The 72,089-nt window shown below is 38.6% G+C and overlaps 1 protein-coding gene across 1 annotated transcript; it reads left to right on the forward strand.

The window, feature by feature from the left end:
* Nucleotides 1-238: 238 nt before the first annotated feature.
* Nucleotides 239-17,304, forward strand: LOC308312281 (transmembrane protein 132C-like; the record flags this gene model as incomplete). The annotated part of the gene is made up of 7 exons (XM_080794651.1): nucleotides 239-342; nucleotides 1,372-1,434; nucleotides 6,399-6,527; nucleotides 12,390-12,518; nucleotides 13,379-13,747; nucleotides 15,082-15,380; nucleotides 16,671-17,304. Coding segments are annotated over 7 exons (1,727 nt in total), but the record flags the coding sequence as incomplete, so codon positions are not given.
* Nucleotides 17,305-72,089: the final 54,785 nt, after the last annotated feature.

The raw sequence follows: 72,089 nt of genomic DNA on the forward strand, positions 1-72,089 counted from the left end.
CCGTAGAGCCTTATCGGACATTGTTCTGGGAAAGGGTCCACTTCATGGCTAATAAAGATCTTTTAAGAGGTATAAGGTTCAAATTTTGTAAACCATTTAGGTCGGACAGGATTACGGGTTGGGGCATTGGTGTTTGGTTTACGGGTTGGGGTCAGCTGTTAACGTCACGTTTAAGGATTGGACTTAGATCTGTTAATGTCGAGTCTAAGGGTTTGTGTTTGTGATTCCCTACGAGCAGGCTGCAGCTTCCCCCACCGTAGCGCTGCAGCTTCCCCCAACGTAGCGCTGCGGCTTCCACGTTCACTGTCTGTCGCCTCGGATCAGCGCTCTGACAGAAAGGCTGTATAGCCATCTCAACAACACCTGCACCTTTCCTCAGCTCGGAGACAGAACCGCGGACCGTTACGGTCTGTCATGGTGGAGCCAAGTGCAGAACCCCGGAACCAATCAGACAGACAGACAGACAGACATGCAGACAGACAGACAGGCGGGTTGACAGATGGACAGGCAGACAGACAGACAGGCGGGTTGACAGATGGGCAGGCAGGCAGACAGACAGACAGGCCAGTAGGTCGATGCTGGTGAAAACTATATTGCTATGCAGCTGATCAAGTGAGAAGTATTGATCCATCCACGGTAATAATGCCAGTTAGCTTGATAACATGCAAAAAAATCTAAAATGGACAAAGGCCAAATGGACCATTGACATCCAGACTTTGGATGGATGACGATCACCAAGGACTAGACGGCGCTCGTATATTCAGATAAAATGATGTACTTAATATGTACTTGGACCACTGCTGTGCATAACATGGAGGCTTTTCTTCGTATATTGGCCTCTTTGGGTATAAGGCACGCTTGCATGGTTTCATCTGCGGATTCGGGTTCTTGGAAACGCTCCCCAGCCACCGCGTTAGTTTTACTGAGGTTATAGGTTTAGGTATAGTTTTCAGAGGTTATAGGTTTAGGTATAGTTTTACTGAGGTTAAGGTTAGGGTTAGGGTTAGGTTTAGTTTTACTGAGGTTAAGGTTAGGGTTAGGGTTAGGTTTAGGTATAGTTTTACTGAGGTTAAGGTTAGGGTTAGGTTTAGGTATAGTTTTACTGAGGTTAAGGTTAGGGTTAGGTTTAGGTGTAGGCTGTCAATCACAGCGACTGGCCAGTCACAGCGCACGTACCATTTACTCAAACCCGCAGATGAAACCATGGTAGCATAAGGCACTGTGGGCCTTCAGTTCACTCCAGACAGGGATCCCACATGGTGGTGTCAGTCCTGAAGCATACTGCGTCTTCATCTCTGTATTGACCGCCATCTGTCTTCTGTTTCAGGTTCTGTCTCCTCTGTATTGACCGCCATCTGTCTTCTGTTTCAGGTTCTGTCTCCTCTGTCCGACTCCATCTTGGCAGAGAAGACCGTCACGGTACTTGACGACAAGGTAGGAACAACCTGATAATGCAATGAAGTAGAAAATGATAGGACATATAAAAGTCAATTGGACGACGATGTAGGAACAGACAGTGAACTCTTAATGCTGGAGTGCTGGAGTCAAATCCTGTCAATGCTGTGTTCATTTGTCCTCCAAATGGAGCTGTTGTGGGAGAGGGAAGTCCATTTGGTTACAGTTGTTAGGGTTATTATTAACACAGCATTGACAGGAACCATTTCAGTGGGAGAAGACAAACACATAAGAAACTTCGGTGACATGTTGTAATGACAGCAGGATAGACAACAGTGAATGAGGTGAGCTTTGGACTGAGGCCCGATTCTACAAATGCTTCTAAATCATTGTCATAGAAGCACTCCTACAAAAATGCAGTAAGTAAGTAAGTAAGTAAATATAAATAAATAAATTAATGAGTTTATTTCGAACATTATTTGAAATCAAATACATTACTTTATTTTTTATTTTTATATATAAATAAATAACCATCACCTGCATCAACGGCGAGGCTGTGCCTGCCGCAGTAGCTTCAGCAGCAGGGTATGGTTTAACCCATTTTGTGCGAGAACCCCTTTTGGTATTAGCATTATGCTATGCTTTAGCTATTGAAAAATAGCAGATCTACAAGCTCTGCTATTTTTGAAAAATCGAAGAACGACTGACATAGAAACATGGCTTTTTCAGAAAACTGTCAGGATACATAGAAGACATTTATAGAATCGTTCCCGCAGGTCAAAATGGGTTAATGCCAAATGGCAGTGGAGATCTCAAAAGCCACCTGCTCCCTCCCGTAGCATTCCTTATCCACCGGGGACAGGCGCTGTGGCGTGTCAAGGCAGCCCCTGATGTGTGCCTGTCAGGCACGCGGGGCGGCGGCGGCGGGGGTGGGTGGGGGTCCCGAGCAGCATCTCACATGAGAGGTGGAACCCATTAAGACCTCATAGACCAGATTCTACAAAATGTCTTCTAAAACGGACAGTTTTCTGACGAAAGAAAATCTGTGGTTCTCAATCTATTTTTCATGTATTTGGCTCATGGACATTTCATGTGATTGGCCATGGACCCCAATCTGGAAATGTGTCGTCCCAGATCGGTGCCGCTCTATGCAAGCTTGTAGATCTGCTATTTTTCAACATAAAGTTCATAATAATGGTTAAAGGAAAGGTACTATGTTTACCCAGGGTAACTGGACTAAGGAAAGGAAAGGTACTATGTTTACCCAGGGTAACTGGACTAAGGAAAGGAAAGGTACTATGTTTACCCAGGGTAACTGGACTAAGGAAAGGAAAGGTACTATGTTTACCCAGGGTAACTGGACTAAGGAAAGGTACTATGTTTACCCAGGGTAACTGGACTAAGGAAAGGAAAGGTACTATGTTTACCCAGGGTAACTGGACTAAGCTCAAGAACTTGTTTACAGCCAGGCCCTGCTCATAGAACATTTCATGGTAGAGGAGGTTCAATGCCATGTCCATAAAGGGCACTTCTTCAGCGGTGGTAATTTTAACGTGCCGGTCCGGGGGATACGAACTATAGCGACCTTCACGATATCAAGACCGCTCCGCAAACCGTTCGGCCAACCACCACTGCACCCTAAATAAATAATGATGGTTGAAGTGGTTAAAGGCTATAAGGTGACATAGATGTGTCCTCGGGTCTATAAATGGGCTTAACCCATTCTGAACGGGAACCCATTTTGGTGTCGGCATCATGTTATGCTTTAGCTATTGAAAAATAGAAGATCTACAAGCTCATAGCGCGCCACCGAGTGGCGCGCTACGAGCTTGTAGGTCTGCTATTTTTGAAAAATCGAAGAAAAACTGACATTTTTAGAATCTGATCTCAGGTCAGAATGGGTTCATCGGACCAGTGTGTGTCCAGTGGAAACCTCGTATGAAGCTGATCTCAGGTCAGAATGGGTTAATGTGAGCCCCCCCCTCTCCAACGTCTGTCTCGTCGGTCGCGAGACGTTATACAGCGCCATCGGTCGCTGATGGCTGCGGAAATAGTAACTGCGTGAGTCAATGGAGTTGCAACGTCAACAGGAGGAGCGTGTCGGATTGCGAGAGGCGACAGGCGCCAGAACGGGAGGAGCACCTCAAAAAAACAATCTTCTAAATTCAGTTACAGTTTTCTGAAATACCTCATGTTTCTAATATCAGTGGTGCTCAATATTTCATGTCAAGGACCCAAAAATGATATGTAATTGGCCGCCGACCCCCCATCTGAAAATATGTTGTTCCAGGAGGAACCCCTCAGAAGCAAATATTTGAGTTAAAAACGTTCGCTCTGAAAGAATATATATTCAAAGATTTGTGCCACATTTTCCACAATTGTTTCAAAAATAGCAGACCTACCTGTACAAGCTCGTAGCGCGCCACTCGGTGGCGCGCTACGAGCTTGTAGATCTGCTATTTTTCAATAGCTTAAATAAAACACCAAAAGGGGTTCCTGCCCAAAATGGGTTAAAAAAAAAAGAAAAGAAGAAGCTGAATAAAAGGCTGTTTTATGTGCTTGTCCAAAAGGCGCGTGGCGTTATTACACCTTTGAAATGCAGCTGTGGCCCTGATGGCCCCGAGACCACCGACAACCAGGACGAAGCTCCATTAGCTGGATTTATTGACGTTGGACGACGTGTGGCAGCGGTGGAACGTACACTGCATTTGCACACGTATATATATACCGGGTCACGTGTTGTTGCAGCTTGTCGGGCAGAAACCTCCCATCTCCGTGTTTCAACGCAGCGGTTTTCAACCCTTTTCCATAGATAGATAGATAGATTTCTTTATTTTTGTGTCATGCACCAAAGGCGCCCAGCCCACATGGGCTTACAGGACACACCATAACATTGCATTCAATATTGCATTGTGTACAATAAACAGATATGTTTTGTTGATATTCCCTTTTTATTTATTTTTATTTTTTTTACACAAACAAAACATTGTGCCTTATTTCCCACGCCCTGCATAAAAAGTCTGCCAAAGCAAAAGTACCTTTCCTAAAACAAAATTCCAGTTTTTCATAGTCCTCCAACCAGAAAAAGTCATATAATGGGCAGTAAAACAAAATTTCATTTTCAATTTATTTTAAATCACACACTAGACAGACTCTGTCCTCCTCAGGAGTACCAATGAATCTACCCGTTTCTAAAGCTAATGGTAAGGTCCCAGAATGCAGCTGTGCACAAAAAGATCTCTGACTTTTGGATATATTTTGTGTAACATAAGAAGGCCCACTATATTCGGCATTTGAGTGATCAGTTCCCTTGAAAACTTTAAATCCACATTAAAAATATGGTTTGGCCGATAACATGTCCTACTTTTTATTTTTGAAGTATACTGACTTTTATAGTGTAGAATAGAAAAAAATAAGGGGGGAAAAAGAAAATAAATTTCAGTTTTATTGGTCAGTTTTTACGAATTTGTCCTGTTTTTGTGTTTTTGTCTCCTGGCAAAATACAAAGGTATTTTTGTTTTTGTCTGTATTGTACCGTTGCTCCCCTTCCCCTTTCCCCAAGAGGACCACAACGGAAACAAGCCTATAACGGCTTTCTTGTGACTCTATCCTTTTGAAATGTACTTTTCAATAAAGTAATCAATCAATCAAAAAAGCCACTGACTCCCCCTGTCCAGCCGGGCGCCTGATGGAGGGGAAAGGAACTGTTTGGAATAACGTGTTCCTTCCACGCGCTATACGTCCAACCAGGGAAACTCCCCCCTGTCAGGTGTAAAGGAGCAACTTGGACACTCAAGCATGAAGGAAGCATGAGTTAAGTCCGTTGCTCTCCCCAGGTTGGCGGAGGGTGTGTAGAGCCCAGGATCACAGTAGATGATTGACACAGGGGTGAAAAATGGGTTACAAAATCGTGGGATAAAAAATATATATATAAAAAAAAAGAAAAAAAAGCCACAGACCAACATTCAATGAGATTTAACCTCGCAGACCCCCAAAATGAAGGAGTATTTTGTCGTGGGATAAGAGTTTGTCCCACAGTTCCATGCTGTATTGATGTTTGTATACCCGGTTGGTACCATTAGGAGAGATAACAGGCAAACCTTGATCGAGATACAACATATTTTACATTCTCTAATTGTGTCGACACAAAGCAGACTGAAGAAGAGTTTTCTCCCCCAGGCTGTAGGACTGCTTAACAAGCCTAAATGAATATTGAACATTCCATGGTGTTATTACGGCCTTGTATACTGATCTGAGTTCTTTAAACGTTTTAAAACTTTTATACTTAGTATGGTTATTTATTTATTCACCGTTATGTGTATTGTGGAGCATCACCCAACCTAAGTTTTTCACAATGCTGTACCTCTACATCTGTGTGACATTAAACAGCTTGAACCTAGACTTTCTTGTAAATTAAGTAATGTGTAACAATAATTTAACTCTCAAGAGTTAAAGATGTGTCCCTTTGGTTACCATATCATTTAGCTGGGGACCACCTGGAACCCCCTCAAGGACCACCACTGGTTGAGAATCTCTGTTTTAACCTTTTTAATGTTGTGCTTTGTCGAGAACTTAATAATGCCCTATACTACAGCGCCACACCCACCAAAGTGCCGAAAGTAGCAGGTTTGCAAGCTCGATTTGGCACCACGTTTTGAGCTTGTAAATCTGCTACTTTTGCAATTTGTTTGAATTTGAAGTACCCGTTTTTTTATATATCGTCACTGTCAGGTGAAAACCGCCCAGAACTGATGCTTTTTCAGGAAATGGAACGAAATCGTCAAAATAAAACCACGTGGTGTTTTCAATCCTTTAGCTTAACACTCTTGTAAAATGAAGGGCATTAAATGGACATCCAATGTTCCTGCAGCCCAACAGCGACGATATATATATATATATATATGTTTCAATCCAAGTATACTTCTTTGCCAGACATTTTGTACATTGGATGCACAATGTACAAACGTATTCTAACGCTCTCTGTTAATGTGTGTCCTGTCCAGGTGACCATTACAGACCTGGGGGTCCAATTGGTGGCCTCGCTGTCTCTCAGCATGACGGCCAGCCCCGGGAGCTATCAGGCTATCCAGCTGACAACCACTGCCTCCGACCTGCTGCACACAGCCAAACAGGTACGCACGCACGCACGCACGCACGCACGCACGCACGCACGCACGCACACACACGCACACACGCACACACGCACACACGCACGCACACACGCACACGCAAGCATATAAACAGCTTCCATCTGAGGCCGCACATTATATCCCCGGGTCGCAAATTACAGTAGTTAAAATGCCATCTTTTGCGACGGCCGATTCACGCGCCAGGAAACACAGACACAGGGACACGTTTATGGATGTGTCACTCAACGTGCGATGCAATACACACACGCATGCACGCACGCACGCACGCACACACACACACACACACACACACACACACACACACACACACACACACACACACACACACGCACGCACCCACCCACTTAGCTATACTGTATACCGCATCCGCCACATGGTATTTCTCCCGCGGCAGACAGCCATGTCCCCAGGTTGTAATCACAGGAGTTGAAAAATGTAATTCCGCACAACTAACATGGCTAGAAAGATAACCACTTGTTATCTTATTTACGTTTTTCCGTTTCCAATTATGAGCGTGCGTGCGTGCGTGCGTGCGTGCGTGCGTGTGTGCGTGCGTGCGTGCGTGCGTGTGTGTGTGCGTGCGTGCGTGCGTGCGTGCGTGCGTGCGTGCCAGGGCTACAATTTTTTATCGCTTACCTGTCTGCTGATACAGGTTTTTTTTAACCTACTTCCAAACAGAAACCGTCTGCATAATAATTATAAGAAGTTGATCTTTTGATTGCGTGGCGTTCTGCAGCAGGTCTAACGACACGAGGCTGTGCATGGTATATCTATTTATGTACACTCTAAAGTCCTGAGGGTTCCTTTATTTTAACCCATTCTGACCTGAGATCAGATTCTACATTCTACAGTCTTCTACATCCTGACAGTTTTCTGAAAAAGCTTTTGTTTCTATGTCTGTCGTTCTTCGATTTTTCAAAAATAGCAGACCTACAAGCTCTTAGCGCGCCACTCGGTGGCTTATACATTCAAGATTTTACAGCATGTGTTGAAAGACATTTAGAATGCTCAAGTTCCATCCCCATATACTCACACCCATTATTTATAGGCTTAATTTGGCTTTACTGTATCAATATATACCGGTATACCCTTTGCTTGCGTGCAGGTGAGGCCTGCTGTACATGTTTATTTACGTGCATTTTAGGGAGTGCCTGCAGCCTGCCTGCCTGACTGGTGGCTCATCCGGTTAGTGCACCATATGACCATATGTTCTGTCTGATCCGAGACGACCCGACTTTGAATTGGACCCGCTGTCTCATTTCGCATGTCTCTCCTCTCGCTGCCCTTGCACATCACAGCACAGCACAGCACACCACACCACACCACACCACACCACACCACACCACACCACAGCACAGCACAGCACAGCGCATCGCAGCGCAGAACAGAACAGCACTTTGAGTATTGGCAATGGTATCACAATCTAGCTACTTTAAGTGTAGCCTATACCTAAAGTAAAATTATACTCGTTATATGTCCCGCCAATTAAGGCCATTTCAGCTCAGTTTCGCTTGGAGATGCCACGTGTTGTGAGCTTGTATAGGTCGGCTGTTGGCACATATAGACAAAGCATGAATTGGTTAATGCATTTAAGCCTGACATCGGAAAAAACGTTCGCTCTGAAAGAATATATATTCAAAGATTTGTGCCGCATTTTTACGATTTCTCAAAAATAGCAGATCTACAAGCTCGTAGTGCGCCACTCGGTGGCGCGCTATGAGCTTGTAGATCTGCTATTTTGCAATAACTGAAGTATAACATAATGCTTAGTTAAAACACCAAAAAGGGGTTCCCGTCCAGAATTTGGTTAATGGATGTTTTGTAATAATAATAATAATCAAAATCGACAAAGTAACGTGTAACTAAAGTGGACAAATAATTTAAAACATTTAATTTAATTGAGTAAATAAAAATTTATATTGGCTATATAATAGTATATAATAATATATACAGACAGAATGGTATAGTCTTCAGCAGCAATGGGGAGAAGGCATACTGTACACATCAATTTCACTCGTCTATGTACATTGTGCAAGCAGCCCTTTGAGCAGCTTCTCAGGAATCTTAAATGTTTCATAAGGTTTGTGTGGTTGGTATAAACGGTCCACACGGAACGCACAGGGTTTTGATGGACGTTCTCATCCGCCTCGGCCGATAATGCTCGTAGGCGGGGGAGGATTTGGGGAGCGGAACTCTGCTAATCTGACGCCTTTGGACCGCTAACTGGATACATGGGAGCCCTGTAACAACCCAAAGTGATTTAACCGTGAAGGCTCTCTGTGTGCAAATCACACCCACGCAACGGCAACCGAACCCCCCCCACCACACACACGCACGCACGCACACACACACACACACACACACACACACACACATGCACCTGCGTGCACGGCACGCACGCACAATTGTGGGTTTGCTGCAATGCAGAGATGGGGAAAAATTACACACGTCAGGAGCTAATCGTGGAAGCTTTTGACCAGGGGTTACTGTCGGCTCGCTAAGACGAATAAGGGGTGTGGTTTTGTTGTCGTGCAGACTTTGGCACTTTCTGGGTTGCAACGGTGTTGCATCCTCTCTACCTCTCCTCCTGTCTCACACCCCCCCTCCCTCCCTCCCTCCATCCTCTCTACCTCTCCTCCTGTCTCACCCCCCCCCCCTCCCTCCCTCCATCCTCTCTACCTCTCCTCCTGTCTCACCCCCCCCCCTCCCTCCCTCCATCCTCTCTACCTCTCCTCCTGTCTCACACCCCCCCCCTCCCTCCCTCCATCCTCTCTACCTCTCCTCCTGTCTCACCCCCCTCCCTCCCTCCCTCCACCCCTCTCCTGCCTCTCCCTCTCTTTTTTTTCTTAACCCATTCTGACCTGAGATCAGATTCATACGAGGTTTCCACTGGACACACACTGGTCTGATTAACCCATTCTGACCTCAGATCAGATTCTAAAAATGTCAGTCGTTCTTCGCCTTTAAAAAAAATAGCAGACCTACAAGCTCGTAGCGCGCCACTCGGTGGCGCGCTATGAGCTTGTAGATCTGGTATTTTTCAATAGCTAAAGCATAACATGATGCTGACACCAAAATGGGTTCCCGTTCAGAATGGGTTAATCCATCATACAATCCCACACATATACCCATAATCCCCCACACCTCTCTCAGTCGAACCATCTCTCTCTCTCTCTCTCTCTCCTTATTTTATCACTCTCTCCATCAAAGGGATAATTGGACTGAGAGCAGCTCATTACAATTAAAAGAGATATGTCTCTGTAGCTCATGAATTTCCCCAACGTTCCTCAACTACCCTTTTCCACCGAGGAGAACATAATAAAAACCAAGCTATGATGACAAAAACTATGACAAATTGTAGTATTGACAAATCTCCTCCACAAACAAAAAACGAGACTAAAATGTGAGGGAGGTACTTGGAGAAGAGAATGGATCCGGTCGAACTAAAGACGACGAGTCATATAATGCAGCTGCTCCAAATTTAGCCAATCCATATGAGCTCACAACGCGTCGCAGCTTGTAGATCTGCTATTTTTTCCCCCCATAAAGCTAAATGCAAATCATCCATTATACGACGCCATCAAGGCCCGCCGAAATATGCTTTTGTCGACTAAATATACTAGTTTTAGTTGACTTGAAATCTCATATTATGTCAACTATAAAATAGACATTTCAGATGAGTAAAATATGACTAAATGAGATTTTACTCAAAAGACTAAAACTACATCAGAGAGAGAGAGAGAGAGAGAGAGACTTACTGTAGGGCGGAGAGAGAGAGAGGGAGATAAATTGTTGTTCTTAACCCATTCCGACCTGAGATCAGATTCATACGAGGTTTCCACTGGACACACACTGGTCTGATTAACCCATTCTGACCTGAGATCACATTTAAAAAAATGTCAGTCGTTCTTCGATTTTTCAAAAATAGCAGACCTAAAAGCTCGTAGCGCGCCACTCGGTGGCGCGCTATGAGCTTGTAGATCTGCTATTTTTCAATAGCTAAATGGGTTCCAAAATGGGTTCCCGGTCAGAATGGGTTAATGTTGTCCAGTAATTACTTTTGTTGAGGAGACCGCCCGCCGTGTTACTTACCTCCACAATCCTCCCTGCGTTCTGATTAAAGGCAAAGCCCGCGGGCTTCTATCAGGGGAAATCAGCGAGGTATATAAGTCCACTTAAAAAGACAAGTTCTGAGAAAAACAGCTAGAGTTCTAGTACTGACTCCAGGGTTCTGTTGCCATGGGGCTATGGGGCTCTCTCAAGCTGCTGCTGTGCACGGTGCTTGGAAGTGGTACCGTACGGACGGTTGTTAACAAAAGCATTTTGCGTCGTCTGGAAGAATTTGTCTTCATTGGAATGAAGGGCAGAGAGAGAATAAAGTCATAATCATAGTATATACAGTATATAGTGTGTGTGTGTGTGTGTCTGTGTGTCACGCTGTAACACCACCCGCCCGCCACCAGAGGGAGCAGTTCGCAAAGAAATAGTAGTAGTAGTAGTTGAACAGTGATTGCGACCTCCTGCTGCTTAACGACCACACAAACAAACAAACAACACACACACACACACACACGCACAACACGCACGCAACTTAAGAAAAAGAAAACTTAAAAAATATTTTAAAAAATAAAGCTCTGTGTGTGTGTGTCAGACTGCCACAACAGCTGCGTTCGCTTCCCGCGTTCACGCGTCTTACTTGTAATTTAGCATTGTATGTATAGACGTAGCACGTATAGCACTCTATAATGTGTATACTCATAGCTTCACTGTACATCCTCACTGTACATTCTACTGTTAGACAGATGCTATGGTTCTCAACTTGCTTATGATTCTTGAGGACTATTTCTATGTATTTGATGTGTTAACTTGTGTTGTTCTCGCTTATTGTAAATCTCTCCGGATTAAGAGCGAATGTTAAATGCCTAAATTGTAAATTGAATGTTGTTCCAGGTTTGTGGTGCATATGGTAGTGCTGCTGTTTCCTACGATGCTATTTTTTTAATTAGTTTGTTCTTTTCTGCAGCGCGTACGTGTGCCAGAAAGTCTGGTCCTTTTTGTGTGCACACACGTCTGGTCAACAAACATAATCTAATTATTGGTCATTTCAATGAGAGCATGCTTCAATCAGACCCACGTCTCATTAACAAAGGCCTCCTTTGTGCTTGAGAGTGTCAATTATACCACCCAGCACTAAAGAGCTGCCAGGTCTCCCAATTCCAAGCGGTTCTCTCTGTAATACTCTGGTCTGATCACACGCTAAAAGGTCACGCTCCCCCCAGGCGTCGACCACTTGGGATGGCCTGTGGCGATATGATTTAATCCCTGCCTCTGGTCAGACTCAATTACCTAAATGCATGCATTTTCCTTATTATGTTATATAATGGGTTAATGGCCATAAAAAAGGCAGATCTATAAGCTGATTAGCGGTATAGTCATCATACAGTAGATGAGTTGTAGATCAGATACAGTATTTTATTCGCCATTTCTCACACCCCCCAAAAAAGTATATAGGGCTTAACCCATTCTGGTGGGGTTTTGGTGTTAGCATCATGTCATGCTTTAGCTATTGAAAAATAGCAGATCTACAAGCTCATAGCGCGCCACCGAGTGGCGCGCTACGAGCTTGTAGGTCTGTTATTTTTGAAAAATCGAATAACCACTGACACAGAAACATAGCTTTTTGCAGAAAACTGTCAGGATTTAGAAGACATTTTTAGAATCTGATCTCAGGTCAGAATGGGTTAAAGGACAACTCCAGATAAAATAACATATACCGGTAGGCTCATTGTCCTCCTCTCTCTCTCTCTCTCTCTCTCTCTCTCTCTCTCTCTCTCTCTCTCCCAGGACGCAGCGATCAGCGCGTGGATCCAGTACAGTGACGGTTCGGTGACGCCTCTGGACATCTACGACCCCAAGGACTTCCTCCTCTCGGCCATCTCGCTGGACGAGAGCGTCATCTCCACCAACAATCAGGTACACGGCCCAGCCAGGCTCCTCCCACATATATACCCCCGGGAAGTCTAGGGAACGCCTCTAAAGGCCTATTCACACTTCAGTTTTAGAAGTCTAGGGAACGCCTCTAAAGGCCTATTCACACTTCAGTTTTAGAAGTATAGGGAACGCCTCTAAAGGCCTATTCACACTTCAGTTTTAGAAGTATAGGGAACGCCTCTAAAGGCCTATTCACAGTTTTAGGTGATAATTAAGGTGACCACCGAAAACTACAACAGGACGTAACGCCACGGTGGTCACCGCTCACACAACACATCTCTCTGTTGTTTTACTAACCACCGAAACAGTGGTCACCTCTTCACCGAAAACTGGCCTTTAGTCATTTACCCTAGAACACTAAAACGTACCCTTTGTCAAACCATCACTAAACTCGGGTATATTTTACCCAATGTAATATTCCCCATAACAAATATTTCTCATCGGAAAATATATTGAAGTGGCCATGTCAGCAATACATGGCAAAGAAGAGTACCTCAAATACTCCACCCATTCCTGGGACATATAAAATAATAATAAATAAAATAAAATAACTATCACTAAACTGGCTGAATTCACCTGCCTGTAGAAGAAAACGTGTGGGCAGGGAAACAAACCTACCCTCTACGATGTCACTGAGCATCATGAGGGTACTGAAAGACCCACCCACCACATACTGTACATCAGCAACATTATGAAAATTTGAAAAAATAACCGACCGGGTGAACATCACCTCGGCTTTAGTGTTCTACTGTAGGGTGATTTTGCTGCGATGTCATAGCCTACAGTGCATAATATGTTATACGTGTAGTTCCAACTCCAAATCTCTTTGCGTCTCCCGTCAGGAGCAGCGCTGGCCGTCCGTGGTGGCGGAGGGCGAGGGACAGGGGGCGCTGGTCCGCGTGGAGATGGTCATCTCGGAGACCTGCCAGAAGTCCAAGAGGAAGAGCGTGCTGGCGTCCGGAGTGGGGAACGTCCGGGTGAAGTTCGGAGCGTGGAGCGAGGAGAAAGGAGGAGGAGGAGGAGGAGGCGTGCTGGGAGGAGGAGGAGGAGGAGGACGGGAGGAGGAGGGGGAAGGAGGAGGAGGAGGAGCCACAGTAGGAGGCCGGGACAACAGCACCAACGTGCAGAGGAACAAGGCTGCAGGGAAGGAGGCTGGAGACGGGAAACAGAACAACTCTGCTTCAGACAGAGAGGAGGGGGCCATGAGGAAGGTAATGAGGAAGGTAGAAGATACTTCCTTCATGAATGAACGGATGGATGGATGGATGGAAAAATGTGCGTGAAATAAGGATTCCCAGAGAATGAATAGAATACAGAAAACGGTTAATTCAAATAGTGTTTTTAAAATGGGGTTGAGTGTATTATATAGTCTCATCTTGCAACCACAGACAAAATAGTTTGAGTGGTTATATTAGATATATAGGCCTGCTGCCTGGCTTGTATCCTTACACTATGTGTAAAGGTTGAAGAAGGACAACAGTAATAAGGAATATTCATTAAAACCATGAATGTAATGAATCTTGTGCGGCACAGTTCAGCATATAGAGTGGAACGCCTGCACTGACTGCAGTGTGTATGCTGAGCAGAACGTCATGCAATTGAGTATAAAGAAAACAGTAAGAGATCTAAGTTTGGACTCTAACACAGGGGGGTTCCCAAACCTTTTCACTCAAGGCCCAAAATATACACATGGTGTCTCCCCCTGGGTCAATTTTTTTTTTAAATTCTTTTGAAACAATAATTTCAAACTAATTGTAGGGAACGTAAAATAAATAAATAAAGATATTTCCCATGAACTCCAAAAATGGCCGAGCCATTCAGTATTTAAGTATAGTATAGTGGAGAGAGAAGAGAGAGAGTACGACGTCATTTTGTAGTGCTACGTTACGTCCGGGTCCAAGTGGCACCAGCTCCCGTCCGCATCTCATTGTAAATAGAATAACTAAACGCGTGAATCTTTTTACAATGACGTTATTTTTCAGAAAGGAAGCCATTGAGGGTTAAAATGGGTCTTAATGGTTCTAAACTCGAGTAGAATTATTAATGTTTTGTACAAGTGTCCATGACAACAAAAATATATATGATGTGGAGACAATAAAGACTATTATTATCATTATTATTGAAGGTGGCAACAGTCCATTTGCTCTGTAAAATATTTCGGGTGCATATTTAGAATGTGTGCAGGCTTGAGTATGTTGAATCTAGTTTGCATTAATGAAGATTTAGTTGACACAATAAAATAAAATGGCGATAGTATTCCGTGTGGGGCAGACGGCCTGTCACAGCCAGATTTGGGAGAGCAGCAGCTTTGTTGTTGCGAGGAAAGCGGTAAAATGAGACTTTCGTGGTTGTTTTCGTCTCAAATTTAGTCCGACGGAGCGTCACGGTATAACTCAATGGGGACACAAAAGCGACACAAAAGCAGGACCCGGAAGTATCTCAGGAGGGGGCGCTCACGTCACAGATAAAATACTGAATTGCTTGGGAAACACTGCTTTGACGTCATGGCCGCCGTGTCCCTCCTCTCTCTGTCACCACCATGCAGGTCAGCACGACGACCAAGACCACAGTGACGCACCGCGCGTCGGGCAGTAAAGCCGCTAGCGGGGGCAGCAGCAGTAGCAGCAGCAGCAGCCGCGGGGGCAGCGGCAGCGCAGGCCCCAGCCAGGCCGGGGACTACAGCAGCTACCCTGCCCAGGTGGAGGTGCCCGGAGCCGGGGAGAGCGACCTGTCGCAGACCCCCCGAGGCCTGTCGGACCTGGAGATCGGCATGTACGCCCTGCTGGGCGTGTTCTGCCTTGCCATACTGGTGTTTCTCATCAACTGCATCAGCTTCACCTTCAGGTAGCTGTTTCAGTAGATCGCTGGGGCCTTTTGTCTGTTTTTCCCCCCCCTGTTGTAAACAAGTTTAATGCTTAATTGGGTCGTCCACTCACAGTTAACAGTCTTTGTATTGAGTTTGTGCTTGAAATGTACTGTAATTCTGCAAACTGTTAATACATATTTCAATCAATCAATCAATGGCGTAGTGCAAAATCGTATAACATCCTAGACCCTAGAACACTAAACCCAACTTATATGTCACGCCATCATCACTAAACCCAGGTATATTATTTGACCCGATGCAATATATATATTCCGTAAAATATATTTGTCATCAAAAGATATTAAAAGTACAGCATTACATGGTCATTTTAGATGCTATTCTTTAACATTTCAACATAACATATTGTAATGTTGAAGTATTAGAGTATTAGATAGATTTATTAGATAGTATTAGATAGATTTTTTTTTTATGCTACAAAATGTTTCAGACTTTTAAAAAAAAATAGTGAAAATACTGCATGAGCTTGTAGATCGGCAATGTTATAAAACCATCATAGGAGAATGTGGCTTAAGTTAAAAATATACGTATAAGTATAAGTATAAGTATAGTATATATTTCATATATATATATATAAGTATATATTTCAAGGAAGAAAACAAGGTTGGAAAACCACTCCAGTAAATAAAGTTCATGTCTTCTCTGCTGCAACAGTGTGGAAACAGGTCACAATAGCGAGGCTTGCAATTTGCTTATTTTCACAGTCGATGATTGTGCAAATAACTTTGCAATTTGTCGTCTAGCCCATTTTAGGCGGGAACCCCTTTTGGTGGTTAGCATTCCGTTATGCTTTAGCTATTTAAAAATAGCAGATCTACAAGCTCATAGCGCGCCACCGAGTGGCGCTCTACGAGCTTGTAGGTCTGCTATTTTTAGAAAAATCGAAGAACATAGACTGACATAGAAACAATGCTTTTTCAGAAAACTGTTAGGATGTAGAAGACATTTATAGAATCTGATCTCAGGTCAGAATGGAAAACTGTCAGGATGTAGAAGAACATTTATAGAATCTGATCTCAGGTCAGAATGGAAAACTGTCAGGATGTAGAAGAACATTTATAGAATCTGATCTCAGGTCAGAATGGAAAACTGTCAGGATGTAGAAGAACATTTGTAGAATCTGATCTCAGGTCAGAATGGGCTAGAAAAAAAAAAGTAGCACTCTTTCCGCCGGGAGCTTGACGGCTGTGTGCATTTCATCATATTATTATTATTATTATTATTATTATATTATTATTATCATCATGCAGATATCGTCACAAGCAGCTGCCGGTGCTGGAGGCGGGGGGCAACATGAACCACGCCCACGACTGGGTGTGGCTGGGCAACGAGGCCGACCTCCTGGCCGACCACGGCCAGCAGGGGGCACTGCACCACCACCCGGAGGAGTGCACCACCGCCATCGACCGCCTGGGAGGCGGTGGCGAGGGCGGCGCCTACGAGGAGAGCAAGTGCCTGCTGAACGGCGCCGGGATGGGCCTGAGCATGGTGGGCCCCGGGGGGGGCCCCGGGGGCCACCGGGGCGGGGCCCACCACGGGCAGACCCTGCCCCGCTCGGTGCCCAACGAGCCGCGGTCCCACTGCCTCTCGGGGATGGCCGGCGGCGGTATGAAGGACGCGGGGGGGTGCAGCGGCGGCGGGGGGGCGGAGCCGCTCAACGGCACCGCCAAACGCAAGCGGGTCAAGTTCACGTCCTTCGCCACCGTGCTGCCCAATGACGACGGAGGAGGAGGAGGGGGAGGCGGGCCCTACGGCGGCAAGTCGTCGGTGCTGGTGGCCAATGGGAGCGATCAGGAAGACATCAAGTGGGTGTGTCAGGACATGGACCCCATGGGCCAATCGGAAATCAGAACGTACATGGAGAGGCTACAAGACAATCTGTGATCGGGAAGGGGAGAGAGACGGGAGGGAGGGAGGGGGAAGAGAGACGGACTAAATGGATACAGCTCACCTGTAATGCCTTTGGAGTGGATGGCGGGAGAGGGAACCACAGGGCAGGGAACAGAACCTTTGGAGTGGATGGCGGGAGAGGGAACCACAGGGCAGAGAACAGAACCACAGGGCAGAGAACAGAACCACAGGGCAGAGAACAGAACCACAGGGCAGAGAACAGAACCACAGGGCAGAGAACAGAACCACAGGGCAGAGAACAGAACCACAGGGCAGAGAACAGAACCGTTGGGGAGATGAAGGTTTCATTTGTTTACGCGCGTGCAGCTTTCATCTATACCCCCTTTAGCCGCGTTTATACGTGGCTGCGCTCCAGTGTATATCGTGCATACCGGAAAAAGCCGATCTACAAACCCGCTGTCTATACAAGCTCACATTGCGCGTCACATTGGGACGTCACATGCTGTGTTTATTGTTGCCGCTTGTTGTTGTAGGTCTGCTGTTTCCGGTGTGTGAAAACTACTAAATGAGGCGCTCTAGACTTCCTATACCGAAAGCCAAATCCTCCTGAATCACTCGCTCAGAAACAAGTCAATGGTAACAACGTGAAATACATTAAATAGTATTAATTTATACTAAATATTTATATTTATTTGTTATACGGCAATAACATTCTAAAAGTAATAAAGAATGTATTTGTTATGAGTGATAATTAGGGGCGTCTCGAACCACCACATGCTAAATTCAGTTTGCTAAAACGTATGAATACCTTTTTTGTCTTTCATGGCAATGTGATAGTGAATTGGTGGGGAAGGATTTATTGGGGATTTATTTTATACCTTGAGCTACAATACTAAAAGTTTTTTTTCTTTTATCTTATTCTTGTAACAATGCAATCATTATTTTTCTTCTGCCAGTCAGCCATTGGCTGTGGCTGCCTTTTGATTATTGCTAACCATTGTGTCATAATAATGAAACTCTATACGATTTCTTTGAGGCATATTTTTTTTTAATAATAGTCAAAGGAGACTTGTCCCTATAGTGTACCCATGAAAGAACATAGAATAATGTTGCACAAGGTATATTTCAACTACCCAACTAACTGCTGGAGAGAATCATTTCACAAGAGTTGTCAGAGGGAGCTGAAAATAAGCGCTGCAGGACAATGGACAATCTATAATACTCCCCGCTTTAGTAGAATGTTGTTAAAGTGTGCAGTGAAGAATGGCGTGTTAAAAACAGAAAAAGGAACTATTTCTCTCCCTTGGATTCGAGGCATTTATATACTTGCACAATTATGAACAGGATAAGGACATGGAGGAGCCGATATGGGAGGCTATTATTCCTGTTTCTTAAAACCCCCTCCGGCACTGTATTCAGAACCAATGTCATAACTCCCCCATCGCCGCTGCCGCCTCTCCTCGCTGTGCGATTCAGTCAACGGAAGAGACATTTTTTATGCGAACTAGACCCCCCCCCACACACACACACACACACACACAAGCACGCACGCGCACACACACACACACACAAAGCCCAGAGCGAACAACAAGCCCCTACCACAGAGGAATATGTAAACCGTGTAGGCAACAAGTTAAAGCAGAGAAAACCCCCAGGAGTTGTAAATGGGCATGAACGCGACGGCACCCCCCGAACGAACGAACGACTACGGCGACGTAGCGGGAACCAGCGGAACGACAACGGGAATGTCGACGGGCGTCGCCACATGTTTGACGAACGTGTTTTGCGGTGACACTCCTGAAGAAATGCTGACGTGGGTTCATACGAACTGAGTTTGTTCTTAGTGATTTATAGGTGTAGGTTTCCCTTTTTATTTTTCCTTTTTGATAGATTGGTATTATGACCCCCATCCCCCTCTTGAGTTTTCTTTTCTTTTTTTCTTTTTGCATAGAGCTTTTAATTCCTTTCTTAAGTTCAATAGAAAGTCAAGGACAAATTTGTGAGACTTTGGGTTGTTTGTAATTTCTTTCCCTAGAAATCCATTTATTTATTTCATTTTTGGAGAGAGGGCGTTGAAGAACAAGTGAAAGAGAAAGGATTAAAAATCAGACAGTCTGAACAAGCGAGTGGTGCAACAGCACCCCCTAGTGGTACTCTAAACATCGGGACACAGGGAGGGACATTGCTTTTCCTTGGAGTGGTCGCACCGCTCAGAAAAAAGGACTACGGAGAAAAGACAGCACAGGAACGTAGGAACAGAAAGAGGGCTAGAGGACCTCGTTAAGCTCAGGTGACGATTATGGACGGTGGAACGCCACAAATCCAAGATGTAGGGACGGACCATTGTAAAAAAAAACTGCAATATTTATTTAGAAATGTGTTAATGTCACACAGTACTACACTGTACATTGTAAATACATAAACAAAAAAAAAAACATGCTTCAGAGTGCTTGTGGAGAAAATGACAGGGCAGTACGGGCCAATTAATCCACACAGTGATATTTTGTATATTTTCAAAGTGCAAATCACGTGATGTCAACCATCACATGAAAGTTATCCATTGTGTTGTTTTTTTTTTTTGTTTTTTTTCTTATAGTTGAGTTCTTATAGTTGAGTCGTTGTATTTTGTACAGGGTTAAAAAAAAAAAAGTTAATTGGTTTAGCTCCTTAATAACAAGATGTACAAATGGAAGCAATCCAGCACACTGTACATTACATTAGGGCTGGGCAATATTTCCATAATTATATCGATACCATGATTATGGTCTGGGATTCGGCTTCAGTGTTGTCTTTTCCTGGTTTTTAATCACTTGACCTCTACAGCAGGGTTTGACCCCTACGGCAGGGTTTGACCCCTACAGCAGGGTTATACTTTAACTATACACAGACCCTCTACTTAGTACAATGAACCTGAATTAAACTGTACTTTGTGTGTTCTTTTTCAGGTAAATACACCAAGTATGACCGCAAATAGCCGATGTATAGATCAGATCGCCTCTTTTCTGTGATGTTCTCCCCGGAATAGGACATTTAAGGGGTTAAACGTCAAGTATATTACGGTATGTAACACATATTTTCAGTCTGTCCTAAATGGAAACAAATATTCTCTCCAGTTTTCCTCGTGACATATACTGTATCTTTGGGGCAAATATTGACATGTTTACAATGCATCTATATCTATATAAATGCATCATGTCTCTGTACCTATACGCGTCTGTAGTCTCGCGTAACTCGAGAACCGTTCGCCCCAACGACTTCATATTATTCGACACACGCGTTCCACACCAGCCACGCCGCCACAGTGCCCGGTGTCGAGTCGGTTGGACCCACGCCACGGTTGTCCAGAACCGCCCCGAAAAGTCCTCTTCCCGTGTAGTGCTCTGGACTGCTCCAGCTGCATGGCCTGTTCTGACATCACAATACTCCATATTTGGGCATGCCTGACACAGAACTCCATGGTATAAAGGGACACCAGAGAGACATATCCGGAAATCTCCATATATGGCCATAAAATGGTCACAGACGGATGGGTGGAACGGGGTACTCTGACACGGGTTCAACGGGGTATTGCATAGCCGGGTGGGGGCATGTGGATCTCCAACTTCCATCGTTCCCCTGACTCTGTGCTCTACAGCCGGGCACCGGTCTAGTAACATTAATAAGCCAAAATGTTCTATGAAATATGTAATTCAGGTGTGTGCCGTGGATGAGGGGGTGAACTGAGCCAAACCACTGCCCTACAGAGTGTATCGAGGAGACTCTGTAAAGCCCTAACCACCAGTGACCACACCAAAGGGTCACCATGCAACTCCTTGGGTCCAAACCGTTGCAAGGAGTTAACGCTACAGACCGTCTCAACCCTTTGGTGTGGTTTGGGGCCGTTGGATTCCATGCGTTGAATCACTAGGGTCAACGCTAAAACCGTCTCGACCCTTTGGTGTGGTTTGGGGCCGTTGGATTCCATGCGTTGAATCACTAGGGTCAACGCTAAAACCGTCTCGACCCTTTGGTGTGGTTTGGGGGCCATTGGATTCCATGCGTTGAATCACTAGGGTCAACGCTAAAACCGTCTCGACCCTTTGGTGTGGTTTGGGGCCATTGGATTCCATGCGTTGAATCACTAGGGTCAACGCTAAAACCGTCTCGACCCTTTGGTGTGGTTTGGGGGCCGTTGGATTCCATGCGTTGAATCACTAGGGTCAACGCTAAAACCGTCTCGACCCTTTGGTGTGGTTTGGGCTTAAGGCCGTTACCCCAACACTGCTCATACGTCTACAGAGAGTCGGGGACGGACGGCATTATTTGTTGCCTTTAAATGCAACTTTTCATCCGTATGGGACATATATAGACTTTACATAGTGGAACTTTAAGCCCTGCTATATACTTTCAAAAGTTTTTCTTTCTTTTTCTTTTCAAACTATAGAAGCTCACAAGCGTCACGATGTGACACATTGTAAGCTGGATCTGCTGTGTTTTCTTCATTGTTTGAATTAAAAGTATATTTTGCTGATATTATTGTCACAGTATCGATATCAAGAAGAAAAAAACAACACTTTTTTCCCTTTTTTGTAATTATTCGTCACTTGTACAGTATATGTTGATATCCAGGATCAAACACCTCTTCGTGTCATTTTAAACTTTAAAATTACCTAAAATGTCACTATTTTTGTGTGTGTGTGTGTGTGTGTGTGTTGTGCCTGTGTGCGTGTGGGCTTCAACACAAGCCGAGATACAGGTCGCCCTCCCAGGCACACTCGCTCACTTCAGTTTGTTTAGCTCATGGTTGATATAGTATTGTTTTACAGGTGCTGGGAGTCTGGTGCAACGCACAGGTTCTGGTGCTGGGAGTCTGGTGCAACGCACGGGTCCTGGTGCTGGGAGTCTGGTGCAATGCACGGGTCCTGGCGGTACTCCTGGTGAGAGCAGGAGGGGACCTGGTGAGACGTAGGAGGGGCCCGGACTGGAGGCTTTAACCCACAGAGCCTATAGTTCCTCCACATACCAGAATTGTACCTCTCAGTCCCGGCACAGTAGTTCCAACGGATTGCGTGGCCCTGGTCTTTCCCTAGTGGGTCTGATCGAGGGTATAGCTACTGGGACGTAAGTCGGGACTTGATCACCCCGGCTGTGTCACCCGAGTGAGGCGTATGATGTTCGAGAGACCCGAAAACCCCGATGACCTTGGGATACATCACTGAGGATACGTCCCAGGTGATGACCTTGGGATACATCACTGAGGATACGTCCCTGGTGATGACCCTGGGATACATCACTGAGGATACGTCCCAGTTGCATCCAGGCCATGTATGTATTTTCGTTCTTGCTGTTAATGCAGAGCCCCTATTTTCTTCAATTCATTGAGTATTGTCTTCTTTTGTTTCTATTCTTTCTAATTCACCGTGAAGGAATGTGACCAAGAACTATAATTCTCCCTGAATTCAAGGCCGCGACGGGTGAGAAATTAATACAAGAAAAGTCATTTGGACTGTGAATTGTGAAGTACTACTTCACAAATGTTCACTTTATAGCAACTAGTAGTAAAAAGTAGTAGTAAGGTTGAAATCTCTTTTTTTGCAAGTAGAAATGAACAGTCGTCCCGTCTCTCTCTCTCTCTCTCTCTCTCTCTCTCTCTCTCTCTCTCTCTCTCTCAAGGCCACATATTTTTCTCTCCTCGCTTACGACAGTCATTCAATCAGGACTAACAGCCGAGGCACAGTAACAAACACACCAAGCAGTGGAATTTAGGAAGATTTTCATTTTTTTTGTAGCGACGGAGAAGGAGTGATACTCAATGAAATGGATGGATGGGGAGCGTGATGGCGCCAGCGGGAGCCATGAGCAGTGTTTCCTGTAGCAGTTACAGAGCTCCGCAAGGTCATAAAAGAGGTGCTTATTATTGGACACAAACCCCAGAGATGCTGTCTCTATTTTTTTTTATATCTTCTGTTGTCATCGTTTCAACTTGGTTTAAAGCGAAGGCCATTAAAGACCCATTCTGAACGGGAACCCATTTCGGTGTTAGCATCATGTTATGCTTTAGCTATTGAAAAATAGCAGATCTACAAGCTCATAGCGCGCCACCGAGTGGCGCGCTACGAGCTTGTAGGTCTGCTATTTTTGAAAAATCGAAGAACGACGGACATTTTTTAGAATCTGTTCTCAGGTCAGAATGGGTTCATCAGACCAGTGTGTGTCCAGTGGAAACCTCGTATGAATCTGATCTCAGGTCAGAATGGGTTAAAGACCCATATAAATAGGACATCAACACATCGTGATACATCGTGAGCTTGTAGAGCTGCTGTTTTCCTGCAAATGTTTACCTTTAGTTTTTTTGCCTATGCCAAGTTTGCCTATAATTATATTATGAGATGCCCAGGATAGGGACGCTGAGGTCCATTGTGGTTAACACATTTTGTACATAATACGTCCTGAAACGTCATAAGGATTGGAACCGAGAGGTGCCTTAGACGTCTGTGGACGTCCTAGCGACGTCCAAACGACGCGGGGCGAGATAATAATATTCAGAATAATTACTTCTTTTTTTTTTTGGCATTTCGCTTTTCGCTTGCCGTATGCTAACGCTCTGTGAAACTATTAGCTTGTCATTGACTCCCATGTTAGCGCGGCGGAAAGAATGACTCGTATCTCCTCATCCAGGGCGCTCTCCGTGGTGATGAATGGATCGATATGCTGGCGCTGCGTTTCTGCTCCTCATCCGTCTCTCCCGCAAAATATGAACTCTTTTTGTAGCGTATATAAGTATATTAAGATGATCGGAGATTGTGATGGCACTTTGTCAGTCAACTTTTTTAAGAAAGTATTTCCGGTTCATGGCTTTCAAAATGGAAGCGATCACTACTCTGGCGATTACTCCGGCGCAAGCAGCGCCTTTATTTTGATGCAGTTCCGGTACTAAATGTGTTAAGCGATGCATCGTTTATGGTAATCAATAACCAGTGCCGTGTTGAACAGACTTGGCACATTTAGATCTATTTCTGACATGTAGCCTACAGTATGAAGCAGATATTCTTGGTTCTGTGGTAGCCTAGTGTAAGTGTGCGGTCAGTCGGTCATTCAGTAGCTAGACATGCATTAACCCATTCTGACCGGGAACCCGTTTTGGTGTTAGCATCATGTTATGCTTTAGCTATTGAAAAACAGCAGATCTACAAGCTCATAGCGCGCCACCGAGTGGCGCGCTACGAGCTTGTAGGTCTGCTATTTTTTGAAAAATCGAAGAACGACTGACATTTTTAGAATCTGATCTCAGGTCAGAATGGGTTAATCAGACCAGTGTGTGTCCAGTGGAAACCTCGTATGAATCTGATCTCAGGTCAGAATGGGTTAACACATTGATAAACAATACAATAGAGGGTATGCACGTGACATCATCAAACCCAGAAGTTATGCAGGAATGCCTACTGAGTGGCAAAAAACTACTTTCGGGCCATGACAACCCATGCATCCAGATTCCAAACATAAAAGTCATGTCTGATTACATTAAACAACGTTAAACAATGTTAAACTCACTTTGCATGTTGCTTAATTTGCCACTCGATGTGCCGTTCACTTTAAGCATGCTCTATCTTCTGGTGACAGTGGATCAAGCGGTTCATTTTATTTGTGTCGTGTGTCTGTTTTACCTTTTTATTTGACCCGGAGCAATCGTTGATAACAACACTGGGTATTAGTCAGCGGAACTGTTCGTCCTGTCGCTTCACTCTGACAAAGGTGGTCTCGATCTCAATACCGTCGTTGTGTATTTTGGAATGACACCTTTGTGATCCATTTCAACACATTTAATGACTTGTCTCAGCGCAAGAGCAGGTCTTAGGCTATAAACAATGTGTTCCCTCACACAAATGTGTTGACAGTGGCGAATATTTTGAAAACAGCAGATCTACAATCTCACGACGTGTCACATCATGCTTGTACATATGAGCTTGTAGATCATTTATTTTATCACTTAACAAAAGAAATATGATCCAGAAAAGTAACGGATCTATAAGCTCACAATCGCAAAAGTTGTGCTATTTTCGTTTTACAAAAGATCGTTATAGTTTAGCCTCCGACATGCCCAACATTGGGATGCCGTTGTTAAAGTTGCTGGTTCCCACGCTGGCCAAGCTGTGAGCGACCGTGACGACCTTTTCAAAATGACCCTCACACCGGAAGCGGTGATGAATGAACAATCCGAGAATGCGCCTGTGGATATTTCACATCTATTGATTCGGTGACGCCTCTTTCATTTGGTTTATGCTTTTATTCACAGTGAAAGATCGACCTTGGAAATAAATCACATCACTTTATTGCCACATAATGTTTGTGTACTGTGTGTGGATGTGTACTCGGGACACATGCAGCGGTTTAAATCAATGCAAATTAATAACATGAAATAATCACTGTGTATTTACGTGTACGGACGGCTTACAGCTCCATTTTAGCCCCACATACCTACAAAGTACGTTGTGAAGCTCTAAAAAACAGTAACCAGATGGATGACATTGATAGTGATATTATTTGTTTAAACAGAAACTATCAATGCAGCAAGTGAATCGTGTGTGTGTGTGTGTGTGTGCGTGCGTGTGTGCGTGCCCAAACACACCCAAACAAACATACAAATAAAACATGTTTTAACTATAGGACTTGCTTTAACCAATAAAACAAAGTTTTAACCAATCTATAGAGAGCTCCAGACTTCCCTCTCCAGAGCAACTTCCTTCTGGGGGATCCCGAGGCGTTCCAAGGCCTGCAGTGAGTCCATGTAATCCTTCCAAATGCGCCTTGGTCTTCCCCAGGGGTCTCCTCCCAGTGGGACGTGGTCCTTGGTCTTCCCCAGGGTCTCCTCCCAGTGGGACGTGGTCCTTGGTCTTCCCCAGGGTCTCCTCCCAGTGGGACGTGGTCCTTGGTCTTCCCCAGGGTCTCCTCCCAGTGGGACGTGGTCCTTGGTCTTCCCCAGGGTCTCCTCCCAGTGGGACGTGCATCGAGGACCTCCCTAGGGAGACGCTCGAGAGGCATCCTGACCAGATGCCCAAACCAAGCTGGCTCCATTCCAGGCGAAGACGCAGCGGCTCTACTAAAGCCCACTTCATGAAAAATAATAAAATAATTTTTCCAGTACAGTACTCTCACATACAAGACAGATGTCCGCTGGCAGGAGATCCGTGCAGCTGTGTTTTATTTTTTATTTTATTTTTTTCTGTCTCTGTCTTTGTTTTTATTTTTTTATTTTGTCTTGATTGATTGATTGATTGAATGTGTTATTAGCATTTTGAAACAAAGCTAAAATTGCCCAGGGCTTGTTTCCAATGTGGTCCCTTAAGTTGTACTCAATGAATCATCAAGACAGACACGTTAACACACAACACCAAAAGTAAGTGCCTTAATTTCCATGCAACACTGAAGGCCTCACTCACACCTAAGACACACGCAAGACAAACGGGTACTATACTTTGGTCCGACATACCATTGGTCCCATCGACTACCTACCCCAAACCCTCACCCTAACCATAACCGCGAGCACGGGGCAGCACACCTAAACCTAACCCCCAACCCTATCCCGAGCACGGGGCAGCACACCTAAACCTAAACCTAACCCCCAACCCTATCCCGAGCACGGGGCAGCACACCTAAACCTAACCCCCAACCCTATCCCGAGCACGGGGCAGCACACCTAAACCTAACCCCCAACCCTATCCCGAGCACGGGGCAGCACACCTAAACCTAACCCCCAACCCTATCCCGAGTCGGACCAATGCTCCTTCGAACCAATGATATGTCGGACCAAAGTATGCTCCCCAAGACAAACTTGTGTCCTGTGTCTTCTGTGTGTCATGGCCGCCTCAATGCATTTCCAATGGGAATCACATGGTTTGAAGACACAACCTTGTTGCATGTTCTTCTCTCCACGCCTAAACACGACACGATTATAGAACCGTTTCAGTTGACCTTACACAAAATGATGGAGATGATGGGAGTGGAGTGTGCTATACTACAGTGAGATCACATCGGACATAAGTTTGGCGTTGAGGCAAGCACTAAGAAAAATGTTAATTTCAGAGTTGTAATTCAAAAACACTTTTTGTCCCCAGTCGAACCATGAGTATTTTATCTCATTATCCAACATATGAAAGGGGATGTATAAGTGGTATTTTCTGTTCAAATAAGTGTTCTATTCCGATAGTGATCATTGCTATACACTCTCTCCCCGTCTCTCTCCAGCTCTTTGGTAAATATGTTCCGGTCGTGATGCCAACACCATTTATCAACTTTGTTTTGTTTGTTCCATTGCTCCAAAAGTAAAGAAGAAATCTATTAATTAAAGAGCTGGAGAGGTGATGATGAGACTACCCCCTGTCACCGAACAAACACTCATTACCATTAAACCGTTGGGAATATAGAGTTTTAATATTTGTGATAAAAATGCATTCATCTTAAACCCCCTTTTAAAATATAATTGAATTGCTGAAAAAGCAACACATGAGCTGTCCGTGCACCCTTATGCAGATTCTACTAATGTCTTCTATAAATCATGACCGTTTTCTGAAAAACCTCTTTCTATATCAGTGGTTCTCAGTGTTTCATGTAGGACCCCCAGAATTATCTGTATTTGAAAAGATCTGAAAATATTTTGTTCCAGGGATCCCCCAGAAGCAAAGATTTCTGTGAAAAATTATTTTAAAAGTATTCCTACAAAAAGATGACTGAAGAATGAAGATGGGGGAACTTCTCCTTCATGGGCCATTGTGGGTGTGAATCCGCAATTTGACAAAAACGATGGGTTATAGCCCATGTTTTTTGAAATTTTGAAAAAAAAAGTTAGCCTCGTTTCTCATCATTTTGGACCATGGGCTATAGCCCATATCGTACAGCATACTATAGCGCGCCGTTTTTCATCATTTTTGAGGATTTAAAAAAAATGACGAAATGACAAAAACGATGGGTTATAGCCCATGTTTTTGAAATTTTGAAAAAAAAAGTTAGCCTCGTTTCTCATCATTTTGGACCATGGGCTATAGCCCATATCGTACAGCATACTATAGCGCGCCGTTTTTCATCATTTTTGAGGATTTAAAAAAAATGACGAAATGACAAAAACGATGGGTTATAGCCCATGTTTTTGAAATTTTGAAAAAAAAAGTTAGCCTCGTTTCTCATCATTTTGGACCATGGGCTATAGCCCATATCGTACGGCATACTATAGCGCGCCGTTTTTCATCATTTTTGAGGATTTGAAAAAAATGACAAAATGACAAAAACGATGGGTTATAGCCCATGTTTTTTGAAATTTTGAAAAAAGAAGTTAGCCTCGTTTCTCATCATTTTGGACCATGGGCTATAGCCCATATCGTACAGCATACTATAGCGCGCCGTTTTTCATCATTTTTGAGGATTTGAAAAAAATTACGAAATGACAAAACTGATGGGTTATAGCCCATGTTTTTGAAATTTTGAAAAAAAAAGTTAGCCTCGTTTCTCATCATTTTGGACCATGGGCTATAGCCCATATCGTACGGCATACTATAGCGCGCCGTTTTTCATCATTTTTGAGGATTTGAAAAAAATGACAAAATGACAAAAACGATGGGTTATAGCCCATGTTTTTTGAAATTTTGAAAAAAGAAGTTAGCCTCGTTTCACATCATTTTGGACCATGGGCTATAGCCCATATCGTACGGCATACTATAGCGCGCCGTTTTTCATCATTTTTGAGGATTTGAAAAAAAATACGAAATGACAAAAACGATGGGTTATAGCCCATGTTTTTTAAATTTTGAAAAAAAAAGTTAGCCTCGTTTCTCATCATTTTGGACCATGGGCTATAGCCCATATCGTACGGCATACTATAGCGCGCCGTTTTTCATCATTTTTGAGGATTTGAAAAAAATGACAAAATGACAAAAACGATGGGTTATAGCCCATGTTTTTTGAAATTTTGAAAAAAAAATTAGCCTCGTTTCTCATCATTTTGGACCATGGGCTATAGCCCATATCGTACGGCATGCTATAGCGCGCCGTTTTTCATCATTTTTGAGGATTTGAAAAAAATGACGAAATGACAAAAACGATGGGTTATAGCCCATGTTTTTGAAATTTTGAAAAAAAAAGTTAGCCTCGTTTCTCATCATTTTGGACCATGGGCTATAGCCCATATCGTACGGCATACTATAGCGCGCCGTTTTTCATCATTTTTGAGGATTTGAAAAAAATGACAAAATGACAAAAACGATGGGTTATAGCCCATGTTTTTTGAAATTTTGAAAAAAAAAGTTAGCCTCGTTTCTCATCATTTTGGACCATGGGCTATAGCCCATATCGTACGGCATACTATAGCGCGCCGTTTTTCATCATTTTTGAGGATTTGAAAAAAATGACGAAATGACAAAAACGATGGGTTATAGCCCATGTTTTTTGTAATTTTGAAAAAAAAAGTTAGCCTCGTTTCTCATCATTTTGGACCATGGGCTATAGCCCATATCGTACGGCATACTATAGCGCGCCGTTTTTCATCATTTTTGAGGATTTGAAAAAAATGACAAAATGACAAAAACGATGGGTTATAGCCATAGACTGTTATAGCCCATGTTTTTTTAAATTTTGGAACAAAAAGTTAGCCTCGTTTCTCATCATTTTGGACCATGGGCTATAGCCCATATCGTACGGCATACTATAGCGCGCCGTTTTTCAACATTTTTAAAGATTTGAAAAAAATTACGAAATGACAAAAACAAAAGGTTATAGCCCATGTTTTTTGAAATTTTGAAAAAAAAAGTTAGCCTCGTTTCTCATCATTTTGGACCATGGGCTATAGCCCATATCGTACGGCATACTATAACGCGCCGTTTTTCATCATTTTTGAGGATTTGAAAAAAATGACGAAATGACAAAAACGATGGGTTATAGCCCATGTTTTTGAAATTTTGAAAAAAAAAGTTAGCCTCGTTTCTCATCATTTTGGACCATGGGCTATAGCCCATATCGTACGGCATACTATAGCGTGCCGTTTTTCATCATTTTTGAGGATTTGAAAAAAATGACGAAATGACAAAAACGATGGGTTATAGCCCATGTTTTTGAAATTTTGAAAAAAAAAGTTAGCCTCGTTTCTCATCATTTTGGACCATGGGCTATAGCCCATATCGTACGGCATACTATAGCGACCCGTTTTTCGTCATTTTTGAGGATTTGAAAAAAATGACGAAATGACAAAAACGATGGGTTATAGCCCATGTTTTTGAAATTTTGAAAAAAAAAGTTAGCCTCGTTTCTCATCATTTTGGACCATGGGCTATAGCCCATATCGTACGGCATACTATAGCGCGCCGTTTTTCGTCATTTTTGAGGATTTGAAAAAAATGACGAAATGACAAAAACGATGGGTTATAGCCCATGTTTTTGAAATTTTGAAAAAAAAAGTTAGCCTCGTTTCTCATCATTTTGGACCATGGGCTATAGCCCATATCGTACGGCATACTATAGCGCGCCGTTTTTCATCATTTTTGAGGATTTGAAAAAAATGACGAAATGACAAAAACGATGGGTTATAGCCCATGTTTTTGAAATTTTGAAAAAAAAAGTTAGCCTCGTTTCTCATCATTTTGGACCATGGGCTATAGCCCATATCGTACGGCATACTATAGCGCGCCGTTTTTCATCATTTTTGAGGATTTGAAAAAAATGACGAAATGACAAAAACGATGGGTTATAGCCCATGTTTTTGAAAATTTGAAAAAAAAAGTTAGCCTCGTTTCTCATCATTTTGGACCATGGGCTATAGCCCATATCGTACGGCATACTATAGCGCGCCGTTTTTCATCATTTTTGAGGATTTGAAAAAAATGACGAAATGACAAAAACTATGGGTTATAGCCCATGTTTTTGAAATTTTGAAAAAAAAAGTTAGCCTCGTTTCTCATCATTTTGGACCATGGGCTATAGCCCATATCGTACGGCATACTATAGCGCGCCGTTTTTCATCATTTTTGAAGATTTGAAAAAAATTACGAAATGACAAAAACGAAAGGTTATAGCCCATGTTTTTTGAAATTTTGAAAAAAAAAGTTAGCCTCGTTTCTCATCATTTTGGACCATGGGCTATAGCCCATATCGTACGGCATTCTATAGCGCGCCGTTTTTCATCATTTTTAAAGATTTGAAAAAATTACGAAATGACAAAAACGAAAGGTTATAGCCCATGTTTTTTGAAATTTTGAAAAAAAAAGTTAGCCTCGTTTCTCATCATTTTGGACCATGGGCTATAGCCCATATCGTACGGCATACTATAGCGCGCCGTTTTTCATCATTTTTGAAGATTTGAAAAAAATGACGAAATGACAAAAACGAAAGGTTATAGCCCATGTTTTTTGAAATTTTGAAAAAAAAAGTTAGCCTCGTTTCTCATCATTTTGGACCATGGGCTATAGCCCATATCGTACGGCATACTATAACGCGCCGTTTTTCATCATTTTTGAAGATTTGAAAAAAATGACGAAATGACAAAAACGAAAGGTTATAGCCCATGTTTTTTGAAATTTTGAAAAAAAAAAGTTAGCCTCGTTTCTCATCATTTTGAACCATGGGCTATAGCCCATATCGTACGGCATACTATAGCGCGCCGTTTTTCATCATTTTTGAAGATTTGAAAAAAATGACGAAATGACAAAAACGAAAGGTTATAGCCCATGTTTTTTGAAATTTTGAAAAAAAAAGTTAGCCTCGTTTCTCATCATTTTGGACCATGGGCTATAGCCCATATCGTACGGCATTCTATAGCGCGCCGTTTTCATCATTTTTAAAGATTTGAAAAAAATTACGAAATGACAAAAACGAAAGGTTATAATAGCCCATGTTTTTTTAAATTTTGAAAAAAAAAGTTAGCCTCGTTTCTCATCATTTTGGACCATGGGCTATAGCCCATATCGTACGGCATACTATAGCGCGCCGTTTTTCAACATTTTTAAAGATTTGAAAAAAATTACGAAATGACAAAAACGAAAGGTTATAGCCCATGTTTTTTGAAATTTTGAAAAAAAAAGTTAGCCTCGTTTCTCATCATTTTGGACCATGGGCTATAGCCCATATCGTACGGCATACTATAGCGCGCCGTTTTTCATCATTTTTGAAGATTTGAAAAAAATGACGAAATGACAAAAACAAAAGGTTATAGCCCATGTTTTTTGAAATTTTGAAAAAAAAAGTTAGCCTCGTTTCTCATCATTTTGGACCATGGGCTATAGCCCATATCGTACGGCATACTATAGCGCGCCGTTTTTCATCATTTTTGAAGATTTGAAAAAAATGACGAAATGACAAAAACGAAAGGTTATAGCCCATGTTTTTTGAAATTTTGAAAAAAAAAGTTAGCCTCGTTTCTCATCATTTTGGACCATGGGCTATAGCCCATATCGTACGGCATACTATAGCGCGCCGTTTTTCATCATTTTTGAAGATTTGAAAAAAATGACAAAATGACAAAATGAAAGGTTATAGCCCATGTTTTTTGAAATTTTGAAAAAAAAACTTAGCCTCGTTTCTCATCATTTTGGACCATGGGCTATAGCCCATATCGTACGGCATACTATAGCGCGCCGTTTTTCATCATTTTTGAAGATTTGAAAAAAATGACGAAATGACAAAAACGAAAGGTTATAGCCCATGTTTTTTGAAATTTTGAAAAAAAAAGTTAGCCTCGTTTCTCATCATTTTGGACCATGGGCTATAGCCCATATCGTACGGCATTCTATAGCGCGCCGTTTTTCATCATTTTTAAAGATTTGAAAAAAATTACGAAATGACAAAAACGAAAGGTTATAGCCCATGTTTTTTGAAATTTTGAAAAAAAAAGTTAGCCTCGTTTCTCATCATTTTGGACCATGGGCTATAGCCCATATCGTACGGTATACTATAGCGCGCCGTTTTTCATCATTTTTAAAGATTTGAAAAAAATTACGAAATGACAAAAACGAAAGGTTATAGCCCATGTTTTTTGAAATTTTGAAAAAAAAAGTTAGCCTCGTTTCTCATCATTTTGGACCATGGGCTATAGCCCATATCGTACGGCATACTATAGCGCGCCGTTTTTCATCATTTTTGAAGATTTGAAAAAAATGACGAAATGACAAAAACGAAAGGTTATAGCCCATGTTTTTTGAAATTTTGAAAAAAAAACTTAGCCTCGTTTCTCATCATTTTGGACCATGGGCTATAGCCCATATCGTACGGCATACTATAGCGCGCCGTTTTTCATCATTTTTGAAGATTTGAAAAAAATGACGAAATGACAAAAACGAAAGGTTATAGCCCATGTTTTTTGAAATTTTGAAAAAAAAAGTTAGCCTCGTTTCTCATCATTTTGGACCATGGGCTATAGCCCATATCGTACGGCATTCTATAGCGCGCCGTTTTTCATCATTTTTAAAGATTTGAAAAAAATTACGAAATGACAAAAACGAAAGGTCCATGTTTTTTGAAATTTTGAAAAAAAAAGTTAGCCTCGTTTCTCATCATTTTGGACCATGGGCTATAGCCCATATCGTACGGCATACTATAGCGCGCCGTTTTTCATCATTTTTAAAGATTTGAAAAAAATTACGAAATGACAAAAACGAAAGGTTATAGCCCATGTTTTTTGAAATTTTGAAAAAAAAAGTTAGCCTCGTTTCTCATCATTTTGGACCATGGGCTATAGCCCATATCGTACGGCATACTATAGCGCGCCGTTTTTCATCATTTTTGAAGATTTGAAAAAAATGACGAAATGACAAAAACGAAAGGTTATAGCCCATGTTTTTTGAAATTTTGAAAAAAAAAGTTAGCCTCGTTTCTCATCATTTTGGACCATGGGCTATAGCCCATATCGTACGGCATACTATAGCGCGCCGTTTTTCATCATTTTTGAAGATTTGAAAAAAATGACGAAATGACAAAAACGAAAGGTTATAGCCCATGTTTTTTGAAATTTTGAAAAAAAAAGTTAGCCTCGTTTCTCATCATTTTGGACCATGGGCTATAGCCCATATCGTACGGCATACTATAGCGCGCCGTTTTTCATCATTTTTAAAGATTTGAAAAAAATTACGAAATGACAAAAACGAAAGGTTATAGCCCATGTTTTTTGAAATTTTGAAAAAAAAAGTTAGCCTCGTTTCTCATCATTTTGGACCATGGGCTATAGCCCATATCGTACGGCATACTATAGCGCGCCGTTTTTCATCATTTTTGAAGATTTGAAAAAAATGACGAAATGACAAAAACGAAAGGTTATAGCCCATGTTTTTTGAAATTTTGAAAAAAAAAGTTAGCCTCGTTTCTCATCATTTTGGACCATGGGCTATAGCCCATATCGTACGGCATACTATAGCGCGCCGTTTTTCATCATTTTTGAAGATTTGAAAAAAATGACGAAATGACAAAAACGAAAGGTTATAGCCCATGTTTTTTGAAATTTTGAAAAAAAAAGTTAGCCTCGTTTCTCATCATTTTGGACCATGGGCTATAGCCCATATCGTACGGCATACTATAGCGCGCCGTTTTTCATCATTTTTAAAGATTTGAAAAAAATTACGAAATGACAAAAACGAAAGGTTATAGCCCATGTTTTTTGAAATTTTGAAAAAAAAAGTTAGCCTCGTTTCTCATCATTTTGGACCATGGGCTATAGCCCATATCGTACGGCATACTATAGCGCGCCGTTTTTCATCATTTTTGAAGATTTGAAAAAAATGACGAAATGACAAAAACGAAAGGTTATAGCCCATGTTTTTTGAAATTTTGGAAAAAAAAGTTAGCCTCGTTTCTCATCATTTTGGACCATGGGCTATAGCCCATATCGTACGGCATACTATAGCGCGCCGTTTTTCATCATTTTTGAAGATTTGAAAAAAATGACAAAATGACAAAAACGAAAGGTTATAGCCCATGTTTTTTAAAATTTTGAAAAAAAAACTTAGCCTCGTTTCTCATCATTTTGGACCATGGGCTATAGCCCATATCGTACGGCATACTATAGCGCGCCGTTTTTCATCATTTTTGAAGATTTGAAAAAAATGACGAAATGACAAAAACGAAAGGTTATAGCCCATGTTTTTTGAAATTTTGAAAAAAAAAGTTAGCCTCGTTTCTCATCATTTTGGACCATGGGCTATAGCCCATATCGTACGGCATTCTATAGCGCGCCGTTTTTCATCATTTTTAAAGATTTGAAAAAAATTACGAAATGACAAAAACGAAAGGTTATAGCCCATGTTTTTTGAAATTTTGAAAAAAAAAGTTAGCCTCGTTTCTCATCATTTTGGACCATGGGCTATAGCCCATATCGTACGGTATACTATAGCGCGCCGTTTTTCATCATTTTTAAAGATTTGAAAAAAATTACGAAATGACAAAAACGAAAGGTTATAGCCCATGTTTTTTGAAATTTTGAAAAAAAAAGTTAGCCTCGTTTCTCATCATTTTGGACCATGGGCTATAGCCCATATCGTACGGCATACTATAGCGCGCCGTTTTTCATCATTTTTGAAGATTTGAAAAAAATGACGAAATGACAAAAACGAAAGGTTATAGCCCATGTTTTTTGAAATTTTGAAAAAAAACGTTAGCCTCGTTTCTCATCATTTTGGACCATGGGCTATAGCCCATATCGTACGGCATACTATAGCGCGCCGTTTTTCAACATTTTTAAAGATTTGAAAAAAATTACGAAATGACAAAAACGAAAGGTTATAGCCCATGTTTTTTGAAATTTTGAAAAAAAAAGTTAGCCTCGTTTCTCATCATTTTGGACCATGGGCTATAGCCCATATCGTACGGCATTCTATAGCGCGCCGTTTTTCATCATTTTTAAAGATTTGAAAAAAATTACGAAATGACAAAAACGAAAGGTTATAGCCCATGTTTTTTGAAATTTTGAAAAAAAAAGTTAGCCTCGTTTCTCATCATTTTGGACCATGGGCTATAGCCCATATCGTACGGCATACTATAGCGCGCCGTTTTTCATCATTTTTAAAGATTTGAAAAAATTACGAAATGACAAAAACGAAAGGTTATAGCCCATGTTTTTTGAAATTTTGAAAAAAAAAGTTAGCCTCGTTTCTCATCATTTTGGACCATGGGCTATAGCCCATATCGTACGGCATACTATAGCGCGCCGTTTTTCATCATTTTTGAAGATTTGAAAAAAATGACGAAATGACAAAAACGAAAGGTTATAGCCCATGTTTTTTGAAATTTTGAAAAAAAAAGTTAGCCTCGTTTCTCATCATTTTGGACCATGGGCTATAGCCCATATCGTACGGCATACTATAGCGCGCCGTTTTTCATCATTTTTGAAGATTTGAAAAAAATGACGAAATGACAAAAACGAAAGGTTATAGCCCATGTTTTTTGAAATTTTGAAAAAAAAAGTTAGCCTCGTTTCTCATCATTTTGGACCATGGGCTATAGTCCATATCGTACGGCATACTATAGCGCGCCGTTTTTCATCATTTTTGAAGATTTGAAAAAAATGACAAAATGACAAAAACGAAAGGTTATAGCCCATGTTTTTTGAAATTTTGAAAAAAAAACTTAGCCTCGTTTCTCATCATTTTGGACCATGGGCTATAGCCCATATCGTACGGCATACTATAGCGCGCCGTTTTTCATCATTTTTGAAGATTTGAAAAAAATGACGAAATGACAAAAACGAAAGGTTATAGCCCATGTTTTTTGAAATTTTGAAAAAAAAAGTTAGCCTCGTTTCTCATCATTTTGGACCATGGGCTATAGCCCATATCGTACGGCATTCTATAGCGCGCCGTTTTTCATCATTTTTAAAGATTTGAAAAAAATTACGAAATGACAAAAACGAAAGGTTATAGCCCATGTTTTTTGAAATTTTGAAAAAAAAAGTTAGCCTCGTTTCTCATCATTTTGGACCATGGGCTATAGCCCATATCGTACGGCATACTATAGCGCGCCGTTTTTCATCATTTTTGAAGATTTGAAAAAAATGACGAAATGACAAAAACGAAAGGTTATAGCCCATGTTTTTTGAAATTTTGAAAAAAAAAGTTAGCCTCGTTTCTCATCATTTTGGACCATGGGCTATAGCCCATATCGTACGGCATACTATAGCGCGCCGTTTTTCATCATTTTTGAAGATTTGAAAAAAATGACAAAATGACAAAAACGAAAGGTTATAGCCCATGTTTTTTGAAATTTTGAAAAAAAAACTTAGCCTCGTTTCTCATCATTTTGGACCATGGGCTATAGCCCATATCGTACGGCATACTATAGCGCGCCGTTTTTCATCATTTTTGAAGATTTGAAAAAAATGACGAAATGACAAAAACGAAAGGTTATAGCCCATGTTTTTTGAAATTTTGAAAAAAAAAGTTAGCCTCGTTTCTCATCATTTTGGACCATGGGCTATAGCCCATATCGTACGGCATTCTATAGCGCGCCGTTTTTCATCATTTTTAAAGATTTGAAAAAAATTACGAAATGACAAAAACGAAAGGTTATAGCCCATGTTTTTTGAAATTTTGAAAAAAAAAGTTAGCCTCGTTTCTCATCATTTTGGACCATGGGCTATAGCCCATATCGTACGGCATACTATAGCGCGCCGTTTTTCATCATTTTTAAAGATTTGAAAAAAATTACGAAATGACAAAAACGAAAGGTTATAGCCCATGTTTTTTGAAATTTTGAAAAAAAAAGTTAGCCTCGTTTCTCATCATTTTGGACCATGGGCTATAGCCCATATCGTACGGCATACTATAGCGCGCCGTTTTTCATCATTTTTGAAGATTTGAAAAAAATGACGAAATGACAAAAACGAAAGGTTATAGCCCATGTTTTTTGAAATTTTGGAAAAAAAAGTTAGCCTCGTTTCTCATCATTTTGGACCATGGGCTATAGCCCATATCGTACGGCATACTATAGCGCGCCGTTTTTCATCATTTTTGAAGATTTGAAAAAAATGACAAAATGACAAAAACGAAAGGTTATAGCCCATGTTTTTTAAAATTTTGAAAAAAAAACTTAGCCTCGTTTCTCATCATTTTGGACCATGGGCTATAGCCCATATCGTACGGCATACTATAGCGCGCCGTTTTTCATCATTTTTGAAGATTTGAAAAAAATGACGAAATGACAAAAACGAAAGGTTATAGCCCATGTTTTTTGAAATTTTGAAAAAAAAAGTTAGCCTCGTTTCTCATCATTTTGGACCATGGGCTATAGCCCATATCGTACGGCATTCTATAGCGCGCCGTTTTTCATCATTTTTAAAGATTTGAAAAAAATTACGAAATGACAAAAACGAAAGGTTATAGCCCATGTTTTTTGAAATTTTGAAAAAAAAAGTTAGCCTCGTTTCTCATCATTTTGGACCATGGGCTATAGCCCATATCGTACGGTATACTATAGCGCGCCGTTTTTCATCATTTTTAAAGATTTGAAAAAAATTACGAAATGACAAAAACGAAAGGTTATAGCCCATGTTTTTTGAAATTTTGAAAAAAAAAGTTAGCCTCGTTTCTCATCATTTTGGACCATGGGCTATAGCCCATATCGTACGGCATACTATAGCGCGCCGTTTTTCATCATTTTTGAAGATTTGAAAAAAATGACGAAATGACAAAAACGAAAGGTTATAGCCCATGTTTTTTGAAATTTTGAAAAAAAACGTTAGCCTCGTTTCTCATCATTTTGGACCATGGGCTATAGCCCATATCGTACGGCATACTATAGCGCGCCGTTTTTCAACATTTTTAAAGATTTGAAAAAAATTACGAAATGACAAAAACGAAAGGTTATAGCCCATGTTTTTTGAAATTTTAAAAAAAAAGTTAGCCTCGTTTCTCATCATTTTGGACCATGGGCTATAGCCCATATCGTACGGCATACTATAGCGCGCCGTTTTTCATCATTTTTGAAGATTTGAAAAAAATGACAAAATGACAAAAACGAAAGGTTATAGCCCATGTTTTTTGAAATTTTGAAAAAAAAACTTAGCCTCGTTTCTCATCATTTTGGACCATGGGCTATAGCCCATATCGTACGGCATACTATAGCGCGCCGTTTTTCATAATTTTTGAAGATTTGAAAAAAATGACGAAATGACAAAAACGAAAGGTTATAGCCCATGTTTTTTGAAATTTTGAAAAAAAAAGTTAGCCTCGTTTCTCATCATTTTGGACCATGGGCTATAGCCCATATCGTACGGCATTCTATAGCGCGCCGTTTTTCATCATTTTTAAAGATTTGAAAAAAATTACGAAATGACAAAAACGAAAGGTCCATGTTTTTTGAAATTTTGAAAAAAAAAGTTAGCCTCGTTTCTCATCATTTTGGACCATGGGCTATAGCCCATATCGTACGGCATACTATAGCGCGCCGTTTTTCATCATTTTTAAAGATTTGAAAAAAATTACGAAATGACAAAAACGAAAGGTTATAGCCCATGTTTTTTGAAATTTTGAAAAAAAAAGTTAGCCTCGTTTCTCATCATTTTGGACCATGGGCTATAGCCCATATCGTACGGCATACTATAGCGCGCCGTTTTTCATCATTTTTGAAGATTTGAAAAAAATGACGAAATGACAAAAACGAAAGGTTATAGCCCATGTTTTTTGAAATTTTGAAAAAAAAAGTTAGCCTCGTTTCTCATCATTTTGGACCATGGGCTATAGCCCATATCGTACGGCATACTATAGCGCGCCGTTTTTCATCATTTTTGAAGATTTGAAAAAAATGACGAAATGACAAAAACGAAAGGTTATAGCCCATGTTTTTTGAAATTTTGAAAAAAAAAGTTAGCCTCGTTTCTCATCATTTTAGACCATGGGCTATAGCCCATATCGTACGGCATACTATAGCGCGCCGTTTTTCATCATTTTTGAAGATTTGAAAAAAATGACAAAATGACAAAAACGAAAGGTTATAGCCCATGTTTTTTGAAATTTTGAAAAAAAAACTTAGCCTCGTTTCTCATCATTTTGGACCATGGGCTATAGCCCATATCGTACGGCATACTATAGCGCGCCGTTTTTCATCATTTTTGAAGATTTGAAAAAAATGACGAAATGACAAAAACGAAAGGTTATAGCCCATGTTTTTTGAAATTTTGAAAAAAAAAGTTAGCCTCGTTTCTCATCATTTTGGACCATGGGCTATAGCCCATATCGTACGGCATTCTATAGCGCGCCGTTTTTCATCATTTTTAAAGATTTGAAAAAAATTACGAAATGACAAAAACGAAAGGTTATAGCCCATGTTTTTTGAAATTTTGAAAAAAAAAGTTAGCCTCGTTTCTCATCATTTTGGACCATGGGCTATAGCCCATATCGTACGGTATACTATAGCGCGCCGTTTTTCATCATTTTTAAAGATTTGAAAAAAATTACGAAATGACAAAAACGAAAGGTTATAGCCCATGTTTTTTGAAATTTTGAAAAAAAAAGTTAGCCTCGTTTCTCATCATTTTGGACCATGGGCTATAGCCCATATCGTACGGCATACTATAGCGCGCCGTTTTTCATCATTTTTGAAGATTTGAAAAAAATGACGAAATGACAAAAACGAAAGGTTATAGCCCATGTTTTTTGAAATTTTGAAAAAAAACGTTAGCCTCGTTTCTCATCATTTTGGACCATGGGCTATAGCCCATATCGTACGGCATACTATAGCGCGCCGTTTTTCAACATTTTTAAAGATTTGAAAAAAATTACGAAATGACAAAAACGAAAGGTTATAGCCCATGTTTTTTGAAATTTTGAAAAAAAAAGTTAGCCTCGTTTCTCATCATTTTGGACCATGGGCTATAGCCCATATCGTACGGCATACTATAGCGCGCCGTTTTTCATCATTTTTGAAGATTTGAAAAAAATGACAAAATGACAAAAACGAAAGGTTATAGCCCATGTTTTTTGAAATTTTGAAAAAAAAACTTAGCCTCGTTTCTCATCATTTTGGACCATGGGCTATAGCCCATATCGTACGGCATACTATAGCGCGCCGTTTTTCATCATTTTTGAAGATTTGAAAAAAATGACGAAATGACAAAAACGAAAGGTTATAGCCCATGTTTTTTGAAATTTTGAAAAAAAAAGTTAGCCTCGTTTCTCATCATTTTGGACCATGGGCTATAGCCCATATCGTACGGCATTCTATAGCGCGCCGTTTTTCATCATTTTTAAAGATTTGAAAAAAATTACGAAATGACAAAAACGAAAGGTCCATGTTTTTTGAAATTTTGAAAAAAAAAGTTAGCCTCGTTTCTCATCATTTTGGACCATGGGCTATAGCCCATATCGTACGGCATACTATAGCGCGCCGTTTTTCATCATTTTTAAAGATTTGAAAAAAATTACGAAATGACAAAAACGAAAGGTTATAGCCCATGTTTTTTGAAATTTTGAAAAAAAAAGTTAGCCTCGTTTCTCATCATTTTGGACCATGGGCTATAGCCCATATCGTACGGCATACTATAGCGCGCCGTTTTTCATCATTTTTGAAGATTTGAAAAAAATGACGAAATGACAAAAACGAAAGGTTATAGCCCATGTTTTTTGAAATTTTGAAAAAAAAAGTTAGCCTCGTTTCTCATCATTTTGGACCATGGGCTATAGCCCATATCGTACGGCATACTATAGCGCGCCGTTTTTCATCATTTTTGAAGATTTGAAAAAAATGACGAAATGACAAAAACGAAAGGTTATAGCCCATGTTTTTTGAAATTTTGAAAAAAAAAGTTAGCCTCGTTTCTCATCATTTTGGACCATGGGCTATAGCCCATATCGTACGGCATACTATAGCGCGCCGTTTTTCATCATTTTTGAAGATTTGAAAAAAATGACAAAATGACAAAAACGAAAGGTTATAGCCCATGTTTTTTGAAATTTTGAAAAAAAAACTTAGCCTCGTTTCTCATCATTTTGGACCATGGGCTATAGCCCATATCGTACGGCATACTATAGCGCGCCGTTTTTCATCATTTTTGAAGATTTGAAAAAAATGACGAAATGACAAAAACGAAAGGTTATAGCCCATGTTTTTTGAAATTTTGAAAAAAAAAGTTAGCCTCGTTTCTCATCATTTTGGACCATGGGCTATAGCCCATATCGTACGGCATTCTATAGCGCGCCGTTTTTCATCATTTTTAAAGATTTGAAAAAAATTACGAAATGACAAAAACGAAAGGTTATAGCCCATGTTTTTTGAAATTTTGAAAAAAAAAGTTAGCCTCGTTTCTCATCATTTTGGACCATGGGCTATAGCCCATATCGTACGGCATACTATAGCGCGCCGTTTTTCATCATTTTTAAAGATTTGAAAAAAATTACGAAATGACAAAAACGAAAGGTTATAGCCCATGTTTTTTGAAATTTTGAAAAAAAAAGTTAGCCTCGTTTCTCATCATTTTGGACCATGGGCTATAGCCCATATCGTACGGCATACTATAGCGCGCCGTTTTTCATCATTTTTGAAGATTTGAAAAAAATGACGAAATGACAAAAACGAAAGGTTATAGCCCATGTTTTTTGAAATTTTGAAAAAAAAAGTTAGCCTTGTTTCTCATCATTTTGGACCATGGGCTATAGCCCATATCGTACGGCATACTATAGCGCGCCGTTTTTCATCATTTTTGAAGATTTGAAAAAAATGACAAAATGACAAAAACGAAAGGTTATAGCCCATGTTTTTTAAAATTTTGAAAAAAAAACTTAGCCTCGTTTCTCATCATTTTGGACCATGGGCTATAGCCCATATCGTACGGCATACTATAGCGCGCCGTTTTTCATCATTTTTGAAGATTTGAAAAAAATGACGAAATGACAAAAACGAAAGGTTATAGCCCATGTTTTTTGAAATTTTGAAAAAAAAAGTTAGCCTCGTTTCTCATCATTTTGGACCATGGGCTATAGCCCATATCGTACGGCATTCTATAGCGCGCCATTTTTCATCATTTTTAAAGATTTGAAAAAAATTACGAAATGACAAAAACGAAAGGTTATAGCCCATGTTTTTTGAAATTTTGAAAAAAAAAGTTAGCCTCGTTTCTCATCATTTTGGACCATGGGCTATAGCCCATATCGTACGGCATACTATAGCGCGCCGTTTTTCAACATTTTTAAAGATTTGAAAAAAATTACGAAATGACAAAAACGAAAAGCCCATGTTTTTTGAAATTTTGAAAAAAAAAGTTAGCCTCGTTTCTCATCATTTTGGACCATGGGCTATAGCCCATATCGTACGGCATACTATAGCGCGCCGTTTTTCATCATTTTTGAAGATTTGAAAAAAATGACGAAATGACAAAAACGAAAGGTTATAGCCCATGTTTTTTGAAATTTTGAAAAAAAAAGTTAGCCTCATTTCTCATCATTTTGGACCATGGGCTATAGCCCATATCGTACGGCATACTATAGCGCGCCGTTTTTCATCATTTTTGAAGATTTGAAAAAAATGACGAAATGACAAAAACGAAAGGTTATAGCCCATGTTTTTTGAAATTTTGAAAAAAAAAGTTAGCCTCATTTCTCATCATTTTGGACCATGGGCTATAGCCCATATCGTACGGCATACTATAGCGCGCCGTTTTTCAACATTTTTAAAGATTTGAAAAAAATTACGAAATGACAAAAACGAAAGGTTATAGCCCATGTTTTTTGAAATTTTGAAAAAAAAAGTTAGCCTCGTTTCTCATCATTTTGGACCATGGGCTATAGCCCATATCGTACGGCATACTATAGCGCGCCGTTTTTCATCATTTTTGAAGATTTGAAAAAAATGACGAAATGACAAAAACGAAAGGTTATAGCCCATGTTTTTTGAAATTTTGAAAAAAAAAGTTAGCCTCGTTTCTCATCATTTTGGACCATGGGCTATAGCCCATATCGTACGGCATACTATAGCGCGCCGTTTTTCATCATTTTTGAAGATTTGAAAAAAATGACGAAATGACAAAAACGAAAGGTTATAGCCCATGTTTTTTGAAATTTTGAAAAAAAAAGTTAGCCTCATTTCTCATCATTTTGGACCATGGGCTATAGCCCATATCGTACGGCATACTATAGCGCGCCGTTTTTCATCATTTTTGAAGATTTGAAAAAAATGACAAAATGACAAAAACGAAAGGTTATAGCCCATGTTTTTTGAAATTTTGAAAAAAAAACTTAGCCTCGTTTCTCATCATTTTGGACCATGGGCTATAGCCCATATCGTACAGCATACTATAGCGCGCTGTTTTTCATCGTTTTTGAAGATTTGAAAAAAATGACGAAATGACAAAAACGATGGGTTATAGCCCATGTTTTTAGAAATTTTGAAAAAAAAAGTTAGCCTCGTTTCTCATCATTTTGGACCATGGGCTATAGCCCATATCGTACGGCATACTATAGCGCGCCGTTTTTCATCATTTTTGAAGATTTGAAAAAAGTGACAAAATGACAAAAACGAAAGGTTATAGCCCATGTTTTTTGAAATTTTGAAAAAAAAAGTTAGCCTCGTTTCTCATCATTTTGGACCATGGGCTATAGCCCATATCGTACGGCATACTATAGCGCGCCGTTTTTCATCATTTTTGAAGATTTGAAAAAAATGACGAAATGACAAAAACGAAAGGTTATAGCCCATGTTTTTTGAAATTTTGAAAAAAAAAGTTAGCCTCGTTTCTCATCATTTTGGACCATGGGCTATAGCCCATATCGTACGGCATACTATAGCGCGCCGTTTTTCATCATTTTTAAAGATTTGAAAAAAATTACGAAATGACAAAAACGAAAGGTTATAGCCCATGTTTTTTGAAATTTTGAAAAAAAAAGTTAGCCTCGTTTCTCATCATTTTGGACCATGGGCTATAGCCCATATCGTACGGCATACTATAGCGCGCCGTTTTTCATCATTTTTGAAGATTTGAAAAAAATGACGAAATGACAAAAACGAAAGGTTATAGCCCATGTTTTTTGAAATTTTGAAAAAAAAAGTTAGCCTCGTTTCTCATCATTTTGGACCATGGGCTATAGCCCATATCGTACGGCATACTATAGCGCGCCGTTTTTCATCATTTTTAAAGATTTGAAAAAAAATACGAAATGACAAAAACGAAAGGTTATAGCCCATGTTTTTTGAAATTTTGAAAAAAAAAGTTAGCCTCGTTTCTCATCATTTTGGACCATGGGCTATAGCCCATATCGTACGGCATACTATAGCGCGCCGTTTTTCATCATTTTTGAAGATTTGAAAAAAATGACGAAATGACAAAAACGAAAGGTTATAGCCCATGTTTTTTGAAATTTTGAAAAAAAAAGTTAGCCTCGTTTCTCATCATTTTGGACCATGGGCTATAGCCCATATCGTACGGCATACTATAGCGCGCCGTTTTTCATCATTTTTGAAGATTTGAAAAAAATGACGAAATGACAAAAACGAAAGGTTATAGCCCATGTTTTTTGAAATTTTGAAAAAAAAAGTTAGCCTCGTTTCTCATCATTTTGGACCATGGGCTATAGCCCATATCGTACGGCATACTATAGCGCGCCGTTTTTCATCATTTTTGAAGATTTGAAAAAAATGACGAAATGACAAAAACGAAAGGTTATAGCCCATGTTTTTTGAAATTTTGAAAAAAAAAGTTAGCCTCGTTTCTCATCATTTTGGACCATGGGCTATAGCCCATATCGTACGGCATACTATAGCGCGCCGTTTTTCATCATTTTTGAAGATTTGAAAAAAATGACGAAATGACAAAAACGAAAGGTTATAGCCCATGTTTTTTGAAATTTTGAAAAAAAAAGTTAGCCTCGTTTCTCATCATTTTGGACCATGGGCTATAGCCCATATCGTACGGCATACTATAGCGCGCCGTTTTTCATCATTTTTGAAGATTTGAAAAAAATGACAAAATGACAAAAACGAAAGGTTATAGCCCATGTTTTTTGAAATTTTGAAAAAAAAACTTAGCCTCGTTTCTCATCATTTTGGACCATGGGCTATAGCCCATATCGTACGGCATACTATAGCGCGCCGTTTTTCATCATTTTTGAAGATTTGAAAAAAATGACGAAATGACAAAAACGAAAGGTTATAGCCCATGTTTTTTGAAATTTTGAAAAAAAAAGTTAGCCTCGTTTCTCATCATTTTGGACCATGGGCTATAGCCCATATCGTACGGCATTCTATAGCGCGCCGTTTTTCATCATTTTTAAAGATTTGAAAAAAATTACGAAATGACAAAAACGAAAGGTTATAGCCCATGTTTTTTGAAATTTTGAAAAAAAAAGTTAGCCTCGTTTCTCATCATTTTGGACCATGGGCTATAGCCCATATCGTACGGCATACTATAGCGCGCCGTTTTTCATCATTTTTAAAGATTTGAAAAAAATTACGAAATGACAAAAACGAAAGGTTATAGCCCATGTTTTTTGAAATTTTGAAAAAAAAAGTTAGCCTCGTTTCTCATCATTTTGGACCATGGGCTATAGCCCATATCGTACGGCATACTATAGCGCGCCGTTTTTCATCATTTTTGAAGATTTGAAAAAAATGACGAAATGACAAAAACGAAAGGTTATAGCCCATGTTTTTTGAAATTTTGAAAAAAAAAGTTAGCCTCGTTTCTCATCATTTTGGACCATGGGCTATAGCCCATATCGTACGGCATACTATAGCGCGCCGTTTTTCATCATTTTTGAAGATTTGAAAAAAATGACAAAATGACAAAAACGAAAGGTTATAGCCCATGTTTTTTAAAATTTTGAAAAAAAAACTTAGCCTCGTTTCTCATCATTTTGGACCATGGGCTATAGCCCATATCGTACGGCATACTATAGCGCGCCGTTTTTCATCATTTTTGAAGATTTGAAAAAAATGACGAAATGACAAAAACGAAAGGTTATAGCCCATGTTTTTTGAAATTTTGAAAAAAAAAGTTAGCCTCGTTTCTCATCATTTTGGACCATGGGCTATAGCCCATATCGTACGGCATTCTATAGCGCGCCGTTTTTCAACATTTTTAAAGATTTGAAAAAAATTACGAAATGACAAAAACGAAAAGCCCATGTTTTTTGAAATTTTGAAAAAAAAAGTTAGCCTCGTTTCTCATCATTTTGGACCATGGGCTATAGCCCATATCGTACGGCATACTATAGCGCGCCGTTTTTCATCATTTTTGAAGATTTGAAAAAAATGACGAAATGACAAAAACGAAAGGTTATAGCCCATGTTTTTTGAAATTTTGAAAAAAAAAGTTAGCCTCGTTTCTCATCATTTTGGACCATGGGCTATAGCCCATATCGTACGGCATACTATAGCGCGCCGTTTTTCATCATTTTTGAAGATTTGAAAAAAATGACGAAATGACAAAAACGAAAGGTTATAGCCCATGTTTTTTGAAATTTTGAAAAAAAAAGTTAGCCTCATTTCTCATCATTTTGGACCATGGGCTATAGCCCATATCGTACGGCATACTATAGCGCGCCGTTTTTCATCATTTTTGAAGATTTGAAAAAAATGACGAAATGACAAAAACGAAAGGTTATAGCCCATGTTTTTTGAAATTTTGAAAAAAAAAGTTAGCCTCATTTCTCATCATTTTGGACCATGGGCTATAGCCCATATCGTACGGCATACTATAGCGCGCCGTTTTTCAACATTTTTAAAGATTTGAAAAAAATTACGAAATGACAAAAACGAAAGGTTATAGCCCATGTTTTTTGAAATTTTGAAAAAAAAAGTTAGCCTCGTTTCTCATCATTTTGGACCATGGGCTATAGCCCATATCGTACGGCATACTATAGCGCGCCGTTTTTCATCATTTTTGAAGATTTGAAAAAAATGACGAAATGACAAAAACGAAAGGTTATAGCCCATGTTTTTTGAAATTTTGAAAAAAAAAGTTAGCCTCGTTTCTCATCATTTTGGACCATGGGCTATAGCCCATATCGTACGGCATACTATAGCGCGCCGTTTTTCATCATTTTTGAAGATTTGAAAAAAATGACGAAATGACAAAAACGAAAGGTTATAGCCCATGTTTTTTGAAATTTTGAAAAAAAAAGTTAGCCTCATTTCTCATCATTTTGGACCATGGGCTATAGCCCATATCGTACGGCATACTATAGCGCGCCGTTTTTCATCATTTTTGAAGATTTGAAAAAAATGACAAAATGACAAAAACGAAAGGTTATAGCCCATGTTTTTTGAAATTTTGAAAAAAAAACTTAGCCTCGTTTCTCATCATTTTGGACCATGGGCTATAGCCCATATCGTACAGCATACTATAGCGCGCTGTTTTTCATCGTTTTTGAAGATTTGAAAAAAATGACGAAATGACAAAAACGATGGGTTATAGCCCATGTTTTTAGAAATTTTGAAAAAAAAAGTTAGCCTCGTTTCTCATCATTTTGGACCATGGGCTATAGCCCATATCGTACGGCATACTATAGCGCGCCGTTTTTCATCATTTTTGAAGATTTGAAAAAAGTGACAAAATGACAAAAACGAAAGGTTATAGCCCATGTTTTTTGAAATTTTGAAAAAAAAAGTTAGCCTCGTTTCTCATCATTTTGGACCATGGGCTATAGCCCATATCGTACGGCATACTATAGCGCGCCGTTTTTCATCATTTTTGAAGATTTGAAAAAAATGACGAAATGACAAAAACGAAAGGTTATAGCCCATGTTTTTTGAAATTTTGAAAAAAAAAGTTAGCCTCGTTTCTCATCATTTTGGACCATGGGCTATAGCCCATATCGTACGGCATACTATAGCGCGCCGTTTTTCATCATTTTTAAAGATTTGAAAAAAATTACGAAATGACAAAAACGAAAGGTTATAGCCCATGTTTTTTGAAATTTTGAAAAAAAAAGTTAGCCTCGTTTCTCATCATTTTGGACCATGGGCTATAGCCCATATCGTACGGCATACTATAGCGCGCCGTTTTTCATCATTTTTGAAGATTTGAAAAAAATGACGAAATGACAAAAACGAAAGGTTATAGCCCATGTTTTTTGAAATTTTGAAAAAAAAAGTTAGCCTCGTTTCTCATCATTTTGGACCATGGGCTATAGCCCATATCGTACGGCATACTATAGCGCGCCGTTTTTCATCATTTTTAAAGATTTGAAAAAAAAATACGAAATGACAAAAACGAAAGGTTATAGCCCATGTTTTTTGAAATTTTGAAAAAAAAAGTTAGCCTCGTTTCTCATCATTTTGGACCATGGGCTATAGCCCATATCGTACGGCATACTATAGCGCGCCGTTTTTCATCATTTTTGAAGATTTGAAAAAAATGACGAAATGACAAAAACGAAAGGTTATAGCCCATGTTTTTTGAAATTTTGAAAAAAAAAGTTAGCCTCGTTTCTCATCATTTTGGACCATGGGCTATAGCCCATATCGTACGGCATACTATAGCGCGCCGTTTTTCATCATTTTTGAAGATTTGAAAAAAATGACGAAATGACAAAAACGAAAGGTTATAGCCCATGTTTTTTGAAATTTTGAAAAAAAAAGTTAGCCTCGTTTCTCATCATTTTGGACCATGGGCTATAGCCCATATCGTACGGCATACTATAGCGCGCCGTTTTTCATCATTTTTGAAGATTTGAAAAAAATGACGAAATGACAAAAACGAAAGGTTATAGCCCATGTTTTTTGAAATTTTGAAAAAAAAAGTTAGCCTCATTTCTCATCATTTTGGACCATGGGCTATAGCCCATATCGTACGGCATACTATAGCGCGCCGTTTTTCATCATTTTTGAAGATTTGAAAAAAATGACGAAATGACAAAAACGAAAGGTTATAGCCCATGTTTTTTGAAATTTTGAAAAAAAAAGTTAGCCTCATTTCTCATCATTTTGGACCATGGGCTATAGCCCATATCGTACGGCATACTATAGCGCGCCGTTTTTCAACATTTTTAAAGATTTGAAAAAAATTACGAAATGACAAAAACGAAAGGTTATAGCCCATGTTTTTTGAAATTTTGAAAAAAAAAGTTAGCCTCGTTTCTCATCATTTTGGACCATGGGCTATAGCCCATATCGTACGGCATACTATAGCGCGCCGTTTTTCATCATTTTTGAAGATTTGAAAAAAATGACGAAATGACAAAAACGAAAGGTTATAGCCCATGTTTTTTGAAATTTTGAAAAAAAAAGTTAGCCTCGTTTCTCATCATTTTGGACCATGGGCTATAGCCCATATCGTACGGCATACTATAGCGCGCCGTTTTTCATCATTTTTGAAGATTTGAAAAAAATGACAAAATGACAAAAACGAAAGGTTATAGCCCATGTTTTTTGAAATTTTGAAAAAAAAACTTAGCCTCGTTTCTCATCATTTTGGACCATGGGCTATAGCCCATATCGTACAGCATACTATAGCGCGCTGTTTTTCATCGTTTTTGAAGATTTGAAAAAAATGACGAAATGACAAAAACGATGGGTTATAGCCCATGTTTTTAGAAATTTTGAAAAAAAAAGTTAGCCTCGTTTCTCATCATTTTGGACCATGGGCTATAGCCCATATCGTACGGCATACTATAGCGCGCCGTTTTTCATCATTTTTGAAGATTTGAAAAAAGTGACAAAATGACAAAAACGAAAGGTTATAGCCCATGTTTTTTGAAATTTTGAAAAAAAAAGTTAGCCTCGTTTCTCATCATTTTGGACCATGGGCTATAGCCCATATCGTACGGCATACTATAGCGCGCCGTTTTTCATCATTTTTGAAGATTTGAAAAAAATGACGAAATGACAAAAACGAAAGGTTATAGCCCATGTTTTTTGAAATTTTGAAAAAAAAAGTTAGCCTCGTTTCTCATCATTTTGGACCATGGGCTATAGCCCATATCGTACGGCATACTATAGCGCGCCGTTTTTCATCATTTTTAAAGATTTGAAAAAAATTACGAAATGACAAAAACGAAAGGTTAAAGCCCATGTTTTTTGAAATTTTGAAAAAAAAAGTTAGCCTCGTTTCTCATCATTTTGGACCATGGGCTATAGCCCATATCGTACGGCATACTATAGCGCGCCGTTTTTAATCATTTTTAAAGATTTGAAAAAAAAATACGAAATGACAAAAACGAAAGGTTATAGCCCATGTTTTTTGAAATTTTGAAAAAAAAAGTTAGCCTCGTTTCTCATCATTTTGGACCATGGGCTATAGCCCATATCGTACGGCATACTATAGCGCGCCGTTTTTCATCATTTTTGAAGATTTGAAAAAAATGACGAAATGACAAAAACGAAAGGTTATAGCCCATGTTTTTTGAAATTTTGAAAAAAAAAGTTAGCCTCGTTTCTCATCATTTTGGACCATGGGCTATAGCCCATATCGTACGGCATACTATAGCGCGCCGTTTTTCATCATTTTTGAAGATTTGAAAAAAATGACGAAATGACAAAAACGAAAGGTTATAGCCCATGTTTTTTGAAATTTTGAAAAAAAAAGTTAGCCTCGTTTCTCATCATTTTGGACCATGGGCTATAGCCCATATCGTACGGCATACTATAGCGCGCCGTTTTTCATCATTTTTGAAGATTTGAAAAAAATGACGAAATGACAAAAACGAAAGGTTATAGCCCATGTTTTTTGAAATTTTGAAAAAAAAAGTTAGCCTCGTTTCTCATCATTTTGGACCATGGGCTATAGCCCATATCGTACGGCATACTATAGCGCGCCGTTTTTCATCATTTTTGAAGATTTGAAAAAAATGACGAAATGACAAAAACGAAAGGTTATAGCCCATGTTTTTTGAAATTTTGAAAAAAAAAGTTAGCCTCGTTTCTCATCATTTTGGACCATGGGCTATAGCCCATATCGTACGGCATACTATAGCGCGCCGTTTTTCATCATTTTTGAAGATTTGAAAAAAATGACGAAATGACAAAAACGAAAGGTTATAGCCCATGTTTTTTGAAATTTTGAAAAAAAAAGTTAGCCTCGTTTCTCATCATTTTGGACCATGGGCTATAGCCCATATCGTACGGCATACTATAGCGCGCCGTTTTTCATCATTTTTAAAGATTTGAAAAAAATTACGAAATGACAAAAACGATGGGTTATAGCCCATGTTTTTTGAAATTTTGAAAAAAAAAGTTAGCCTCGTTTCTCATCATTTTGGACCATGGGCTATAGCCCATATCGTACGGCATACTATAGCGCGCCGTTTTTCATCATTTTTGAAGATTTGAAAAAAATGACGAAATGACAAAAACGAAAGGTTATATCCCATGTTTTTTGAAATTTTGAAAAAAAAAGTTAGCCTCGTTTCTCATCATTTTGGACCATGGGCTATAGCCCATATCGTACGGCATACTATAGCGCGCCGTTTTTCATCATTTTTGAAGATTTGAAAAAAATGACGAAATGACAAAAACGAAAGGTTATAGCCCATGTTTTTTGAAATTTTGAAAAAAAAAGTTAGCCTCGTTTCTCATCATTTTGGACCATGGGCTATAGCCCATATCGTACGGCATACTATAGCGCGCCGTTTTTCATCATTTTTGAAGATTTGAAAAAAATGACGAAATGACAAAAACGAAAGGTTATAGCCCATGTTTTTTGAAATTTTGAAAAAAAAAGTTAGCCTCGTTTCTCATCATTTTGGACCATGGGCTATAGCCCATATCGTACGGCATACTATAGCGCGCCGTTTTTCATCATTTTTGAAGATTTGAAAAAAATGACGAAATGACAAAAACGAAAGGTTATAGCCCATGTTTTTTGAAATTTTGAAAAAAAAAGTTAGCCTCATTTCTCATCATTTTGGACCATGGGCTATAGCCCATATCGTACGGCATACTATAGCGCGCCGTTTTTCATCATTTTTGAAGATTTGAAAAAAATGACAAAATGACAAAAACGAAAGGTTATAGCCCATGTTTTTTGAAATTTTGAAAAAAAAACTTAGCCTCGTTTCTCATCATTTTGGACCATGGGCTATAGCCCATATCGTACAGCATACTATAGCGCGCCGTTTTTCATCGTTTTTGAAGATTTGAAAAAAATGACGAAATGACAAAAACGATGGGTTATAGCCCATGTTTTTAGAAATTTTGAAAAAAAAAGTTAGCCTCGTTTCTCATCATTTTGGACCATGGGCTATAGCCCATATCGTACGGCATACTATAGCGCGCCGTTTTTCATCATTTTTGAAGATTTGAAAAAAGTGACAAAATGACAAAAACGAAAGGTTATAGCCCATGTTTTTTGAAATTTTGAAAAAAAAAGTTAGCCTCGTTTCTCATCATTTTGGACCATGGGCTATAGCCCATATCGTACGGCATACTATAGCGCGCCGTTTTTCATCATTTTTGAAGATTTGAAAAAAATGACGAAATGACAAAAACGAAAGGTTATAGCCCATGTTTTTTGAAATTTTGAAAAAAAAAGTTAGCCTCGTTTCTCATCATTTTGGACCATGGGCTATAGCCCATATCGTACGGCATACTATAGCGCGCCGTTTTTCATCATTTTTAAAGATTTGAAAAAATTACGAAATGACAAAAACGATGGGTTATAGCCCATGTTTTTTGAAATTTTGAAAAAAAAAGTTAGCCTCGTTTCTCATCATTTTGGACCATGGGCTATAGCCCATATCGTACGGCATACTATAGCGCGCCGTTTTTCATCATTTTTGAAGATTTGAAAAAAATGACGAAATGACAAAAACGAAAGGTTATAGCCCATGTTTTTTGAAATTTTGAAAAAAAAAGTTAGCCTCATTTCTCATCATTTTGGACCATGGGCTATAGCCCATATCGTACGGCATACTATAGCGCGCCGTTTTTCATCATTTTTGAAGATTTGAAAAAAATGACAAAATGACAAAAACGAAAGGTTATAGCCCATGTTTTTTGAAATTTTGAAAAAAAAACTTAGCCTCGTTTCTCATCATTTTGGACCATGGGCTATAGCCCATATCGTACAGCATACTATAGCGCGCCGTTTTTCATCGTTTTTGAAGATTTGAAAAAAATGACGAAATGACAAAAACGAAAGGTTATAGCCCATGTTTTTTTAAATTTTGAAAAAAAAAGTTAGCCTCGTTTCTCATCATTTTGGACCATGGGCTATAGCCCATATCGTACGGCATTCTATAGCGCGCCGTTTTTCATCATTTTTAAAGATTTGAAAAAAATTACGAAATGACAAAAACGAAAGGTTATAGCCCATGTTTTTTGAAATTTTGAAAAAAAAAGTTAGCCTCGTTTCTCATCATTTTGGACCATGGGCTATAGCCCATATCGTACGGTATACTATAGCGCGCCGTTTTTCATCATTTTTAAAGATTTGAAAAAAATTACGAAATGACAAAAACGAAAGGTTATAGCCCATGTTTTTTGAAATTTTGAAAAAAAAAGTTAGCCTCGTTTCTCATCATTTTGGACCATGGGCTATAGCCCATATCGTACGGCATACTATAGCGCGCCGTTTTTCATCATTTTTGTAGATTTGAAAAAAATGACGAAATGACAAAAACGAAAGGTTATAGCCCATGTTTTTTGAAATTTTGAAAAAAAAAGTTAGCCTCGTTTCTCATCATTTTGGACCATGGGCTATAGCCCATATCGTACGGCATACTATAGCGCGCCGTTTTTCAACATTTTTAAAGATTTGAAAAAAATTACGAAATGACAAAAACGAAAGGTTATAGCCCATGTTTTTTGAAATTTTGAAAAAAAAAGTTAGCCTCGTTTCTCATCATTTTGGACCATGGGCTATAGCCCATATCGTACGGCATACTATAGCGCGCCGTTTTTCATCATTTTTGAAGATTTGAAAAAAATGACAAAATGACAAAAACGAAAGGTTATAGCCCATGTTTTTTGAAATTTTGAAAAAAAAACTTAGCCTCGTTTCTCATCATTTTGGACCATGGGCTATAGCCCATATCGTACGGCATACTATAGCGCGCCGTTTTTCATCATTTTTGAAGATTTGAAAAAAATGACGAAATGACAAAAACGAAAGGTTATAGCCCATGTTTTTTGAAATTTTGAAAAAAAAAGTTAGCCTCGTTTCTCATCATTTTGGACCATGGGCTATAGCCCATATCGTACGGCATTCTATAGCGCGCCGTTTTTCATCATTTTTAAAGATTTGAAAAAAATTACGAAATGACAAAAACGAAAGGTCCATGTTTTTTGAAATTTTGAAAAAAAAAGTTAGCCTCGTTTCTCATCATTTTGGACCATGGGCTATAGCCCATATCGTACGGCATACTATAGCGCGCCGTTTTTCATCATTTTTAAAGATTTGAAAAAAATTACGAAATGACAAAAACGAAAGGTTATAGCCCATGTTTTTTGAAATTTTGAAAAAAAAAGTTAGCCTCGTTTCTCATCATTTTGGACCATGGGCTATAGCCCATATCGTACGGCATACTATAGCGCGCCGTTTTTCATCATTTTTGAAGATTTGAAAAAAATGACGAAATGACAAAAACGAAAGGTTATAGCCCATGTTTTTTGAAATTTTGAAAAAAAAAGTTAGCCTCGTTTCTCATCATTTTGGACCATGGGCTATAGCCCATATCGTACGGCATACTATAGCGCGCCGTTTTTCATCATTTTTGAAGATTTGAAAAAAATGACGAAATGACAAAAACGAAAGGTTATAGCCCATGTTTTTTTAAATTTTGAAAAAAAAAGTTAGCCTCGTTTCTCATCATTTTGGACCATGGGCTATAGCCCATATCGTACGGCATACTATAGCGCGCCGTTTTTCATCATTTTTGAAGATTTGAAAAAAATGACAAAATGACAAAAACGAAAGGTTATAGCCCATGTTTTTTGAAATTTTGAAAAAAAAACTTAGCCTCGTTTCTCATCATTTTGGACCATGGGCTATAGCCCATATCGTACGGCATACTATAGCGCGCCGTTTTTCATCATTTTTGAAGATTTGAAAAAAATGACGAAATGACAAAAACGAAAGGTTATAGCCCATGTTTTTTGAAATTTTGAAAAAAAAGTTAGCCTCGTTTCTCATCATTTTGGACCATGGGCTATAGCCCATATCGTACGGCATTCTATAGCGCGCCGTTTTTCATCATTTTTAAAGATTTGAAAAAAATTACGAAATGACAAAAACGAAAGGTTATAGCCCATGTTTTTTTAAATTTTGAAAAAAAAAGTTAGCCTCGTTTCTCATCATTTTGGACCATGGGCTATAGCCCATATCGTACGGCATACTATAGCGCGCCGTTTTTCATCATTTTTGAAGATTTGAAAAAAATGACGAAATGACAAAAACGAAAGGTTATAGCCCATGTTTTTTGAAATTTTGAAAAAAAAAGTTAGCCTTGTTTCTCATCATTTTGGACCATGGGCTATAGCCCATATCGTACGGCATTCTATAGCGCGCCGTTTTTCATCATTTTTAAAGATTTGAAAAAAATTACGAAATGACAAAAACGAAAGGTTATAGCCCATGTTTTTTGAAATTTTGAAAAAAAAAGTTAGCCTCGTTTCTCATCATTTTGGACCATGGGCTATAGCCCATATCGTACGGCATACTATAGCGCGCCGTTTTTCATCATTTTTAAAGATTTGAAAAAAATTACGAAATGACAAAAACGAAAGGTTATAGCCCATGTTTTTTGAAATTTTGAAAAAAAAAGTTAGCCTCGTTTCTCATCATTTTGGACCATGGGCTATAGCCCATATCGTACGGCATACTATAGCGCGCCGTTTTTCATCATTTTTGAAGATTTGAAAAAAATGACGAAATGACAAAAACGAAAGGTTATAGCCCATGTTTTTTGAAATTTTGAAAAAAAAAGTTAGCCTCGTTTCTCATCATTTTGGACCATGGGCTATAGCCCATATCGTACGGCATACTATAGCGCGCCGTTTTTCAACATTTTTAAAGATTTGAAAAAAATTACGAAATGACAAAAACGAAAAGCCCATGTTTTTTGAAATTTTGAAAAAAAAAGTTAGCCTCGTTTCTCATCATTTTGGACCATGGGCTATAGCCCATATCGTACGGCATACTATAGCGCGCCGTTTTTCATCATTTTTGAAGATTTGAAAAAAATGACGAAATGACAAAAACGAAAGGTTATAGCCCATGTTTTTTGAAATTTTGAAAAAAAAAGTTAGCCTCGTTTCTCATCATTTTGGACCATGGGCTATAGCCCATATCGTACGGCATACTATAGCGCGCCGTTTTTCATCATTTTTGAAGATTTGAAAAAAATGACGAAATGACAAAAACGAAAGGTTATAGCCCATGTTTTTTGAAATTTTGAAAAAAAAAGTTAGCCTCATTTCTCATCATTTTGGACCATGGGCTATAGCCCATATCGTACGGCATACTATAGCGCGCCGTTTTTCATCATTTTTGAAGATTTGAAAAAAATGACGAAATGACAAAAACGAAAGGTTATAGCCCATGTTTTTTGAAATTTTGAAAAAAAAAGTTAGCCTCATTTCTCATCATTTTGGACCATGGGCTATAGCCCATATCGTACGGCATACTATAGCGCGCCGTTTTTCAACATTTTTAAAGATTTGAAAAAAATTACGAAATGACAAAAACGAAAGGTTATAGCCCATGTTTTTTGAAATTTTGAAAAAAAAAGTTAGCCTCGTTTCTCATCATTTTGGACCATGGGCTATAGCCCATATCGTACGGCATACTATAGCGCGCCGTTTTTCATCATTTTTGAAGATTTGAAAAAAATGACGAAATGACAAAAACGAAAGGTTATAGCCCATGTTTTTTGAAATTTTGAAAAAAAAAGTTAGCCTCGTTTCTCATCATTTTGGACCATGGGCTATAGCCCATATCGTACGGCATACTATAGCGCGCCGTTTTTCATCATTTTTGAAGATTTGAAAAAAATGACGAAATGACAAAAACGAAAGGTTATAGCCCATGTTTTTTGAAATTTTGAAAAAAAAAGTTAGCCTCATTTCTCATCATTTTGGACCATGGGCTATAGCCCATATCGTACGGCATACTATAGCGCGCCGTTTTTCATCATTTTTGAAGATTTGAAAAAAATGACAAAATGACAAAAACGAAAGGTTATAGCCCATGTTTTTTGAAATTTTGAAAAAAAAACTTAGCCTCGTTTCTCATCATTTTGGACCATGGGCTATAGCCCATATCGTACAGCATACTATAGCGCGCTGTTTTTCATCGTTTTTGAAGATTTGAAAAAAATGACGAAATGACAAAAACGATGGGTTATAGCCCATGTTTTTAGAAATTTTGAAAAAAAAAGTTAGCCTCGTTTCTCATCATTTTGGACCATGGGCTATAGCCCATATCGTACGGCATACTATAGCGCGCCGTTTTTCATCATTTTTGAAGATTTGAAAAAAGTGACAAAATGACAAAAACGAAAGGTTATAGCCCATGTTTTTTGAAATTTTGAAAAAAAAAGTTAGCCTCGTTTCTCATCATTTTGGACCATGGGCTATAGCCCATATCGTACGGCATACTATAGCGCGCCGTTTTTCATCATTTTTGAAGATTTGAAAAAAATGACGAAATGACAAAAACGAAAGGTTATAGCCCATGTTTTTTGAAATTTTGAAAAAAAAAGTTAGCCTCGTTTCTCATCATTTTGGACCATGGGCTATAGCCCATATCGTACGGCATACTATAGCGCGCCGTTTTTCATCATTTTTGAAGATTTGAAAAAAATGACGAAATGACAAAAACGAAAGGTTATAGCCCATGTTTTTTGAAATTTTGAAAAAAAAAGTTAGCCTCGTTTCTCATCATTTTGGACCATGGGCTATAGCCCATATCGTACGGCATACTATAGCGCGCCGTTTTTCATCATTTTTGAAGATTTGAAAAAAATGACGAAATGACAAAAACGAAAGGTTATAGCCCATGTTTTTTGAAATTTTGAAAAAAAAAGTTAGCCTCATTTCTCATCATTTTGGACCATGGGCTATAGCCCATATCGTACGGCATACTATAGCGCGCCGTTTTTCATCATTTTTGAAGATTTGAAAAAAATGACGAAATGACAAAAACGAAAGGTTATAGCCCATGTTTTTTGAAATTTTGAAAAAAAAAGTTAGCCTCATTTCTCATCATTTTGGACCATGGGCTATAGCCCATATCGTACGGCATACTATAGCGCGCCGTTTTTCAACATTTTTAAAGATTTGAAAAAAATTACGAAATGACAAAAACGAAAGGTTATAGCCCATGTTTTTTGAAATTTTGAAAAAAAAAGTTAGCCTCGTTTCTCATCATTTTGGACCATGGGCTATAGCCCATATCGTACGGCATACTATAGCGCGCCGTTTTTCATCATTTTTGAAGATTTGAAAAAAATGACGAAATGACAAAAACGAAAGGTTATAGCCCATGTTTTTTGAAATTTTGAAAAAAAAAGTTAGCCTCGTTTCTCATCATTTTGGACCATGGGCTATAGCCCATATCGTACGGCATACTATAGCGCGCCGTTTTTCATCATTTTTGAAGATTTGAAAAAAATGACGAAATGACAAAAACGAAAGGTTATAGCCCATGTTTTTTGAAATTTTGAAAAAAAAAGTTAGCCTCATTTCTCATCATTTTGGACCATGGGCTATAGCCCATATCGTACGGCATACTATAGCGCGCCGTTTTTCATCATTTTTGAAGATTTGAAAAAAATGACAAAATGACAAAAACGAAAGGTTATAGCCCATGTTTTTTGAAATTTTGAAAAAAAAACTTAGCCTCGTTTCTCATCATTTTGGACCATGGGCTATAGCCCATATCGTACAGCATACTATAGCGCGCTGTTTTTCATCGTTTTTGAAGATTTGAAAAAAATGACGAAATGACAAAAACGATGGGTTATAGCCCATGTTTTTAGAAATTTTGAAAAAAAAAGTTAGCCTCGTTTCTCATCATTTTGGACCATGGGCTATAGCCCATATCGTACGGCATACTATAGCGCGCCGTTTTTCATCATTTTTGAAGATTTGAAAAAAGTGACAAAATGACAAAAACGAAAGGTTATAGCCCATGTTTTTTGAAATTTTGAAAAAAAAAGTTAGCCTCGTTTCTCATCATTTTGGACCATGGGCTATAGCCCATATCGTACGGCATACTATAGCGCGCCGTTTTTCATCATTTTTGAAGATTTGAAAAAAATGACGAAATGACAAAAACGAAAGGTTATAGCCCATGTTTTTTGAAATTTTGAAAAAAAAAGTTAGCCTCGTTTCTCATCATTTTGGACCATGGGCTATAGCCCATATCGTACGGCATACTATAGCGCGCCGTTTTTCATCATTTTTAAAGATTTGAAAAAAATTACGAAATGACAAAAACGAAAGGTTATAGCCCATGTTTTTTGAAATTTTGAAAAAAAAAGTTAGCCTCGTTTCTCATCATTTTGGACCATGGGCTATAGCCCATATCGTACGGCATACTATAGCGCGCCGTTTTTCATCATTTTTGAAGATTTGAAAAAAATGACGAAATGACAAAAACGAAAGGTTATAGCCCATGTTTTTTGAAATTTTGAAAAAAAAAGTTAGCCTCGTTTCTCATCATTTTGGACCATGGGCTATAGCCCATATCGTACGGCATACTATAGCGCGCCGTTTTTCATCATTTTTAAAGATTTGAAAAAAAAATACGAAATGACAAAAACGAAAGGTTATAGCCCATGTTTTTTGAAATTTTGAAAAAAAAAGTTAGCCTCGTTTCTCATCATTTTGGACCATGGGCTATAGCCCATATCGTACGGCATACTATAGCGCGCCGTTTTTCATCATTTTTGAAGATTTGAAAAAAATGACGAAATGACAAAAACGAAAGGTTATAGCCCATGTTTTTTGAAATTTTGAAAAAAAAAGTTAGCCTCGTTTCTCATCATTTTGGACCATGGGCTATAGCCCATATCGTACGGCATACTATAGCGCACCGTTTTTCATCATTTTTGAAGATTTGAAAAAAATGACGAAATGACAAAAACGAAAGGTTATAGCCCATGTTTTTTGAAATTTTGAAAAAAAAAGTTAGCCTCGTTTCTCATCATTTTGGACCATGGGCTGTAGCCCATATCGTACGGCATACTATAGCGCGCCGTTTTTCATCATTTTTAAAGATTTGAAAAAAATTACGAAATGACAAAAACGATGGGTTATAGCCCATGTTTTTTGAAATTTTGAAAAAAAAAGTTAGCCTCGTTTCTCATCATTTTGGACCATGGGCTATAGCCCATATCGTACGGCATACTATAGCGCGCCGTTTTTCATCATTTTTGAAGATTTGAAAAAAATGACGAAATGACAAAAACGAAAGGTTATAGCCCATGTTTTTTGAAATTTTGAAAAAAAAAGTTAGCCTCGTTTCTCATCATTTTGGACCATGGGCTATAGCCCATATCGTACGGCATACTATAGCGCGCCGTTTTTCATCATTTTTGAAGATTTGAAAAAAATGACGAAATGACAAAAACGAAAGGTTATAGCCCATGTTTTTTGAAATTTTGAAAAAAAAAGTTAGCCTCGTTTCTCATCATTTTGGACCATGGGCTATAGCCCATATCGTACGGCATACTATAGCGCGCCGTTTTTCATCATTTTTGAAGATTTTAAAAAAATGACGAAATGACAAAAACGAAAGGTTATAGCCCATGTTTTTTGAAATTTTGAAAAAAAAAGTTAGCCTCGTTTCTCATCATTTTGGACCATGGGCTATAGCCCATATCGTACGGCATACTATAGCGCGCCGTTTTTCATCATTTTTGAAGATTTGAAAAAAATGACGAAATGACAAAAACGAAAGGTTATAGCCCATGTTTTTTGAAATTTTGAAAAAAAAAGTTAGCCTCGTTTCTCATCATTTTGGACCATGGGCTATAGCCCATATCGTACGGCATACTATAGCGCGCCGTTTTTCATCATTTTTAAAGATTTGAAAAAAATTACGAAATGACAAAAACGATGGGTTATAGCCCATGTTTTTTGAAATTTTGAAAAAAAAAGTTAGCCTCGTTTCTCATCATTTTGGACCATGGGCTATAGCCCATATCGTACGGCATACTATAGCGCGCCGTTTTTCATCATTTTTGAAGATTTGAAAAAAATGACGAAATGACAAAAACGAAAGGTTATAGCCCATGTTTTTTGAAATTTTGAAAAAAAAAGTTAGCCTCGTTTCTCATAATTTTGGACCATGGGCTATAGCCCATATCGTACGGCATACTATAGCGCGCCGTTTTTCATCATTTTTGAAGATTTGAAAAAAATGACGAAATGACAAAAACGAAAGGTTATAGCCCATGTTTTTTGAAATTTTGAAAAAAAAAGTTAGCCTCGTTTCTCATCATTTTGGACCATGGGCTATAGCCCATATCGTACGGCATACTATAGCGCGCCGTTTTTCATCATTTTTGAAGATTTGAAAAAAATGACGAAATGACAAAAACGAAAGGTTATAGCCCATGTTTTTTGAAATTTTGAAAAAAAAAGTTAGCCTCATTTCTCATCATTTTGGACCATGGGCTATAGCCCATATCGTACGGCATACTATAGCGCGCCGTTTTTCATCATTTTTGAAGATTTGAAAAAAATGACAAAATGACAAAAACGAAAGGTTATAGCCCATGTTTTTTGAAATTTTGAAAAAAAAACTTAGCCTCGTTTCTCATCATTTTGGACAATGGGCTATAGCCCATATCGTACAGCATACTATAGCGCGCCGTTTTTCATCGTTTTTGAAGATTTGAAAAAAATGACGAAATGACAAAAACGATGGGTTATAGCCCATGTTTTTAGAAATTTTGAAAAAAAAAGTTAGCCTCGTTTCTCATCATTTTGGACCATGGGCTATAGCCCATATCGTACGGCATTCTATAGCGCGCCGTTTTTCATCATTTTTAAAGATTTGAAAAAAAATTACGAAATGACAAAAACGAAAGGTTATAGCCCATGTTTTTTGAAATTTTGAAAAAAAAAGTTAGCCTCGTTTCTCATCATTTTGGACCATGGGCTATAGCCCATATCGTACGGCATACTATAGCGCGCCGTTTTTCATCATTTTTAAAGATTTGAAAAAAATTACGAAATGACAAAAACGATGGGTTATAGCCCATGTTTTTTGAAATTTTGAAAAAAAAAGTTAGCCTCGTTTCTCATCATTTTGGACCATGGGCTATAGCCCATATCGTACGGCATACTATAGCGCGCCGTTTTTCATCATTTTTGAAGATTTGAAAAAAATGACGAAATGACAAAAACGAAAGGTTATAGCCCATGTTTTTTGAAATTTTGAAAAAAAAAGTTAGCCTCGTTTCTCATCATTTTGGACCATGGGCTATAGCCCATATCGTACGGCATACTATAGCGCGCCGTTTTTCATCATTTTTGAAGATTTGAAAAAAATGACGAAATGACAAAAACGAAAGGTTATAGCCCATGTTTTTTGAAATTTTGAAAAAAAAAGTTAGCCTCGTTTCTCATCATTTTGGACCATGGGCTATAGCCCATATCGTACGGCATACTATAGCGCGCCGTTTTTCATCATTTTTGAAGATTTTAAAAAAATGACGAAATGACAAAAACGAAAGGTTATAGCCCATGTTTTTTGAAATTTTGAAAAAAAAAGTTAGCCTCGTTTCTCATCATTTTGGACCATGGGCTATAGCCCATATCGTACGGCATACTATAGCGCGCCGTTTTTCATCATTTTTGAAGATTTGAAAAAAATGACGAAATGACAAAAACGAAAGGTTATAGCCCATGTTTTTTGAAATTTTGAAAAAAAAAGTTAGCCTCGTTTCTCATCATTTTGGACCATGGGCTATAGCCCATATCGTACGGCATACTATAGCGCACCGTTTTTCATCATTTTTGAAGATTTGAAAAAAATGACGAAATGACAAAAACGAAAGGTTATAGCCCATGTTTTTTGAAATTTTGAAAAAAAAAGTTAGCCTCGTTTCTCATCATTTTGGACCATGGGCTGTAGCCCATATCGTACGGCATACTATAGCGCGCCGTTTTTCATCATTTTTAAAGATTTGAAAAAAATTACGAAATGACAAAAACGATGGGTTATAGCCCATGTTTTTTGAAATTTTGAAAAAAAAAGTTAGCCTCGTTTCTCATCATTTTGGACCATGGGCTATAGCCCATATCGTACGGCATACTATAGCGCGCCGTTTTTCATCATTTTTGAAGATTTGAAAAAAATGACGAAATGACAAAAACGAAAGGTTATAGCCCATGTTTTTTGAAATTTTGAAAAAAAAAGTTAGCCTCGTTTCTCATCATTTTGGACCATGGGCTATAGCCCATATCGTACGGCATACTATAGCGCGCCGTTTTTCATCATTTTTGAAGATTTGAAAAAAATGACGAAATGACAAAAACGAAAGGTTATAGCCCATGTTTTTTGAAATTTTGAAAAAAAAAGTTAGCCTCGTTTCTCATCATTTTGGACCATGGGCTATAGCCCATATCGTACGGCATACTATAGCGCGCCGTTTTTCATCATTTTTGAAGATTTTAAAAAAATGACGAAATGACAAAAACGAAAGGTTATAGCCCATGTTTTTTGAAATTTTGAAAAAAAAAGTTAGCCTCGTTTCTCATCATTTTGGACCATGGGCTATAGCCCATATCGTACGGCATACTATAGCGCGCCGTTTTTCATCATTTTTGAAGATTTGAAAAAAATGACGAAATGACAAAAACGAAAGGTTATAGCCCATGTTTTTTGAAATTTTGAAAAAAAAAGTTAGCCTCGTTTCTCATCATTTTGGACCATGGGCTATAGCCCATATCGTACGGCATACTATAGCGCGCCGTTTTTCATCATTTTTAAAGATTTGAAAAAAATTACGAAATGACAAAAACGATGGGTTATAGCCCATGTTTTTTGAAATTTTGAAAAAAAAAGTTAGCCTCGTTTCTCATCATTTTGGACCATGGGCTATAGCCCATATCGTACGGCATACTATAGCGCGCCGTTTTTCATCATTTTTGAAGATTTGAAAAAAATGACGAAATGACAAAAACGAAAGGTTATAGCCCATGTTTTTTGAAATTTTGAAAAAAAAAGTTAGCCTCGTTTCTCATAATTTTGGACCATGGGCTATAGCCCATATCGTACGGCATACTATAGCGCGCCGTTTTTCATCATTTTTGAAGATTTGAAAAAAATGACGAAATGACAAAAACGAAAGGTTATAGCCCATGTTTTTTGAAATTTTGAAAAAAAAAGTTAGCCTCGTTTCTCATCATTTTGGACCATGGGCTATAGCCCATATCGTACGGCATACTATAGCGCGCCGTTTTTCATCATTTTTGAAGATTTGAAAAAAATGACGAAATGACAAAAACGAAAGGTTATAGCCCATGTTTTTTGAAATTTTGAAAAAAAAAGTTAGCCTCATTTCTCATCATTTTGGACCATGGGCTATAGCCCATATCGTACGGCATACTATAGCGCGCCGTTTTTCATCATTTTTGAAGATTTGAAAAAAATGACAAAATGACAAAAACGAAAGGTTATAGCCCATGTTTTTTGAAATTTTGAAAAAAAAACTTAGCCTCGTTTCTCATCATTTTGGACCATGGGCTATAGCCCATATCGTACAGCATACTATAGCGCGCCGTTTTTCATCGTTTTTGAAGATTTGAAAAAAATGACGAAATGACAAAAACGATGGGTTATAGCCCATGTTTTTAGAAATTTTGAAAAAAAAAGTTAGCCTCGTTTCTCATCATTTTGGACCATGGGCTATAGCCCATATCGTACGGCATTCTATAGCGCGCCGTTTTTCATCATTTTTAAAGATTTGAAAAAAAATTACGAAATGACAAAAACGAAAGGTTATAGCCCATGTTTTTTGAAATTTTGAAAAAAAAAGTTAGCCTCGTTTCTCATCATTTTGGACCATGGGCTATAGCCCATATCGTACGGCATACTATAGCGCGCCGTTTTTCAACATTTTTAAAGATTTGAAAAAAATTACGAAATGACAAAAACGAAAGGTTATAGCCCATGTTTTTTGAAATTTTGAAAAAAAAAGTTAGCCTCGTTTCTCATCATTTTGGACCATGGGCTATAGCCCATATCGTACGGCATACTATAGCGCGCCGTTTTTCATCATTTTTGAAGATTTGAAAAAAATGACGAAATGACAAAAACGAAAGGTTATAGCCCATGTTTTTTGAAATTTTGAAAAAAAAAGTTAGCCTCGTTTCTCATCATTTTGGACCATGGGCTATAGCCCATATCGTACGGCATACTATAGCGCGCCGTTTTTCATCATTTTTGAAGATTTGAAAAAAATGACGAAATGACAAAAACGAAAGGTTATAGCCCATGTTTTTTGAAATTTTGAAAAAAAAAGTTAGCCTCATTTCTCATCATTTTGGACCATGGGCTATAGCCCATATCGTACGGCATACTATAGCGTGCCGTTTTTCATCATTTTTGAAGATTTGAAAAAAATGACAAAATGACAAAAACGAAAGGTTATAGCCCATGTTTTTTGAAATTTTGAAAAAAAAACTTAGCCTCGTTTCTCATCATTTTGGACCATGGGCTATAGCCCATATCGTACAGCATACTATAGCGCGCCGTTTTTCATCGTTTTTGAAGATTTGAAAAAAATGACGAAATGACAAAAACGATGGGTTATAGCCCATGTTTTTAGAAATTTTGAAAAAAAAAGTTAGCCTCGTTTCTCATCATTTTGGACCATGGGCTATAGCCCATATCGTACGGCATACTATAGCGCGCCGTTTTTCATCATTTTTGAAGATTTGAAAAAAGTGACAAAATGACAAAAACGAAAGGTTATAGCCCATGTTTTTTGAAATTTTGAAAAAAAAACTTAGCCTCGTTTCTCATCATTTTGGACCATGGGCTATAGCCCATATCGTACAGCATACTATAGCGCGCCGTTTTTCATCGTTTTTGAAGATTTGAAAAAAATGACGAAATGACAAAAACGATGGGTTATAGCCCATGTTTTTAGAAATTTTGAAAAAAAAAGTTAGCCTCGTTTCTCATCATTTTGGACCATGGGCTATAGCCCATATCGTACGGCATTCTATAGCGCGCCGTTTTTCATCATTTTTAAAGATTTGAAAAAAAATTACGAAATGACAAAAACGAAAGGTTATAGCCCATGTTTTTTGAAATTTTGAAAAAAAAAGTTAGCCTCGTTTCTCATCATTTTGGACCATGGGCTATAGCCCATATCGTACGGCATACTATAGCGCGCCGTTTTTCAACATTTTTAAAGATTTGAAAAAAATTACGAAATGACAAAAACGAAAGGTTATAGCCCATGTTTTTTGAAATTTTGAAAAAAAAAGTTAGCCTCGTTTCTCATCATTTTGGACCATGGGCTATAGCCCATATCGTACGGCATACTATAGCGCGCCGTTTTTCATCATTTTTGAAGATTTGAAAAAAATGACGAAATGACAAAAACGAAAGGTTATAGCCCATGTTTTTTGAAATTTTGAAAAAAAAAGTTAGCCTCGTTTCTCATCATTTTGGACCATGGGCTATAGCCCATATCGTACGGCATACTATAGCGCGCCGTTTTTCATCATTTTTGAAGATTTGAAAAAAATGACGAAATGACAAAAACGAAAGGTTATAGCCCATGTTTTTTGAAATTTTGAAAAAAAAAGTTAGCCTCATTTCTCATCATTTTGGACCATGGGCTATAGCCCATATCGTACGGCATACTATAGCGTGCCGTTTTTCATCATTTTTGAAGATTTGAAAAAAATGACAAAATGACAAAAACGAAAGGTTATAGCCCATGTTTTTTGAAATTTTGAAAAAAAAACTTAGCCTCGTTTCTCATCATTTTGGACCATGGGCTATAGCCCATATCGTACAGCATACTATAGCGCGCCGTTTTTCATCGTTTTTGAAGATTTGAAAAAAATGACGAAATGACAAAAACGATGGGTTATAGCCCATGTTTTTAGAAATTTTGAAAAAAAAAGTTAGCCTCGTTTCTCATCATTTTGGACCATGGGCTATAGCCCATATCGTACGGCATACTATAGCGCGCCGTTTTTCATCATTTTTGAAGATTTGAAAAAAGTGACAAAATGACAAAAACGAAAGGTTATAGCCCATGTTTTTTGAAATTTTGAAAAAAAAAGTTAGCCTCGTTTCTCATCATTTTGGACCATGGGCTATAGCCCATATCGTACGGCATACTATAGCGCGCCGTTTTTCATCATTTTTGAAGATTTGAAAAAAATGACGAAATGACAAAAACGAAAGGTTATAGCCCATGTTTTTTGAAATTTTGAAAAAAAAAGTTAGCCTCGTTTCTCATCATTTTGGACCATGGGCTATAGCCCATATCGTACGGCATACTATAGCGCGCCGTTTTTCATCATTTTTAAAGATTTGAAAAAATTACGAAATGACAAAAACGATGGGTTATAGCCCATGTTTTTTGAAATTTTGAAAAAAAAAGTTAGCCTCGTTTCTCATCATTTTGGACCATGGGCTATAGCCCATATCGTACAGCATACTATAGCGCGCCGTTTTTCATCATTTTTTAAGATTTGAAAAAAAAATACGAAATGACAAAAACGAAAGGTTATAGCCCATGTTTTTTGAAATTTTGAAAAAAAAAGTTAGCCTCGTTTCTCATCATTTTGGACCATGGGCTATAGCCCATATCGTACGGCATACTATATCTCGCCGTTTTTCATCATTTTTGAAGATTTGAAAAAAATGACGAAATGACAAAAACGAAAGGTTATAGCCCATGTTTTTTGAAATTTTGAAAAAAAAAGTTAGCCTCGTTTCTCATCATTTTGGACCATGGGCTATAGCCCATATCGTACGGCATACTATAGCGCGCCGTTTTTCATCATTTTTGAAGATTTGAAAAAAATGACGAAATGACAAAAACGAAAGGTTATAGCCCATGTTTTTTGAAATTTTGAAAAAAAAAGTTAGCCTCGTTTCTCATCATTTTGGACCATGGGCTATAGCCCATATCGTACGGCATTCTATAGCGCGCCGTTTTCATCATTTTTAAAGATTTGAAAAAAATTACGAAATGACAAAAACGAAAGGTTATAGCCCATGTTTTTTGAAATTTTGAAAAAAAAAGTTAGCCTCGTTTCTCATCATTTTGGACCATGGGCTATAGCCCATATCGTACGGCATACTATAGCGCGCCGTTTTTCATCATTTTTGAAGATTTGAAAAAAATGACGAAATGACAAAAACGAAAGGTTATAGCCCATGTTTTTTGAAATTTTGAAAAAAAAAGTTAGCCTCGTTTCTCATCATTTTGGACCATGGGCTATAGCCCATATCGTACGGCATTCTATAGCGCGCCGTTTTCATCATTTTTAAAGATTTGAAAAAAATTACGAAATGACAAAAACGAAAGGTTATAGCCCATGTTTTTTGAAATTTTGAAAAAAAAAGTTAGCCTCGTTTCTCATCATTTTGGACCATGGGCTATAGCCCATATCGTACGGCATACTATAGCGCACCGTTTTTCATCATTTTTGAAGATTTGAAAAAAATGACGAAATGACAAAAACGAAAGGTTATAGCCCATGTTTTTTGAAATTTTGAAAAAAAAAGTTAGCCTCGTTTCTCATCATTTTGGACCATGGGCTATAGCCCATATCGTACGGCATTCTATAGCGCGCCGTTTTTCATCATTCTTAAAGATTTGAAAAAAATTTACGAAATGACAAAAACGAAAGGTTATAGCCCATGTTTTTTGAAATTTTGAAAAAAAAAGTTAGCCTCGTTTCTCATCATTTTGGACCATGGGCTATAGCCCATATCGTACGGCATTCTATAGCGCGCCGTTTTTCATCATTCTTAAAGATTTGAATTTTTTTTACGAAATGACAAAAACGAAAGGTTATAGCCCATGTTTTTTGAAATTTTGAAAAAAAAAGTTAGCCTCGTTTCTCATCATTTTGGACCATGGGCTATAGCCCATATCGTACGGCATACTATAGCGCGCCGTTTTTCAACATTTTTAAAGATTTGAAAAAAATTACGAAATGACAAAAACGAAAGGTTATAGCCCATGTTTTTTGAAATTTTGAAAAAAAAAGTTAGCCTCGTTTCTCATCATTTTGGACCATGGGCTATAGCCCATATCGTACGGCATACTATAGCGCGCCGTTTTTCATCATTTTTGAAGATTTGAAAAAAATGACGAAATGACAAAAACGAAAGGTTATAGCCCATGTTTTTTGAAATTTTGAATAAAAAAAGTTAGCCTCGTTTCTCATCATTTTGGACCATGGGCTATAGCCCATATCGTACGGCATACTATAGCTCGCCGTTTTTCATCATTTTTGAAGATTTGAAAAAAATGACGAAATGACAAAAACGAAAGGTTATAGCCCATGTTTTTTGAAATTTTGAAAAAAAAAGTTAGCCTCATTTCTCATCATTTTGGACCATGGGCTATAGCCCATATCGTACGGCATACTATAGCGTGCCGTTTTTCATCATTTTTGAAGATTTGAAAAAAATGACAAAATGACAAAAACGAAAGGTTATAGCCCATGTTTTTTGAAATTTTGAAAAAAAAACTTAGCCTCGTTTCTCATCATTTTGGACCATGGGCTATAGCCCATATCGTACAGCATACTATAGCGCGCCGTTTTTCATCGTTTTTGAAGATTTGAAAAAAATGACGAAATGACAAAAACGATGGGTTATAGCCCATGTTTTTAGAAATTTTGAAAAAAAAAGTTAGCCTCGTTTCTCATCATTTTGGACCATGGGCTATAGCCCATATCGTACGGCATACTATAGCGCGCCGTTTTTCATCATTTTTAAAGATTTGAAAAAATTACGAAATGACAAAAACGATGGGTTATAGCCCATGTTTTTTGAAATTTAAAAAAAAAAAGTTAGCCTCGTTTCTCATCATTTTGGACCATGGGCTATAGCCCATATCGTACGGCATACTATAGCGCGCCGTTTTTCATCATTTTTTAAGATTTGAAAAAAAAATACGAAATGACAAAAACGAAAGGTTATAGCCCATGTTTTTTGAAATTTTGAAAAAAAAAGTTAGCCTCGTTTCTCATCATTTTGGACCATGGGCTATAGCCCATATCGTACGGCATACTATAGCGCGCCGTTTTTCATAATTTTTGAAGATTTGAAAAAAATGACGAAATGACAAAAACGAAAGGTTATAGCCCATGTTTTTTGAAATTTTGAAAAAAAAAGTTAGCCTCGTTTCTCATCATTTTGGACCATGGGCTATAGCCCATATCGTACGGCATACTATAGCGCGCCGTTTTTCATCATTTTTGAAGATTTGAAAAAAATGACGAAATGACAAAAACGAAAGGTTATAGCCCATGTTTTTTGAAATTTTGAAAAAAAAAGTTAGCCTCGTTTCTCATCATTTTGGACCATGGGCTATAGCCCATATCGTACGGCATTCTATAGCGCGCCGTTTTCATCATTTTTAAAGATTTGAAAAAAATTACGAAATGACAAAAACGAAAGGTTATAGCCCATGTTTTTTGAAATTTTGAAAAAAAAAGTTAGCCTCGTTTCTCATCATTTTGGACCATGGGCTATAGCCCATATCGTACGGCATACTATAGCGCACCGTTTTTCATCATTTTTGAAGATTTGAAAAAAATGACGAAATGACAAAAACGAAAGGTTATAGCCCATGTTTTTTGAAATTTTGAAAAAAAAAGTTAGCCTCGTTTCTCATCATTTTGGACCATGGGCTATAGCCCATATCGTACGGCATACTATAGCGCGCCGTTTTTCATCATTTTTAAAGATTTGAAAAAAATTACGAAATGACAAAAACGATGGGTTATAGCCC

Source organism: Protomyctophum bolini, assembly GCF_963924005.1.
Source record: "Protomyctophum bolini genome assembly, contig: SCAFFOLD_171, whole genome shotgun sequence".
NCBI lineage: Eukaryota > Metazoa > Chordata > Actinopteri > Myctophiformes > Myctophidae > Protomyctophum > Protomyctophum bolini.